The sequence below is a fragment of the Stomoxys calcitrans genome, chromosome 5, assembly GCF_963082655.1.
Source record: "Stomoxys calcitrans chromosome 5, idStoCalc2.1, whole genome shotgun sequence".
Taxonomy (NCBI): Eukaryota; Metazoa; Arthropoda; class Insecta; order Diptera; family Muscidae; genus Stomoxys; species Stomoxys calcitrans.
The window spans coordinates 28,542,840-28,614,928 of NC_081556.1; the positions used below are offsets into that span (position 1 = coordinate 28,542,840).

Here is a 72,089-nt window from a genome sequence, read left to right on the forward strand (position 1 = left end):
AACACACACCGAAAGATGTTTACAGAAAAACCATTTTATGCATTCAGCTTTTAAGGAAACGTTTCTGTTTTTTTTTCTCCTGTTACGACTTTGCTGCAGTACTTCGATGGTGTTGTTTGATATTCCTTGGTTTTTGTGTGCCCTGCTTTACTCACTTCAATTGCAGTGCACACTTGGCGTTACTTCACTTTGTTACCGTATGCGAGAGTAACATAATTTGTACTTGGTCCACGTTTAAAGTTTGTTCTGTTTGTGTGTAAGTGTGTGCTCTTTTTGTTTTTCTCTTTTTGCTAGTGAGTAGTGGAATGGGGGTTGGGGGGGCAGTTGGTGTTTTCTTGCATTCTTCATCCTCATCCTTATATTACACACACACACACATGTGCACATGGAGATTTAACTTCTCATCGTTGGTAGTCTTTTAGTATCAATGTATGGACATTGGCGGCATAACAGCATGCATATGCATGCTTGTTTAGCTTGTGTGTGATCTTCTTACTTATGCTTTCATTCGCCAAAGAGCAAGTGCATGTTAATGGGTAACAGAGTTGCCGTGGTTCTCATTTACCATACAAAATGGGGTTAGGCAAGTAAAAGCTTGCAAAGTTTGGCCGAGCCGAATCTTGGGAATATGACACCATGGATTCTGCTAAAATATGGGAGCTATATCTGGTTATAGACCGATTCGGACCGAGCTTAGCATAGTTGTTGCAAGTCATAACAGAACACCATGTTCAAACTTTCAGCCAAATCGGACAAAAAATGATGCTTCCAGGGGCTCAAGGGTTTCGGTTTATATCTTCTCTTAATTCGTTCCACTTTTCTTTCTTGCTCCTGTCCATTAAGGCAGCGCGTTTCCACTGTTTACAACGGTTCAGAACTCGTCTTCCTCTTGAGTTGGTCGTTAATATAACAGGATCAAGGCGATTGTTTTTTCATCTGGGTGGCTCCAGAGAGTACGTTAAAAGACGGTTTGCTTTGTGAAGTGAATTCATCGGAAGGAGAAGAGGGAAGATGAGGAATCATAATAGGCCCCTTATCTAACACGAGGAGAATAGCACCCGTTTTTGTCTTTTGGACGGGGCGGATGGCGACTTCGGCTTTGTCCAGATTTGCGTTTCGCCTAAGGTCCCTAAGCATGTCTGCGTAGCTGTGCAATTCTTTCGGATTTATTTTGACGGCCTCTGTCGCTGCCATGGAAGGGGGAGGACACGCCCAAACAACGTGATCTCGAATTTGTACTCATGCTAGATTCGGCTATGTATGGGGGCGTTGGTAGACGCATCGTTTTCACCCGGGGTTAAGAGCACCGCAGGATTAAGCCATCGTGGCAGGTGCCGGCATGAAACACCACTGGGACTAGTTGTGCCTAGGTTTCCGTGATTTCCGAGCTCGCGGTTTTCCCCCGGTATCCTTCTGTTCCTCTATCTCCGACACACCATTTTGGACATGCCCTGCTGATATTCTTCTGCCTTGCTATGGCCATTCGCATCTGGCGGAGGACATTCTTGCAATTTCCAAGCCCATCTTCTCCTGAGAGTTGCATTTTCAAGATGAACTCCTATTTAGGCGAACTGGTACAGTTTAACGTCATACTTCTTGCTTCCTTTTCCTTCTCGATACTGGGTCCGAATGCTCGTGGAAAATTTACGGGTCATCATTGAACTTTAGAATTCTTTCCAAAGATCGTTTCTATCTCCTCTGTTTCTGTGTTGTTTGGTTTTCACAGTTTGATCGGGTCCCAACTTATCTGTGTCCCAAAATGTAGTCGCCCTTTATGTTGACCCTGAGGGTGTCTTTGCAAGAAGGGAGGTCCTCTCGGGGGTTGACGCAAGGCCTTATGGAGTATTTGCATTCAGAGCCAGATCGGACATTAATTTGGATATCGTATCAATAGAATCTTAGCGCAGAGATTAGCATGTCCGCTTACGACACTGAACGCCTGGGTCCGAATCCTGGCGAGAACATCATAAAAAATTTTTCAGCGGTGGTTATGCCCACCTAATGCTAGCGACATTTGTGGGGTACTATGCCATGTAAAAACTTCTCCCAAAAGAGGTGTCGTACTGCGGCACGCCGTTCGGACTTTCGGCTATAAAAATGAGGGTCCTTATCATTGAGCTTAAACTTGAATCGGACGGCACTTATTGATATGTGAGAAGTTTGCCCCTGTTCCCTAATGGAATGTTCATGGGCAAATTTGCATTTGCATCAACGGAACCTACATTGCCAACTAAAGGGTTATAAAGCACAGAGCGTTCTCTAAATCCTGTTTCGTGAAGGATGTCACTCATTCCTACTCAGGTAACAGAAGACCAGAGCAGTCAGCCCGTAGCATCAATCTAAATCCGATATCAAAATCCTATGTACATCACTGTATGCGCTAGGGTCATACATCAGTGTACACGCTAGAGTCAATGTACGTGCTAGGGTCAATGTCGCCCTTATTGGGGAATCCAGGGGGGTATCAAGCCCCAAACTGCATCTGTCTGTAGAGCACCCCTGTAGGCGATATCTTAGGCATTTGGAGGCATCCATTCGCCATGTCGCAAAGACGTCGTCGAGTATAAATTCCTTTTTGTAGCATGCTCTCAGCCTTCGCCGCCCGAGGTCGAGAGCTGTTTATTTTTCACAGCTGACCAGCACCTGCTCACCCCGGTTGTAGCCTGAGCTCAGCCTTACATATTGAAACTAATTTACAATCTATAAAATTTAAGATATTGAACTGAAACCTTGACCAGATCATTTTCCTTTTACCATACGCAAGTTAAGTTTTTACATGGGCTATATCGGACTATATCTTGAAACGGACAACACTCATTGATATGTGAGAAGTTTGTAAGAAGCTGCTTAATGGGGGCAAATTTGTAGTTTGCCATTTATGTTGGACAGCCTTGTCAAATATGTTCCAAATCCAAACATTTTTGCATATAGCTGCCATATGAACAGATTTCCTGATTTAGGATCTTGGGCCCATAAAAGGTGTTATTGAACAATTTAGTTGAAAATTGGAACTGTGAGTTGGAATGTGAGTAGCGTTGTACTGCTCTATCTTTAATTTCATGGCGCGTGTTCAATGGACATCTGTCTTCTCAATACTAATGTTAGGATGTTCAACAGAAATACAAAACTTGCCAGGATATCACACACGTTTGATTGGCCAGTTGACCACACCATAAATTCCCGGGAAATTTCATTTTTCGCCCGAACCATTCGTATGTGGAATCGGCTTCGGGCTAATGTCTTTTCCATCTGCATTGAGGCGAATATCAATAAACACTACTCCCCCTCTCCCTCTTCAATTCTTAACTTTCCCTAGCGCCAATGCAATGCATATCCCCTGCGTGTTGGTTACATAGAAAAAATTATTTCCTCGACATCGAAAAGATGTTGGCACTTCGGACAAAATTTGTATAAAGGCAACACTGTTGACTAAGCACGTGAATGCGCATTAAAGGAAGACAGAGAGAAGGAGAAGAAAACGTTGCTGGTTTGGTATGCTAGTCAATGTTTGCTTTATCCTTTTTGCAACTTGATGAGTGTTATTGCTGTTGAACTGTTATATGAGCATATATACACTTACGCATAGCTACACCGATGCAGGTATAGCACATAACATCCCAGCCTTCCTCTTTCCATGGGTCTAGATGGAGGCATGGAAGCTGTTTTAGCTTTAGCATGCCATATGAATCACACGTGAATGCACACACGTAAGCACTCACAAACAGACACACACTCACACACACACACACATACACTCATATACTAATGCAATCCATACAAAGGCACTATACCAAAAGCCACTTTGTTCTTAACCACATTTGTATGGTTAACATGTAGATAGGGACGCAAGGGAGCTCACTTCACAAGCAACTTAAGGCAGCCGCATCGTTGGCATTGCATTTGCCGTAGATGGCTTGTGTTTTTTTTTTTGCCATTTTTTGCTCCTTTTCCTGTGCAGGCTGAACGGTAAGTTTTTTTTAAAAAAAAACATTAAGTGTATGCGCGAGGATAATGCTCATATTTCTCATAAATTCAAATAAACGAAACTGTAAACGTTATTGGAGTTAAGCAGCCAAATAGTGAAGTTTCCCATGGCAATACTTATCTGAATAATTTACAAAAGGTAGAGTATTGGAGGGAGATAAGAGCTCATTTAAAACAGAAAATTTGCCTCAGAGAGAGATATCAGTTTATCATTCTTTAACCAGCAGAACAAAGTATTCGATCGTTGGGGCCCAAAATTGAACACTCCCTATAACCCATCTTTGATACCATCGCCATAAAATTGTCTTATAACATGAGATTTTTCAATGAGAACGCTGAGAAGGTAGCTAACTAGACTCACCAGTGCAAGGGTGGTGGAGCTCTGGTCCCTTGTTCTTAGGGTATTAAAATGGACTACAAAATTTTTTAATGGCTCTACCTTCTTTGTGGCTACCTTCTTATTTAACCTAGATCAAATTATCATGAACGACTATAACGTTGAACGATGTGTTTGAGTGATGAATCCTATTCCAAGATGAGTCACATATTGATGTGAGTTTCGAATGTTTTAAATCCTTTCCCAGGATTTCATTTGTGAATATCGTGACGGCAAAGACCTCTGTCTGAATGACCATGTACACGTTCATTATTCTCAGCGATATACCCATATCAAGTGTTTCGAAGTAGACTCCACTTCTCAGCTCTGTAACCATCTTGGGTCTATCAGTGAAAATGGAGGTCTCATCTTCCACAGCAGTTGCACCTGTCGCCAGGTCCTCTCTTTCAGTCCTCTCTACCGGGAAAACGAGTCCTGAAGATCTTATCCCGAATAGGCTGTTGTTATTGCAGCCATATTTGCATGAAGGAAATAGGTTAGCACCGCAACGCAAAGGATAGCATGTCCGCCTATGACGCTGAACGCCTGGGTTCGAATCCCGGCGAGACCATCAGAAAAAACGATCTGGTTAACAGTACCATAGGCGGACATGCTAACCTCTGTGCTACGGTGGCCTCCAGACTAGGATAAACAAAGATTCTAATATTAAAGCATTAGGCCCAGGGGCAGGGGCGAGAATCTCGAAACATGATGGACGATGATGGAATCATTACCGACTTTATCTAGATTCGGAAGACTAGGATAGGCAAAGAGCCTAATACTGAAACATCAGGCAGTGCAGTGACAGAAAAGTTAATGCAACCTGAAGAAGTTGTTGCAAGTTGTGCACTTGAAGCATTACTCTCGATTACAGGTGCCAAGGCCACCGTAGCGCAGAGCTTAGCATATCCGACTATGACGCTGAACGCCTGGGTTCCAATCCTGGCGAGACCATCAGAAAAAATTTTCAGCGGTGGTTTCCCTTCCTAATGCTGGCGACATTTGTGAGGTACTATGCCATGTAAAACTTCTCTCCAAAGAGGTGTCGTACTGCGGCACGCCGTTTGGACTCGGTCCCTTATCATGATGAGGTCCCTTATCATTGAGCTTAAAACTTGAATCGGAACGCACTCACTGTTCCTTTGTGGAATGTTCATGGGCAAAATTTGCAATTTACAGGTACCAAGGCACCCACACCTATAGTTGAGGAGGACTACTCGCTTCGGTATGACGCCACCACCGCAGCTGTTGGGTCTTTGGAACCCATTTCTAGCCTACTCCAAAAGGGCTTTAAATTTTTTTCATCATAGGTAGTACCTATTCCGAGATATGGATATTTTTTTTCTTTGAGGAGCGAAATAAAGAACACTTCCGCTCCATTCAACGGCTACAATTCATTAGGATTTTGTAAGTAGCACAGAATTCCTAACTTAAAATTTTCTTTTTCGAGGTTACTTTTAAGTCTTTAGATCGCACAACAAGTCGATCACTGGCTAAGGAGTATGTCAACCTTGCCTAACCTAATCTAACTTCTTATAGAAAGTTATGTTCATTAAAACCAGTTTTGCTTTAGGCAAAACAAAATATTTCAAATATTTTACATTTAATTACTTTTCTTGATACTTTGATGCCACATAATTTCTAAATAAACGAGTGCTCCGAAATCTTCGAACTTTACTATGGGCAAAGAAATGCTGCTGCTTCATTTGTTCGTCTATGAAAATTCAATTATAAAACACATTATTGTGATCAAAGCAAATTGAACAACGAAACCAAATCTGTGGTAATTGCCGTAGAAAGTCAACTCCATGGAGAGCAGTTGGCAGTTAGACTTTAGCAAACGGTCAACTATGCTGCAAGGTAGTTTTTATTGGAAGCATAGTTTATTTTATTAATTTAAAACTACAACGAAAAATTGTTGACAAAAACTGTTTTACAACTTTATTACATGTGACCGAACGTGTGCATGCAGTTGTTGTATAGCTCTAGAAGGACCTGAAGTATGGGAGAGCGTATATTTATTGCCATGTTTGTGTGTATGTGCTCTCAGATGTTCACGAACATACCATAGACGATGTAGCTGTGCTCATACTGCATTGATAAACTTTACAAATTGTTAAATTGTCTTTGACAACAACACAAGCATGCAGAATAGTTTAGTTTCATACTTGGTCGAAATCGTTCGCACAAGGACTCAAGAACACTTCATGTTCATTTATCCATTTCCGTTGGTTCAATGTTCAATGCTCAATGGTTGCCATGGTAGTTGTCTTAGCCCTCCAGGGTGAAGCAGTGATCAAAGGCAAGACAAATCTATTTCAATTGAGTTTTCAAGTTTTGTAGGGAAATCCTGTGTTGTATTTATTCATTTGTACTTGTGCGACAAGAGAGAGATTTTGTTTGATTGTGTGTGTTGAGAGGATTCAATTGGAATGGTGCCGCACACTGTATGAAAATAAAATTTTGTATCTTCAGTTAAAACTATGAAAATATTTAGTCAAGCTAGTTGAAGAGTTTAGTGGTGTGGACAGTGGTATTAAGGGACAGGAATCAGGCTCTTAGAAGAAAATCCTCTTTTTGGAATACAAGGATAAGCTGAAGGTTTCATGGCGTACCTCTCTCATATCTATAGGAGAAACAAGAAAAAAAGGCACTTTGGATACCCACCACCTTGGGTAGATATGTAAACCATCTTTCGTCATTATCCGGTGGAAAATGCATTATTTATGCACCCATGGCAGCCATATCCAAATATGGATCGATTTGGACCAAATGCGGCAAGGACATAGAGAGGTCAAATAAATACAAGCCGCTGTTCAATGTTGGTCCAATAGTGGACTTTTTGGCACCTATATCCCAAAACAGACCGATTTGAACCATATAGGACACGCATGTCGACAAATAAGTCTTACATAAGTCGCAGTGTCAAATTTCAGCGAAATCGGATAATAAATGTGCCTTTTATGGGGCCTGGTCCATAAATCGAGAGATTGGTCCAAATGACAGCTAAATCCAAATCTGGAGCGATCTAAGCCAAACTGGAGAAGGATGTCCAGTGGCCTAACACAACTCACTGTCCCAAATTTCACCGAAATCGATTAATAAATGGGCCTTTTATGGGTCCAAGACCTTAAATCGAGAGATCGGTCTAAATGGCAGCTATATCCAAATCTGGAGCGATCTAAGCCAAACTGAAAAAGGATATCGAGTGGCCTAACACAACTCACTGTCCCAAATTTCAGCGAAATCGGACAATAAATGCGCCTTTTATGGACCCAAGACCTTAAATCGAGAGATCGGAATATATGGCAGCTATATCCAAATCTGGAGCAATCTAAGCCAAACTGAAGAAGGATGTCAAGCGGCCTTAAGCAACTCACTGTCTCAAATTTCAGCAAAATCGATTAATAAATGTGGTTTTTATGGGCCCAAGACCTTAAATCGAGAGATCGGCCTAAATGGCAGCTATACCCAAATCTGGACCGATCTGGGCCAAATTGGAAAAGGATGTCCAGTGGCCTAACACAACTCACTGTCCCAAATTTCAGCGAAATCGATTAATAAATGTGGCTTTTATGGGTCCAAGACCTTAAATCGAGAGATCGGTCTATATGACAGCTATATCCAAATTTGAAGCGTTCTAGGCCAAACTGAAGGAGGATATCTAGTGGCCTAACATAACTCACTGTCTCAAATTTCTGCAAAATTGGATAATAAATGTGACTTTTATGGGTCTAAGACCTTAAATCGAGAGATCGGTCTGTATGGCAGCTATATCCAAATCTGGACCGATCTGGACCAAACTGAAGAAGGATAACGAGTAGCCTACCACAACTCACTGTCTCGGATTTCAGTAAAATAGGATAATAAATGTGGCTTTTATGGGCCTAAAACCTTAAATTGCCAGATCGGTCTATATGGGGGCTATAACAAGACATAATCCGATATAGCCCATCTTCGAACTTAACCTGCAGCACTAAGACTTCTGTTACTACTTCAAAAAGGAAACGAGAAGAACTGATCCTGAGCAAAATCCTGTGGAAAATTGAACGGCGAGGTATTTAGGCTACTTCATGGCTCTTGTATGACTCCTCATTTAGCCATCCATTATTTATTTCTTAGTTGTACCTACATTCCAATTTTCGGACCTCTAGCTCCATCTACACAGAATGAACCAAACTGTACGAATTTTTAATATAACATTTAGTCACCTATCATATGTTTCCTAGTTGTACCTACATGCCAAATTTTGGATCTCAAGATGTATCTGAACGAAAAGTACAAAATAGTACCAATTTTGGTACCAAATTGTACGAATTTTGTATAGTTTAATTAGTTATCCATCATTTATTTCTTAGTTGTACCTACATGCCGGTTTTCAAACCTCTAGCTCCATCTGAACAGAAAGTGCAAAATGGTACCAATTATGGTACCAAAATTTTAGAATTGTGAAAAACCAATTAGTCGGACATCATATATTTCTAAGTTTTACCTACATTCCAATTTTCTGCTCAGAAAGTGTCAAATAGTACCGATATTGGTACCAAAATGTACGAATTGTAAAAATATCATAGTCACCCATTATAATTTTCCTAGTTAAACCTGCACGCCAAATTTCAGACCTCTAGCTCCATATGTAAAGAAAGTACTAAATGGTACCAATTTTGGTGCCAAAATTTACGAATTTTTAATATATCATCAATAAGGCACCCGTCATATATTTCCTAGTTGTACCTACATGCCAAATTTCAGACCTCAAGATGTATCTGAATGGAAAGTACAAAATAGTACCAATTTTGATACCAAATTGTAAAAATTTTGAATAGATCATTTAGTCATCCATCATTTATTTCTTAGTTGTACCTACATGCCAAATTTCAGACCTCCAGATCCAGCTGAACAGAAAGTACAAAAAAGTACCAATTTTGGTACCAAATTGTACAAATTTTGAATAGATCATTTAGTCATCCATCATTTATTTCTTAGTTGTGCCGACATTCCAAATTTCGAAGCTCTAGCTCAATCTACAAAGAATGTACCAAATAGTACCAATTTTGGTACCAAAATGTTCGAAATGTGAAAAAATAATGTAGTCGGGTATCTTATATATCTAAGTTTTACCTGCATACTTCATCTGTAAAGAAAGTACTTAATGGAATCAATTTTGGTACCAAAGTGTACGAATTTTGAATTAATCATTGAGTCACCCGTCATATATTACCTAGTTGTACCTACATGCCAAATTTCGGACCGCTAGGTCCATTCGTATTGAAAGTACTAAATGGTACTAATTGCGGTACTAAATGTACGTTTCCTCCCGTTAATAGTACTATTTTTACATTTTCTCTCTTTACCCTCACCCTTTTGCACCAGATGTCTTTCAAGTCAAATTTCAAAATTCTACCTCTATCCATCTACCCAGTACAAAGTTCACCTATTTCGATCCTTTTTGGCACTTTTTTAGTACCTTAATGTAAAAAATTCCAAAATGTCATCTAATTATGCTTGCCAAAAGGGTACCTAAATTCCAAAATTCAGAGCTCTAGCTCAATTTACAAAGAAAGTACCAAATAGTAATTGTGGTACTAAACGTACTATTTCTCCCACTTCCGGTACGATTTCCAAAATTTTTTTCACCATGCCAAATTTTTTCGAGACGCTCTTTAAGTTGAGCCCAATAACCAATAATTGTAGCCCTTTCCGTTCGCGCTGGGCAAATATGTACCATTTCGTACCTTTTAATACTTATATGTAAGAATATCACCAAATCCAGTCTTAACCCCTGCCTATGACCCAAGACCAACAGTCGTGCAAAATTTATGATGCTAGCTTTAGCCTTTAGAAAAAATCGGTTCAGATTTGGATATAGCTCCCATATATATGTTCGTCCGATTTGCAGTAATAATGGTCATTTGTTAACCGATACTCTCGAAATTTGGCACAAAGGATTTTCCCTCGACTCTCGACTTCACTGGTGAATTTCATGGAAATCGGTTCAGATTTAGATATAGCTCTCATATATATGTTCGTCCGATTTACAGCAATATTGCAATAAAATAGTCATTTGTTAACCGATACTCTCGAAATTTGGCACAAAGGATTTTCTCTTGACTCTCGACATCACTGGTGAATTTTCTGGAAATCGGTTCAGATTTAGATATAGCTCTCATATATATATATCGACTGATTTTCACTCTTAGAGCAACTGCAAGCGCATTTAATGACCAATCTTCCCAAAACTTTATACAACGCTTTCCTTGACTGCTTCCACAATGTCTGAGAAGTTTGCTCGAAATTGGTTCAGATTTTGATATAGCTCCCATGTATATGTTCGTCCGATTTTGAGAAATATTAGAATAAGGTGCTCATTTGTTAACCGATTCTCTCAAATTCTTGGCAGGAAAGATATTTGTATGACTCTCTACATTACTGGTGAATTTCATTGAAATCGTCCCAGATTTAGATATAGCTGTCATATATGTATCCACGGTGATGGGTACCTAGATTAGCACGTTTTTACTAGTTTATTATTTTGAGATACTTTACTAGATTTGTGGTTCGAAAACTCCAATTCTCCCTTAATGGTTGCTATTTAATATTAAATAATCACATAAATTCCCAAAGGAAAGCTTAAAAGTATCACTGTATTGCAGATATACCAAAAGCAAATCTTAAAATCGATGATTGCAGTTGTTTTGTAATGCTTGACTGCACTCGAATGGGAAGCACAAACCAGCACAGGTAAAATTGTGTTTCAATAAAATTCAACAGAATAATTTAAAATGTTTGTGTAAAATCTGAGGGCAATTCTTAGATAAAACGCAAAAGAGCCTAATCTAAATATTTGCAATAATTAGGTTTTGGTCATTTTCGTAATACTTAAGTACGGACTAAATCCAGTAAAACGCTACCTCATCATTCCCTATATCGGAGTTGAAGTTATGTGACGGCTATGAGTCAATTAAAGCCTTAATTTGTATGTTTATGTCTCTTTATATTCTACTAGCCGAACCGGGCCCTCTCCGGTGCTCCTTCTTTAACTCTCGGTGACTTTTTAGGGTGGGGACACTTCGCCTTGAATATGGATATCGAATTCGTACCACTGTAGCCCATGCCCGCAAATGACGCTAAACACCTGCATTCGAATTCTGGCGAGAAGATCGAAAGAAATTTAAAGTGGTGATTATCCGCTCTTAATGCTGGCGAAATTTGCGAGGTACCAAGCCATGCATGGTCATGTTAATTCTCCCCAAAGAGGCGTCGCACTGCGGCACGCCGTTCAGACTTGGCTATAAAAAAAGGTTCCTTATCATTGAGTTTAAACTTGAATCGGAAAGCACTCATTGATGAGTGAGAAGTTTGCCTCTGCTCGGTTCATGGGCAAATTTTGACCCTACTCCCAAATGCCTTTTTTTGAGTCCTATATTACCATTTTGGTAAATATTTCCTGATTACGGGTTATTTTGGGCCATCATGGGAAGGCTATCAAGACACTTGGCTCTCATCGTGTTCCGCTTTCAAATACATTTTGTTAGGGCTCCATATTGGCATGATCGGTAAATAAGTTCTGTATGAAGGTGGAGTGGACCCAAGGGTCTTTGTTCCAAAAATGAGTATCAATTTCGTACTCTACTCCAAAATAGCTTTTATATGTATGTCACATATTGCAATGGTCGTCAAATATGTCTGATTAGGAAGTGTTTTGGATTTTTTTTTCTCAAGCACCTTACCTTTAAGCCCTATATTGCCGTGATTGGTCTATATGTCCATTTGTCAGGTTTTGGGTGGGCCCCGAGGCACCCGACCCCAACAATAGAAACCATGTCCTCTTGTTTTAGGCGACTGTAAAGTGCAAAAAAAGTTCGAACAAAACACATTATCAATCTCCGACACTTAGGGTAACATGTTAATGCCAAGTTCGTACTCTACTCTCAAATTCCTTTCATTTGATATCCATATTGCCCAAAGCGGTGAAAGTATCCTCTTGGGGCTTTTTTGTGGGTAAGGGACCCCCCGAAAATTAAGAGAGAAATTTGTATACCAAATTCGTACTCTACTTTTAAATACCTTTATTTTGATACCCATATTGTCGAAATCGATGCACATGTCCGTTCGGGAGGGTTTTGGGATGGGGCGTCCCCCCAGATTATTTGACCCCAAAATTTTTGACCAATTTCGTGTTTTTGGGCTTAAATCGGTGCACCCATCACCGAGATCTGCCGTTTTTGAAAATTGGGTTAAGGGGTCTGTCGCATTTAAAAAATGATTTTTAACCTCTTTTGCATTTCAGCTTACCACATGTTTGAGCTTTACTTTACGAATCGTACATCCTTATATCACTATTAAAATCAAATTGTGTTGTTTCTGTTGTAATGGAACTTGCTGGTCTTATTGCAATTGTCAGTTTGATTTTCTTATCCTGCTGTCGTTGCTTTGTAGGTGCATTTTATCTATGCCCTTGTGGAAAAAAATAAATGCGGATTGTCCACACAATCCCTTCCAAAGGCCATTTAGTTTTGTTTTTTTTTTGTTCTGACATAGCTAATGTTATATGTTGTGGCTGTTGTTGTGTTACTCGTTCCATTTCTTTAATATCGAGAGTATGTGAAAGCTATCCTAAAATAATATAAATTCTTGTTCAATTGCATTGTCAAATAGTTTGGTGTGTGTTCGTTGTCAAATGCCATGAACACAAAATTCAATTTTGTGCACATATTTGAAATAGAAATGAACGAAAACATGACCATCTTTTCGATATGCATGGCACTGCAAAAGTTTTTGAAGAAGAATGCTAACTTTCAAAGGAGTAAAGCTAGGCGTTTGAGATTTTTCACAAATACTTCCTGTAAGTGTAGGTCACTTGGCATTGTAAGTGGGCCTGAGTCTGAAATGTTTGACAATGACTTTTACTATGGTTTTTTGAAGAATCAATCCAACTATGGTCCTAATCAGTCCCTAACCTGATATAGCTCTAATAGCATAGCAATTCTTATCCATTATTCTTTGTTTACCTTTAAAGAAATATTGTCCAAAGAACTGGACATCCTTACGATCCCTAGTTGTGGGCTTGCTAAAACTAGGCCAGGCCGAACTTAGCACTTTACTTGTTTACTTGTTTCTGACATTCTAGTCAGTATTCCTATGTTGGTGTCCTCTGTCAAAGCCGGACATGCTAACCTCTGCTCCTAGGTGCCCTCCACATATAATTATGGATAGAAAAGAAAACAAGTAAAAAGGCGTTAAGTTCGGCCGGGCCGAACTTTGGATACCCACCACCTCGGGAATATACGTAAACCATCTTTCATTAAAATCCGGTGAAAATTGTATACCTGAATTTCGGCGACATCGGATAATATATGCACCTTTTATGGGCCCAAAACCCTAAAAAGAGAGATCGGTCTATATGACAGCTATATCCAAATCTTAACCGATCTTTGCCATATTGCAGGATTATGTCGAGGGGCTTAACCTAACTCACTGTTCCAAATTTCGGCGACATCGGACAATAAATGAGCATTTTATGGGCCCAAAACCTGAAATCGAGAGATCGGTCTATATGGCAGCTATATCCAAACTTGGTCCGATCTGCACCAAATTGATGAGGAATATCAAAGGGCCTAACACAATTTACTGTCCCAAATTTCAGCAAAATCGGATAATAAACGTGGTTTTCATGGGCCTAAGACCCCAAATCTGAGGATCGGTCTATATGGCAGCTATATCCAAATCTGAACCGATCTGGGCCAAATTGACGAAGAATGTCGAAGGGTCTAACACAACTCCCTGTCCCAAATTTCAGAAAAATCGGATTATAAATGTGGCTTTTATGGGCCTAGGACCCTAAATCGGAGGATCGGTCTATATGGCAACTATATTCAAATCTGGACCGATCTGAACCAAATTGACAAAGGTGTCTAGGGGCCCAACACAACTCACTGTCCCGAATTTTATCAAAATCGGATAATAAATGTGGCTTTTATGGGCCTAAGACCCTAAATCGGAGGATCGGTCTATATGGCAGCTATATCCAAATCTGAACCGATCTCAACCAAATTGAGGAAGGATGTCGAGAGGCCTAACACAACTCACTGTCCCAATTTTCAGCAAAATCGGATAATAAATGTGGACTTTAAGGGCCCAAGACCCTGAATCGGCGGATCGGTCTATATGGGGGCTATATGAAGATATAGTCCGATATTGCCCATCTTCGAACTTAACCTGTTTATGGACGAAAAAAGAACCTGTGCAAAATTTCAGCTGAATATCTCTATTTTTAAAGACTGTAGCGTGATTTCAACAGACAGACGGACAGACGGACGGACATGTCTAGATCGTCTTAGATTTTTACGCTGATCAAGAATATATATACTTTATAGGGTCGGAAATGGATATTTCGATGTGCTGCAAACGGAATGACAAAATGAATATACCCCCATCCTTCGGTGGTGGGTATAAAAATATCACCAATTGTGTTTACCTTGCCCAAACTTTTGCAGCATTTCTTCTCTCTCATACAACTAAGTTGATCGTATGTTGTGTATTTTGGTAACGATGAAACTTTTCAATATTTTCGCCAACATGCAGGCAGCAGCTACATTGCTTTCAAATGCATTACAAAGGTTCATGCATTTTAAATTAAGCCATACAAACTGTTTTCAACAGCTGTTTAAATTCTTCAACTGTCAGCTTACAGTTGATATGGGAAGGGTAAAAGGACCTATGGCTTTGTTATATTTTACACAACTAAAGGGTATTATGGACCCATTTACGGATGGACCCATTGTTAAGCAAAACGATTGAGTAAGAAACACTTGCTGATTCTGAATAACCATGTCCATTAGTATGTCCGCCTGCTAATCAAATCTTCTATCCATCTGTCTGTCCGTTAATTTATCTGTTTATCTGTCTCCTTTTCTGACTACTTTTTCATATATGTCTGTAATCTGAATCTTAGTCTGTATATCTGTCCGTCTGCTGTTTTTATACCCACCACCGAAGGATGGGGGTATATTCATTTTGTCATTCCGTTTGCAACACATCGAAATATCCATTTCCGACCCTATAAAGTATATATATTCTTGATCAGCGTAAAAATCTAAGACGATCTAGACATGTCCGTCCGTCTGTCCGTCTGTCTGTTGAAATCACGCTACAGTCTTTAAAAATAGAGATATTGAGCTGAAATTTTGCACAGATTCTTTTTTTGTCCATAAGCAGGTTAAGTTCGAAGATGGGCTATATCGGACTATATCTTGATATAGCCCCCATATAGACCGATCCGCCGATTTAGGGTCTTAGGCCCATAAAAGCCACATTTATTATCCGATTTTACTGAAATTTGGGGCAGTGAGTTGTGTTAGGCCCTTTGCTATCCTTCGTCAATTTGGCTCAGATCGGTCCAGATTTGGATATAGCTGCCATATAGACCGATCCTCCGATTTAGGGTCTAAGGTCCATAAAAGCCACATTTTTTATCCGATTTCGCTGAAATTTGGGACAGTGAGTTGTGTAAGGCCCATCGACATTCATCGTTAATTTGGCTCAGATCCGTCCAGATTTGGATATAGCTGCCATATAGACCGATCCTCCCATTTATGGTGCTAGTCCCATAAAAGCCACATTTATTATTCGATTTTGCTGAAATTTGGGACAGTGAGTTGTGTTAGGCCCTTTGACATAGTTCTTCAATTTGGACCAGATCGGTTCAGATTTGGATATAGCTGTCATATAAAATGCTCATTTATTGTCCGATGACGCCGAAATTTGGGACAGTGAGTTAAGTTAAGCCCCTTGACATACTTCTGCAATATCGCACAGATCGGTCCAGATTTAGATATAGCTGCCATATAGACAGATATCTAGGTTTTAGGTTTTGGGGCCATAAAAGACGCATTTATAATCCGATTTCACTGAAATTTGGCACAGTGACTTATGTTAGGCTTTTCGACATCCGTGTCGTATATAGTTTAGATCGGTTTATTTTTAGATATAGCTAATGTACTTATTAGTATTTGGTCCAAATCGGAACGCATTTGGATATAACTGATATGGGACATAAGGTATAAAATTTTCACCGAATTTTGATGAAAGGTGGTTTACATATATACCCGAGGTGGTGGGTATCCAAAGTTCGGCACGGCCGAACTTAATGCCTTTTTACTTGTTCTGTCTGTCTTTCCGTCTGTCTGTCCATCTGCCTTTCCATCTGTCTGTCAGTCTGTCCGCCCGTCTGTCTGTTTATCTGCCAATTTTTCTAACCATCTGTCTCTCCACTAATCTGTTTGTTTGTCTGTGCGTGTGTCTATCTGTGTGTCTGTCTGTCCATTAATCTGACTCTTCTTCTGTATGTTTGCCAGTCTTTCAGTTTTTCTGACTGCGTATCCATTAATATGTCTGTCCGTCTGTCTAGCCATTTGTATGTCCGTACATATTTTTGTCCTTCTTTCTGCCTGTCTGTATGTTTGTATGAATATCTGGCAATTTGTCTATCCATCTGTCTTCGTCTGCCCGTTGGTTTTTCTATCTGTCTGTTAGCCTGTCTGTCCATCCGTCTGCCTATTTGTCTGCCAAATTAGTAGGCTGTCCATCTGTCGACCCATAAATCTGTCTGTCTGTCCGTATGTCTGTTTATGTGTATGGTCGGTCCATCTGTCAGTTTTTCTGTCCATTTGTCTGCCAATCTGTCTATCCATATGTCTGTCTCTTATCCCCTCTGTCCGCTCGTGTGTCCGTTTGGCTGTCCGTCTGTCTTTCAATCCATCTGTCTGTCCATTATTATATTTGTCGGACTGTCTGTCTGTCTATCTGCCTGTCTGTTCATCTGGTTATCCCCTATTGAAAAACATGTAGAATTTCTACGCCCGTAACCATACTCCCATCTCCTTTCCCCGATCCTGCGGAACTGCCAGATGGTATAAATTCTCGGGGGGCCGGCTTAAGTATAGCCTAGCTCCACTTTCTCAGACACTATCTGCACTTTGCTATCTCTGTGTTCCTTATAACGACTTTCGGAGGATCTTTTCCGCATTCAGTCTATTGTGAACTATCGTTATATACGCGTCTATTACGTTCCAATTTACTACGATGCTAGCACGACGGTTACTATTGGGTTGCCCAAAAAGTAATTGCGGATTTTTTAAAAGAAAGTAAATGCATTTTTAATAAAACTTATAATGAACTTTAATCAAATATACTTTTTTTACACTTTTCTTCTAAATCAAATTAAAAGTAACAGCTGATAACTGACAGAAGAAAGAATGCAATTACAGAGTCACAAGCTGTGAAAAAATTTTTCAACGCCGACTATATGAAAAATCCGCAATTACTTTTTGGGCAACCCAAAAATATACAAAAATTAACGACACTTGCGAGTAGCACTTTTCGAAATTGTTGCAGGTCGCCTTTGTTTGGAATCATCCTGAAAAATGCACTGTTCACATTTTATGCCTTTTTTACAGAGTATTCCACGTGCTGGTTGAATTTCATGAGGTCGTCTATCTGAATTCCAAGGTATTTCAAAGTTTCGATTGCCTTTTTTTTCTCCACTTTGCAGATTTTAATAGTGAGGTTCTCCTTTTTCTCATCCCCCTTGTTTGCCCACTTAATCTGTCTATCCGTCTGTTTGTCCCTCTAATTATCCGTCTGCTTGTCCTTCTGATGTTTTCTTTATTTGCCAATTTGTCTATCCCACTTTTTTCTTAATTCATTTGTCTATCTGTCCGTATGTCTCTCTGGGTGTCTGTCTGCCTGCTCATTGATCTGTTTGTCTGTCCGTCTGCCTGCTTTTCTGTCTGTCGATTCATTTGTCTGTACATTTATCTGTCTGTCTATTATTCTGTCTGTTAATTAATCTGTCTTTCCTTTAATCTGTCTGTCCATTAATCTGTCTTTCCATTAATCTGCTTGCCCATATGTCTGCAAACCTGTCTATCCATCAGTCTGTCCATTAATCTCTCTGTCCGTCTATCTGTTCATCTCTTTGCTCATCTGTCTGTTCCTCCATCTGTCCCTCTATCCTTCCGTCTGTTTGTCTGTCTATCTGCCAATTTGTCTGTCCATCTGTCTCTCCATTAATCTTTCTGTCTGTCCGTATATCGCACTGTGTTTGTTTGTTTATTAATTTGTTTGTCTGTCCGTCTGCCTGCTTTTCTGTCTGTCTATCCATCTGTCTGTCCATTAATCCGTCTGGTTTTCTGTCTGTCTGTCCGTATGTCTACCAATCTGTCCGTCCATTAATTTCTCTGTCCGCCACTCTGTCTGCCAATCTGTCAATCCATCTTTCTGTCTATGTGTCTGTCCATTAACACATCTGTCCGTCTATCTGTCTGGTACTTTTCGGTCTGTCCGTATGTGTGCCAATCGGCCTGTCAATTAATCCATCTGTGCGGCTATCCATCTGTCTAGTATTCTGTCTGTCTGACCGTTTGTCTTCCAATCTGTCTATCCATCTGTCTGTCCATTAATCTCTCTGTCCGTATCTATCTATGGACAACCATTAATATATTTGTCTGTCTGTCTGTCCATCTTGCTGTCTGACTTTCTCTCCATCTGTCTATCTGTCTGACCGACTCTTTGTTTGTCTTTCTGTTTGCCCGTCTGACTGTCTGGTTCTCGTTCTGTCTGTCTGTGCATAAATTCTTGCCAACAAGATACAGGTCCCATTTCTTATTCGATTGTCTTAAAATTTTGTACAAGACCACATCAATGATCTCCCTTGGTTCCTGCATAACAACAACGGCAAATGCCATTAGAAGGACCTTCGAAGTGAGCAAAGAGGATTTAAAACAGCCGATGGAGCTAGGATCACTACCTGATGCTAAAGTTCGTCCGCCCGTCCATATGCCTGATTTTTTAGATTTTTGTTAAAAAAAAATTTTCAAATTTTCATGCATTATTGTAACAGACTCAATGTCTGTGTCTGGCAGAAGTTCACCCTTGAAAACTCGTTTGATCTTTGATCATAATGAGTTCCCCTGGGCATCCTGGTGCGGTTAAGGAAGCTTGCAACAATTTGACCCCAAAACGCTGGCTTCTTCTGGTGTGGACAATTCCTGAAAAGATGCTACCCTTGAACTTGGAAGGAACTTCGACAGCAGCAGCTGGTTGAGCATCGTCCACATCGCAGGTGACTGGCGCCTTGAGAAGGAGTCGTGTCACTGCTTCCTCAATGAGGGTCCGGGAGCACAAGGAAGCTTATCACGATCAAAGATCAAACGAGTCTTGTGAGCATCAACTACTGTCTACAACAGACAATGAGGCTAATGTAACAGTGCAGCCCGGAAAATTTAAACCCTGACCATGATCCGGTTTCTTCAGACAAATATCCATCATAGTAAAGCTGCTGCTGCGGATGGGAAGGCCTTTTTGATAGAATTTGGCGGTTTTCTTATGCATGAATCGTGAGTAAATGAAGGCGTGGTTCTGGTATACCATCGTAGCGCAGAGGTTAGCATGTCCGCCTATGACGCTGAACGCCTGGGTTCGATTCCTGGCGAGAACATCAGAAACAATTTTTAGTGGTGAATTTTCCCTCCTAATGCTGCCGATTTTTGTGAGGTACTATTCCATTTGAAAACCAGTAAGGAAGGGCAAAAGTCGGGCGGTGCCGACTGTATAATACCCTACACCTACCCTATAAGTACAATGTGGAACCTATATCCAATCCTGAACCAATTTTGATGGACCTCGGCGAGCAAATATGTTCAAACTGTAAAAACTAGGGTTGACAAATGACAACATTATGGCAAATTACCCAAAATCTGCGAGCAAGAACCGATTCCGAGCTAACTTCACAGATATTGTTTTATAATAAATGCGCTTGCAGTGGCTCTTAAAGTGAAAAACGGGCTATATGCATATATGACAGCTATATATAAATCTCGGCCGATTTATATGAAATTCACCAGTAATATTGAGAGTCATAACAAAATCCTTCCTGCAAAATTTCGACAGAATCGGATAACAAATGATCACTTTTTTGCAATATTTCTCAAAATCAGACATCAAACATATATATGAGAGGCATATCTAAATCTGAACCGATTTCGAGCAAACTCCTCAGATACTGTGGCAGTCGTCGGGAAAAGCGTTTTGCGAAATTTTGGCAAGATGGATCAATAAATGCGCTTGCTGCGACTCTAGAGGTTGAAATCGGGCGATATATTGGGTTGCCCGAGAAGTAATTGCGGATTTTTCATATAGTCGGCGTTGACAAATTTGTTCACAGCTTGTGACTCTGTAATTGCATTCTTTCTTCTGTCAGTTATCAGCTGCTACTTTTAGCTTGCTTTAGAAAAAAAGTGTAAAAAAAGTATATTTGATTAAAGTTTATTCTAAGTTTTACCAAAAATGCATTTACTTTCTTTTAAAAAATCCGCAATTACTTTTTGGGCAACCCAATATATATACGACAGCTATATCTCAAACTGGACCAATTTCAATGAAATTCACCATTGAAATTGAGAGTCAAGAGAAAATCCCTCCTGCCGAATTTCGAGAAAATTGGTTAACAAAAAACAATTTTATTGCAATATTATCGGACGAACATATATATGGGGGCTATATCTAAATCTGAACCGATTTTGACCAAACTATATGTATATTGTGATAGTCATCGAGGAAAGCGTTGTGCAATATTTTGACAAGATTGGTCAATAAATGTGCTTGCAGTGGCTCTAGGAGTGAAAATCGGGCGATATATACATATGAGAGCTATATCTAAATCTGAACCGATTTCCATGAAATTCACCAGTAATGTCGACAGTCGTAAAAAAATCCTTCCTGCCAAATTTCGAGAGCATCGGTTAACAAATGACCATTTTATTGCATTATTACTGAAAATCGGACGAACATATATATGGGAGCTATATCCAGATCAGAACCGATTTTTTCCAATTTCAATAGGCTTCGTCTCTTAGCCGAAAAATATTCATGTACCAAATTTGAAGACGATCGGATGAAAACAGCGACCTGTACTTTGTACACAAATTAACATGGACAGACGGACAGACAGACGGATGGACAGACAGACAGACGGACATAGCTAAATCAAGTCAGAAAGTGATTCTGAGTCGATCGGTATACTTATCAATGTGTCTATCTTTCTTCTTTTTGGGTGTTACAAACAAAGTTTTAATACCCAGTACCACAGTAGTGGTGTAGGGTATAAAAATGATATGGCAGCCATGTAATGGTTACCGGTATGCCGTTCGGACCCGGCTATATAAAGCAGGCCTCTTATCATTGAGCTTCCACTTGAATCGGATAGCACTCATTGATATCTGAGAAGATATCCCCCAGATTCTTAATGGAATGGTCATGGTCACATTTGCGTTTGCATTCTGAGGAAATCATTTTTTTTCAGATTTTGTTAATGTGGGGACGCTCTGAAAATAAAAACACCCTGCGAACCTTCATTATTACCCAAATAAATTTCTCTTCATTATTTCACTTTGATAATTTCGATTTCATATTTCGTTCTGAATATGTTTCCCTTGGCTTAATTTCCCCCAAAACTAAAACTAACTGATAGTGGCATATTCGTTTTTTCCATTACTTGCCACATTGGTATCCTTTTAGTTAGCGGAAGGTCGGTTTGCTTGGTGGTCTTTGGGCGGTAAGCAATACATAATTGATATAACTTTTTGCCAATTTTTATGGTAGTATTGAAAGGAAATTGCCAAAAGGTAACACAATTAAAACGCAAAAGATAAACCAAATTGAAAAGAAGGACATGGAGAAGGACAAGCCATTAAACTGTGCAATGCTGCACTCGAGAAAGGAAGTAAAAGAAAAATATCCTCCCTTTTATTTTTTTTGTTCAGTTGGTGAATGCATGTGGGTGAAGTCTAGTTGTGGAGTGGTTTCAGTTATTGCACTTTGAGACGACTAAAAAATTGTGGTCCTTTGCAAGGGACCAAGACGAATTGCCAGATGGTTGTAGCAAAAAGAAATTACCTGAAATTGTTCGTTCTTTGATGCCATGGCACACATTGCTCAAGGACATAGTGAATGGGTTTTTTTTTGCCGTAGTTTTACTTTAGAGCCATGACCAACTTTTCTGTTAGCTGGGGTGGGGGAGAAAAGTGGGGGTGGGAGAGGGAATTTAACAGCAATATCTCTTCACCCATTTTCACTATGTCTCATGTACTTTTAATAAAATTGCTTCCCCCTTTGATTGGGCAATAAGTCCTTGATTGGTGTTCATGTAAATTGACTGACTTTGTGTTAATGTGTGATTTTCACTATCTTTTTTTTTTTGTTGTGAAAAGTTTACTCCCCATTTCATGTTTTTCACCAAACTGACAGAAATTCATGTAATCAACACTTTAGTTCATAGTTGATTGAGGCCAAAAAGACCAAAGGGGGAAATTATGTTGCTAAAAGCAGTTTCAAAACCATTGAAATGAGAGAAAAGCTAGAGAGAGAGAGAGTAAAAATATGTGAATATCTACTAACCATTCAAGAACAGCGTATTTGCATACGTTCTTGCAACGAAAGATGAATCTGCAAAATTTCTCTTGTTTCAATAACTGTATTTATGAAGACAAACGGTATAACAGACCGTATATTCCCTCCAAACTATGGTGGTGTGTAAAATAATATGCGTCAGCTATATTCCTATTCCAAGTTTTCTACGAGGTCGGAGAAATCCTGGGAAAATTGCTGGGAAACATTAAATATGGCCTTCAAGGTGCTGTAGAAGTGGAATTGGGGAATATTAACCGGACGACATTTGGCGTGGATACGAGAGGGCACAAGTATAAAGCTTTTCTGGTGGGGTTCTTATTCCACCCAGAAGCCTTTCTACGCGTATGGGCCTAGTCCTGCTCTCTTTTCAACATTTTTGAGAAATCGAGTGATAAATGCGTTTTTTATACCCACCACCGAAGGATGGGGGTATATTCATTTTGTCATTCCGTTTGCAATACATCGAAATATCCATTTCCGACCCTATTCTTGATCAGCATAAAAATCTAAGACGATCTAGACATGACCGCCCGTCTGTCCGTCTGGCTGTTGAAGTCACGATACAGTCTTTAAAAAAAGAGATATTGAGTTGAAATTTTGCACAGATTCTTTTTTTGTCCATAAGCAGGATAAGTTCGGAGATGGCCTATATCGGACTATATCTTGACATGGCCCCAATATAGACCGATCCGCCGATTTAGGGTCATAGGTCCATAAAACCACATTTATTATCCGATGTTGCTGAAATTTGGGACAGTGAGTTGTGTTAGGCCCTTCGACATCCTTTGTTAATTTGGCCCAGATCGGTCCAGATTTGGTTATAGCTGTCATACAGACGGATCCTCCGATTAAGGTCTTAGGCCTATAAAAGCCACATTTATTATTCGATTTTGTTGAAATTTGGGACAGTGAGTTGTGTTAGGACCTTCGACATCCTTCGGTAATTTGGCCCAGATCGGTCCAGATTTGGATATAGCTGCCATATAGACCGATTTCTCGATTTAGATTTTGGGCCCATAAGAAGGGTATTTGTTGTCGATGCCGCCGAAATTTGGGACAGTGAGTTTTGTTAGGCCCTTCGACTTCCTTCGTCAATTCGGTCCAGATCGGTCCAGATTTGGATATAGCTGCCATATAGACCGATTTCTCGATTTAGATTTTGGGCCCATAAGAAGCGTATTTGTTGTCCGATGCCGCCGAAATTTGGGACAGTAAGTTAGGTTAAGTCTCTCGACATATTTTTGCAATATGGCACAGATCGGTCCAGATTTGGTTATAGCTGCCATATAGACCGATCCTCCGATTTAGGGTATTAAGCCCATAAAAGCCACATTTATTATCCGATTTTGTTGAAATTTGGGACAGTGAGTTAAGTTAAGCCCCTTGACATACTTCTGCAATATGGCACAGATCGGTCCAGATTTGGATATAGCTGCCATACAGACCGATCCCCCGATTTAGGGCCTTAGGCCCATAAAACCACATTTATTATCCGATTTTGCTGAAATTTGGGACAGTGAGTTGTCTTAGGCCCTTCGACATCCTTCTTCAATTTGGCTCAGATCGGTTTAGATTTGGATATAGCTGCCATATAGACAGATTCTCGATTTAAGGTTTTGGGGTCATAAAAAGCGCATTTATTGTCCGATGTCGGTGAAATTTGAGACAGTGAGTTTAGTTAGGCTCTTCGACGTCCTTCTTCAATTTGGGCCAGATCGGTCCAGATTTGAATATAGCTGCCATATAGACCGATCTCTTGATTTAAGGTTTTGGGCCCATAAAAGATGCATTTATAATCCGATTTCACCGAAATTAAGGACAGTGCTTTGTGTTGAGCTCTTCCACATTTTTATGCAACTTGGACCAAATCGGTGTAGATTTGGATATAACTGCCATGTAGATCGATATCTCGATTTAAAGTCTTGGCCCCATAAAAGGCGCATTTATAATCCGATTTCACTGAAATTTGATACAGTGACTTATGTTAGGCTTTTCGACATTCGTGTCGTATATGGTTCAGATCGGTTTATTTTTAGATATAGCTACTGGTCTTAATATTATTTGGCCCAAATCGGAACATATTTCGATATAATTGCTATGGGACATAAGGTAAGCAAATTTTACCGGATTTTAATGAAAGGTGGTTTACATATATACCCGAGGTCCGATCTCGACCACACTCCGTTCGGATATCGGTTGCCCTATTGCAACTCACTAGTTCGAATTTCAGTCAAATCGGGTAATAAAAGCGCTTTTTATGTGCTTAAGACCCTAATACGGCAGATCGATCTATATGGCAGCTTTATCTAAGGACCCATAAGGACCGGTCCTAAGAGACTGCGTAAAGCATGTGCTAAGGTACAAGCTGATAAACTATGGGTCCAATGACATACACATAAGGGAGAAATTGCCGCAAGGCATACCACAAGGGGCATTTTATAGCCACTCCTAACGGGGGGTCTCAATGTTAACCCAAGGAAGACTGTAATCCGCCTGTTCTTTTAGATGGCATACAGCAAGGCTAAACTAGGGATCTCAATATTAACCCAAAGAAGACTGTAATCAGCCTGTTTACGAGGAAGACGAAGGTGGGCCAATTTAAAGCACCACATTTTCTCACTTGAATGATTTCGATAACTGACAAGGTCAAATACTTAGGAGTGATCTAGGAGAGGAAACTTAATTGAAAGTGTCACATTCAGGAGCGTACTGAGCAGGCTCACAGATGTTGGGAACTATGAAGGTGGGCCGTACGCTCGAAATGGGGCCTGAATCCGAGGATAGCTTACTGGCATTACAAGAGCGTGAGAAGACCAATGCTGAGGTCATAAAGTGTAGCATACGTTAAGTTAGGTTTACCTGGTTGTCTGCCATCATACTCACTTAGACGTTTTCGTCCCTTGTGATACCACTGGAACAGTGGGTCTTCTGTTCCAGTGGTATCACTGCCAACAAAGATGCCTTCTAGTTCCTACCCTCCAACCATCCAGATCGCTTTGAAAAGCCCAATAACTTGCGAATGTTCACATCCACTAAATCAGATAGGATCTCAAAGAAATGAAAACGTATAGTGGAACTCCTTCTGACTGCTAGCGCGAGACACACACACACAAAAGGTGTTCTATAGTCTCTTCTTCTTCAATGTCCTTACAGCTTCTGCAAAAGTCGTTGCTGGCAACTTTCAGTCTGTCAGCATGTTTACCGATTACACAGTGCCCTCTCATGACGGACACAATGAATGAGACGTCTGTTCTAGGCAAGGACAGCAAAGCAGTAGACCTCTTCAAGTCTGGATTAGGCCACATAGTTTTGGAATGCTCGCAGCCCCCTCTTTGTGACCATCTATCATTCGTTGCCCATCGGGCCTGGTCCTGAAAACTTAGCTTACATGTCGCTAGAGGTATATCCACTGATTCCAGTATACCTGGAATGTGTGGAGTAGTTCCTAGTCTCGCAAGCTCATCCGCTTTTCAATTCCTTGGGATATCTCTGTGGCCCGGCACCCAGAACAGGTGAATATTGAACTGTTCAGCCATTTCCTTGAGAGATCTGCGACAGTCGAGTGCGGTTTTTGTGTTCAGAAATACGTTCTCCAGGGATTTAATGGCTGCCTGGCTGACTGAGAAGATTTTTCTGCCAATCGTCGTAGTGACATTATATCTTAGCCATTCCATCACTTCCTTAATTGCAAGGATCTCCGCTTGATACACCCTGCAGTGGTCGGGTAACCTTTTCGATATGACCAGTTCTAGATCTTTAGAGTACACCCCAAAGCCCACCTGGTCGTTTAGTTTGGAACCATCCGTATAAGTCTTTGTAACTTCTTTTACCAGGGATATCGTAGTTCCAATCGGTTGTTTCAGGAATAGTGGTACAGTACTTTAATCAAAAAATGGCTTAGCTAGAGTGTAATCCACACTGCCTGCAACATCGGATATTGTATCAAGGATAACACAGTGTCCGTAGCCGCCACATAACCAATGAGATAGCTACCTTAACCTCACGGCAGTGGTGGCTGCAATTTGGGTAGCCACAAAGTCCAGAGGCTTAAGGTGTAGCATTAAATTCAGTGCATCAGATGGTGTCGTCCTCAGTGCGGCTGTGATGCACAAACAAACCATCCTTTGGATCCGGTTGAGTATTGAGCAGTAGGTGGACTTTTGAAGCGCCGTCCACCAGACCACCACACCATATAGCATTATACGTGTCATGCATTGGGTTATACACCCACGAGTTCTAAAACCCCAAATTTTTGCCAATGGCTCTCTTGCAGTTGTATAGGGCAATAGTTGCCTTTCTTACCAATACCAAAATGTTGGATTTGAAGTTCAATTTTCTGTCCAGCAAAATGCCCAGATATTTTGGGTTTTCTGTAAATGGAACATTCTCTCTACCCAAGGGGACAGGTTCCACTGTAGGCAACTTGTATCTACTGCTGAAAAGAACTACTTCTGTCTTTCACGGATTTATACCTAGACCACTTTTGGTTGCCAACTTTGCTGTTGCACGTAGAGCCCCGTAAAGTATATCTCTTAGAGTGCTGAGAAACTTTCCCCTAACCGCAATTGCCACGTTATCAGCATACGCGAACACTTTTACGCCTTTTTCTTCCAAAGACAATAATATATTGTTAATAAAGGGGACAGTACACCTCCTTGAGGAGTTCCTCTGCTGATTCATCTTTTTAGATCCATAGATACCAAGCCTGCCATAATGCATCTTATAGTAAGTAAATTAATAAACTTTCTTACGGTAGAGTTGATGGCTAGAAACTCCAACTCCTTCATGATTTGGTAGCGTAACTTTATACGCATTTCTCTATCCACCACTTCCTTTCCTATCGGGAAGTACGTCTGAGAGACCGCCAAGGTCTATCCAATATATGTTTATGACTCGCAGGTGACCCACGAATCCCGAGTCCTCTCCGCGGTTTTCCTTATAAACAAGTCCATAAACTGAGTTCCCAAAACAACCTCTAATGACCCAGTCGCAGTGATTGCCATAGCCCCAGACACATATCACAAATCTTAGCGCGACCCTATTTACCCTGTTAAGGTTACAGACTTGTGACATAAAATCCGTCACCGCCTACTAGAGGTGGCAGACATATGTCAGTACTGGCTGCACCACCGCCGAGAACAACTCAAACCCCACTTTCTCCATATGAGGAGCAAGGACGTAAAGGCCTTTCCACTCCCTGACCCCATTTTCAGCTTTCAAGTCAAATTGCAGCCTAGAATCACCTCCGACTGCGATACCTGTAAAGTCATTCCCTGCAGAGTGAATCGATAGTAAATGCAAATTTTGCCAAGGATTCGATTAAATGTTTGAAGATTTTTTCATGCAAATGCTGACCGTGACAGTGCCTCAAATGGTCCATCTGCTTAGTCCTATTAGTGCATACTCTTTCCAACATTTCTCTCAAGAATAAATGCTTCAATGTTGTCTTCCCATGCCTCGATTGAAGTGGGCTTGTCTATATAGACATGAGCTTTAACATAGGCCCATAAAAAATAGTCAAAAGACATTAAATCGCACGTTCCAGGGGGCCAATTGACTGATCCTGAACGAGAAATAAAATGTTCACCGAGCTCGCCTCTTATAAGTCCATTGTTACGCGTGCTGTGTGGCATGTGGCACCTTCTTGTTGCTACCACATGTCATGCAAGTCAAGCTCTTGCATTATGGGCAAAAAAAGTTGAATATCATCTTACGATAGCGCTCACCATTCACAGCTACGTTGCGATTCGCATTATCTTTGAAGAAGTACGGTCCAATGATGCCACCAGCCCATGAACCTTATCAATCTGTGACTTTTTCTGGATGCATCGGCTTCTTGTTACTACTACATGTCATGCAAGTCAAGCTCTTGCATTATGGGCAAAAAAAGTTGAATATCATCTTACGATAGCGCTCACCATTCACAGCTACGTTGCGATTCGCATTATCTTTGAAGAAGTACGGTCCAATGATGCCACCAGCCCATGAACCTTATCAATCTGTGACTTTGCATCGGTGGCTCTTGCAATTCTTCTGGCTGATCTTCACTCTAAAATCGACAATTCTGCTTATTTACGTACCCATTGAGCCAAAAATGAGCTTAGTCACTAAATGGAAGAAGCACGCGATGAACTTTCTTAACAGAGCACGCATTTTGATAAAAAAATTCAATAATTTGCAAGTGTTGTCCGTTTGTAAGACGATTCCTGGTTAAATTGTAGATCAAACTGAAGATGTTTCACAGTTAAACACGAAACGTGCGTGAGCTGCTTAAACCAGTGTTGCCAAAAGTATAATAGCTAAAAATCACCCTATACTTATTTTTCGAACTTTCAAAATGCCTGTAGCTTCTTCATGTTTTGATATGTCATTATTCTCAAGTATTCCATTATTTTTTTTTTCTGTTTTTTCTCCAAAAAATTTTAAGTTATACAAAATCCAGCCAAAATCATTGTTGATCAACAAATAATGGGCGATCGCGATTACAGTTTATGTCCCAGACCTCAAAGGAAGCAAAGAAAAAACAGATCTCTTGCTGTATTGAAACCGCCTGTTAGTGCCGTGGAGAGGAATCGAAATTTTCTACAAAACTATGTAAGTTCTTTGCAACTGCCTCCATGGTATCGTGGAATTTCAACATATCAGATGAGGGCTGCAGAAAACTTGGCATATGCCATACTAAATGACCTCGATCAAAAGTGCGAGCGTCACACACTTCATTGTCTAACTGCAATGGGCTTAGAACCTTTGCCCACCAAAAGTCAATTACTGACTTTGTTGGCTTTGTGTGGGGGAAGTGACATTGCCTTTTTGTGGTTTCTGAAGGAGTGGTTATACGAAAGCCCTAAAGAGGACAACGCTTCGAAGGAGTATTCGTTAAATGAGCAGTTAATAATGTCTTGCATTGCACATTTAGATATGGGCGTCACTATAAGGGAATTGGATAAGATATTGCCTTTAAGAAAGGAGAAGCTAACGAAAAGTACTACGAAATTGTCAAAGAAAAAACCAACAAAATCGAATGAAATTGGTTTGAAGCAAAAGCAGGCAATTGCAGCGGCCCGGAGCGGAGCATGGCTGGAACGTGATGGAAGGCGGAGTTGCCGGAGCGAGATTGAGATTGCAAGTCATTCCACTCAGTATAGAAAACATTTCACTCCCTCTACGGCAAAAACTGGGCCGCCTTGCTTTAGCTCCGATCCCTCTTCGGACGCGCTCGGAATCCCTGAGCAAAAGTGTAGTAAACGTTTTGCGCCCTACTTTGAGAAAGTTAAACCTATGGTGCAAACTAGATCTTGGTATACGGTCCCAGAGCCTGGTCGTACAGCTAATTTGGGACAATACCAATACAAGGCTACAGAAGATAATTTTGAAGGGCAACGCTGGTTCAAAGATTATCATATAAAATCGTCAAAAGAAAAGAGCGATGTTTCTCAAATTTTGAATAATTTCAAAGCTGCTATGATCAACGAAACCATGGTTCAAAAATTAATTGAACAGCACAAAGATGTTGAAAATTTAAACAAATCCTTTGAAAGGGAATTGGAAAGAAGTTTTCATAAAATTTCCGAAAAGCTGGGAAATCAAACGGAGATGGTAAGATGAATTCGTTATTTTTTGAGAAATTTTAGAAGCAACGCAAATCAGGCAGTGGTGGCTATCGATATAGCCTCAATTCGTAACTTAATTGTTCTCTTCGAATCCTTTTTATACCCACCATCGAAGGATGGTCATTCCGTTTGCAACATATCGAAACCGACTCTATAAAGTATTTATATTTTTGATCGTCATAAAAATCTAAGACGATCTAGCCATGTCCGTCAGTCCGTTTGTCCGTCCGTCTGTCCGTCCGTCTGTCTGTCCATCCGTCTGTCCGTCCGTCTCTCCGTCCGTCTTTCCGTCCATTTGTTCGTCCGTCTGTCCCTCCATCCGTTTGTCCGTCCGTTCGTCTGTCCCTCCGTCCGTCTGTTCGTCCGTATGTCCGTCCGTTTGTCCGTCCGTATGTCCGTCCCTCCGTCTGTCCGTCCGTCTGTCTCTCCGTCTGTCAGTCCGTTTGTCCGTCCGTCTGTTCTTCCGTCTGTCCTTCCGTTTGTCCCTCCGTCTGTCCCTCCGTCTTTCAGTCCGTTTGTCCGTCCGTTTGTCCCTCTGTCTGTCCCTCCGTCTGTCCCTCCGTCTGTCCCTCCGTCTGTCCCTCCGTCTGTCCCTCCGTCTGTCCCTCCGTCTGTCCCTCCGTCTGTCCCTCCGTCTGTCCCTCCGTCTGTCCCTCCGTCTGTCCCTCCGTCTGTCCCTCCGTCTGTCCCTCCGTCTGTCCCTCCGTCTGTCCCTCCGTCTGTCCCTCCGTCTGTCCCTCCGTCTGTCCCTCCGTCTGTCTCTCCGTCTGTCCCTCCGTCTGTCCCTCCGCTTGTCCGTCCGTTTGTCCGTCCGTCTGTCCCTCCATCCGTTTGTCCGTCCGTTTGTCCGTCTGTATGTCCGTCCGTTTGTCCGTCCGTCTGTCCCTCCATCCGTTTGTCCGTTCATCTGTAAAAACTTGAGGTATTGAGATGAAATTTTGCACAGATTATTTTTTGTCCATAGGTAGATTATGTTCGAAGATGGGCTATATCGGACTATATATTGTTATAGCCCCCGATCAGCTGATTTAAGGTTTTAGGCCCATAGAAGCCATATTTATTATACAATTTAGCTGAAATTTGGGTCAGTATGTTGTTTTCCAACTCGAAATTATCCTTCGAATCGGTACCGATCGGTCCAGATTTGGGTATATCTATCATATAGACCGATCTCTCGATTTAAGGTCTGGGACCCATAAAAGGCGCATTTACTGTCTTCGACAATATGGCCCAGATAGGTCCAGATTTGGATATAGCTGTCGTACAGACCGATATCTCGATTTAAGGTCTTCGGCCCATTAAAGGCACCTTTAGTGTCCGATTTCGCCAAAATTTGGGACAGTGAGTTGTGTTAGGCTTTTCAACATTCTTCATCAATTGGGCTTAGATCGGTTCAGATTTGAATATAGCTGCCATATAGACCGATCTCTCGATTTAAGATTTTGGACCCATAAATAGGCGATTTTATTGTCCGATTTCGCCAAAATTTGGGACAGTGAGTTTTGTTAAGGCCCTTAGACATCCTATTCCAATTCGGCCCAGATCGGTTGTGATTTGGATATAGCTGCCTTATAGACCGATCTCTCGATTTAAAGTCCTGGCCCCATTAAAGGCACATTCATAATCCGATTTCGCTGAAATTGGATGCAGTGACTTATGTTAGGCTTTTCATTATCCGTGTCGTATATGGTTCAGATCGGTCTATATTTTTTTTCTACACGATTGAACAATGACTTATACTTATTAGACCACTCAATGTCCGTGTCGAATTTGGTCCAAATCGGACCATATTTCGATATAGCTGCTATGGGGTCATAAATTATGCATTTTTCACCGGATTATGTCGGAAGGTGCTTTACATATTTACCCAAGGTGGTGGATATCTAAAGTTCGGCCCGGCCGAACTTAACGCCTTTTTACTTATTTCTCTCCAATCTAGACAACTTGCCAAGTTCTTGTGCAACGTCTCCAATACGACATAGACAAGTATCAAAGAGAGTTTCGTAAGATGGCTGAGAATCATCGCAAACATTGCACTTTGGATATTCTCTCCTGTGGTTTAGATCGAGAGAAAAGTCTTGAGGGGAACTTAAAACCAATTTGCAGCGAAACCCATACTCCAAAGACATCTCTTATCAGTTGTGGAAAAATCTCAGATGAAAGCAAGCAACTTCACAGGGCTACATTATCAAGTGGCTGTGTGTTGGGGAAACTAGTGGGGCATGGCAAGAATGTAAAGCCTGAAATGGAAACCCTTTGGCAGTGTGAAGAAACTGAAGATACTGGCTATAATACCAATGAAAATCATCCGCATACAGAAGATTGTGGTTGCCTCTTAGGTCAAGGTAATAGCTGTAGCCGGCATTGTATATGCTGTAAGGGTCGCGCGGAATCCAGCTCCAGTTTACTTAAGTTCAGAGAAAAATATTCCTCCCAAAGTTTCTTTGACAACAACCCTTCAAGTTGTTCATTATCCCAGGAAAAATATTTTGAGGCCACCACTGCAGATCATTGTCATCGATTTGATTATAGCAAAATTTTCCAACACAAAGAAAATAATTCGCAAATTATGGAACTTAAAATGGCATTGATAGAAGCTGTGGACAGTGACATAGCCCTACTAAGTGAAATGCAAAGACAAGAGTATGCAAATGAAAATTCTCAGGAAAAGTTAAATAAAGCCATAAATCAGTGTTACCAAAAGCTAGTAAACCATGAATTAAACAAATCTGAAAATCATAATCTTCCCCATTCTGATGGCAGACTTAATTACAACATGGATTATTATGATCCCAATGATGATGAGTTAATGGATCGCATGCTGAAAGATGCCTTGGGTATCATGTCAGAGGATACCCAATTTGTTTTGCCTTCAATGCCGGAAGCCCATTGTTTGCCATTATTGAGGGAATGGATACGTTTGCGATATGGCAAAGTGTACAGGCAAGCTGAACTGAATAAACTCTGTGATACTGATCAGATGATATTCAAAACTTTGACCAATGTCGGCTTATCGGTGCAAATGCCTCGCAATAGAGATATCGGCTTGAATTTAGATGTTGATTATTCTTGTCGGGATTATTTGCTGAAGAAGGTAAGTATGGTGAATTGCTTAAGTTGTAGAAATTTGATAAGTACATGATTGAAGAAAGTAATCATGCTTGCAAATTCCAAATTTTGCCCATGAACATTCCACTAAGGAATAGGAGCAAACTTCTCACCTATCAATGAGTGCAGTCCATGTCATGCAAGTCAGGCTCTTGCATTTTGGGTAAAAAAAAATTGGATATGATCTCACGGAGGCACTCACCATTCACAGTTACCTTACGATTCGCATCATCTTTGAAGAAGTACGGTCCAATGATGCCACCAGCCTATAAACCGCACCAAACTGTGACTTTTTCTGGATGCACTGGTAGCTCTAGCAATGCTTCTGGTTGATCTTCAATCCAAAATCGACAATACTGCTTATTTACATACCCACTGAGCCAAAAATGAGATTCGTCGCTCAATGAAAGAAGATCGCGATGAACTTCCTTAATAGAGCACTCATTTTGTTAAAAAAAATCAATAATTAGCAAGCGTTGTTCGTTTGTAAGACGATTCGTGGTTGAAACATACACAAAACTGAAGATGTTTGACAGTGAAACAAACTACGAAACGTGCGCGAGCTGTTTAAATCAGTGTTGCCAAAAAGATAAAAGCTAAAAATTCACCCTTTATATTCATGTTCGTATGGAAATTTGGAGTCGATCTAGCTATGTTCGTCCATCCATCTGTCGAAATCACGATAGCGGTCGAACGCATAAAGCTAGCCGCCACCACCGAAGGATGGGGATACAATCATTTTGTCATTCCGTTTGCAACACATCAATATATCCATTTCCGACCCTAAAAAGTGTACATATTTACCTTGATCGTGGTAAAAGTCCAAGACGATCTAGCCATGTCCGTCCGTCTGTCCACCTGTCCCTTAAAATCATGCTGCAGTCTTTAAAAATAGAGATATTGAGTTGAAGCTTTACAAAGACTCTTTTTTTTACCATAAGCAGCTTAAGTTTGAAGATGGGCTATATCGGACTATATCTTGATATAGCCCTCAAATGGACCGATCCGCCGATTTAGGGTCTTAGGTCCATAAAAGCCACATTTATCATCCGATTTTGCTGAAATTTGGTACAGTGAGTTGTGTTAGGACCTTCGATATGCTTTTTCCATTTGGCCTAGATTGGTCCAGATTTGGATATAGCTATCATATAGACCGATCTCTCGATTTAAGGTCTTGGGCCCATAAAAGGCGCATTTATAATCTGATGTCGCCGAAATTTGGGACAGTGAGTTGTATTAGGTTGTTCAATATCTTTCTGCAATTTGGTCTAGATCGGTCTAGATTTGCCATATAGACCGATCTCTTGATTTAAGATTTTGGGCCCATAAAAGACGCATTTATCGTTCGATATCGCAGAAATTTGGGACAGTGAGTTGCGTTACGCCCCTGGACATCTTTTTGCAATTTGGTCCAGATCGGTCCAGATTTGGATATAGATGCCATATCTCTCGATTAAAGGTCTTGGGCCCATAAAAGGCGTATTTATTGTCCGATGTCATCGAAAATCGGGACAGTGGGTTGTGTTAAGCCCCTCGACATCTTTCTGCAATTTGGCCTAGATAGGTCGGAATTTGGATTTTGCTGCCATATAGACCGATCTCTCGATTTAAGGTTATGGGCCTATAAGAGGCGCCTTTATAATCCGATTTCGCTGAAATTTGACACATGTTAGACTTTTCGACAGCCTTATCGTATATGTTTCAGATTGATCTATATTTGGATATAGCTACCAAAAAACCAATATTTGATTTTTCAAAATTATACCACTCTATATCCGTACCAAATTTGGTCCAAATCGGACCATAATTTCACCGAATTATGTCGAAAGGTAGTTTACATACCCAAGGTTATGGGTATCCAAAGTTTGGCCTGGCTGAACTTAACGCGTCTTTAACTTGTTTTTAATTAGCGTAGGTCGGTTGGGATTGTAAATGGGCCATATCGGTCCATGTTTTGATATAGCTGTCATATAAACCGGTCTGGGATCTAAGCTTCTTGGGCCACTAGAGGGCGCAATTTTTGACCGATTTGGCTGAAATTTTGCATGAGGTGTTTTTGTTTGACTTCCGACGACTGTGCAAGTGTGGTCCAAATCGATAACCTGAAATAGCTCCCGTATAAACCGATCTCTTATCTCTACTTCTTGAGCCGCTAGAGGGAGCAATTATTATCCGATTTGGCTGAAATTTTGCATGAAGTGTTTTGTATTAACCATCCAAATTGGTTCAGAATTAGACATTGCTCCTACTTTGTACCTATAGGGTAGGTGCAGGGTATTATAAAGTTGGCATCGTCCGACTTTTGCTTTTCCTTACTGGTTTTTCATGATTTTTAATGAATTCTCCTTTTTCTCCAGTCTCAATCAATACGCAAAAAATTCTATAAGAATATCAACAAGGCATTGATGGCTCAAGCTCGTGTGCTTTATTTTGCTATGCGTCCCTTCCTATGTGCCAATGGACCACCTACAAATACAATATTTGCCTATGTGCCAGCTCGTAATAAAGATATTTGCAACTTTAGACCATGGAAATCTACAGAATTCAATGAAGATAATCGCTTAATGGCTGTGGAACGTTTGCGTGAGATTCAAGCCAAAAGACAGAGTTTATATTTATAAGGTAAGAAGGCAATAACCAATTACATGATGACTCCCATAGAAGCTAACTAACGATATCATCAATTTGCCTTAGGTTGTTAACATTCAGTAGTTCAGTTTCAATGTAAAAATGTGGTTCAAATGGGCCCTATAACAGCTTAGAATAATTTTCTGATTCGATTTAGCTATGTCCGTCTGTCCGTCTGTCCGCCTGTCTGCCTGTCCATGTATTCTTGTAATCAAGGTATAGGTCGCATTTGTGGTCCGATTTTCACAAAATTTTGCACAAGTCTCTTTTAGGATCCAAGGTCAAACGCTATTGATTTCGAAAAAAAATCGGTCCAGATTTAGATATAGCTCACATATATAACTTTCATCCGATGTGCCCTTTTAGAGCAGTAGAAGCCATCATTTTGGTGCGATCCTTACAAAATTTGGCACGAATGGGGATGTCCCAATATGTGTGCTGTGTTTGGGATGTCCCAATATGTGTGCCAAATTTCATTGAAATCGGTTCAGATTTAGGTATAGCTCCCATATATAACTTTCATCCGATTTCACCCATTAAGGCTGTAGAAGGCACAATTTTGGTGCGATCCTTACAAAATTTGGCACAAAGTGTTTTTTTTTGACGTCCCAATATGTGTGCAAAATTTCATCTGAATCGGTTCAGATTTAGATATAGCTCCCATATATATTTTTCAGCCAATATGCCCTTTTAAAGCTGTAAGAGCCACAATTTTGGTCCGAGCTTTACCATATATTGCATGAGATGTTTCGTGTGACGTTTTAATACGTGTGCAAAATTTCGTCTGAATTGGTTCAGATTTAGATATATCTCCCATATATAACTTTCATCCGATTTGACCTATTAAGGCTGTAGAAGACACAATTTTGGTCCGATCTTCACCAAATTTGGCACGAAGTGCTTTTTGTGACGTTCCAATATGTGTGCAAAATTTCATCAGAATCGGATAAGATTTATATATAGCTCCCATGTATATCTTTTATCCGATATGGTCTTTAAAGGCTGTAGAAGGCACAATTTTGGTCCGATTTTTACCAAATTTTGCACGAATTGCTTTTTGGGATGTTTTAATATGTGTGAAAAATTTCATCAGAATCGGATCAAATTTACATATAGCTCCATATATATCTTTCAGCCGATATGCCCTTTTAAAGCTGTCGGAGCCACAATTTTGGTCCGATCTTTACCAAATTTAGTACGAGATGTTTCATGTGACGTTTTAATACGTGTGCAAAATTTCATCTGTATCGGTTCAGATTTAGATATATCTCCCATATATAACTTTCATCCGATTTGACCTATTAAGGCTGTAGAAGACACAATTTTGGTCTGATCCTTACCAAATTTGGCACGAAGTACTTTTTGTGACGTCCCAATATGTGTGCAAAATTTCATCAGAATCGGATTTTATTTATATATAGCTCCCATATATATCTTTCATCCGATATGGTCTTTTAAGGCTGTAGAAGGCACAATTTTGGTCCGATCTTCACAAAATTTGGCACGGATTCTATTTTTGTCCATAAGCTGGTTAAATTCGAAGATGGGCTATATCGGACTATATCTTGATGTAGCCCCCATATAGACCGATCCGCCGATTTAGGGTCTAAGGCCCATAAAAGCCACATTTATTATCCGATTTGGATGAAATTTGTGACAGTGGGTTGTGTTAGGATCTTCGACATTCTTATTCAGTTTGGCCTAGATCGGCCCAGATTTGAATATAGCTGTCATATAGACCGATCCGCCGATTTTGGGTGTTAGGCCCATAAAAGCCACATTTATTATCCGATTTTGCTGAAATTTGGAACACTGTGTTGTGTTAAGCCAGTCAACATCGATCTTCAATTTGGCCCACATTAGTCCAGATTTCAATACAGCTGCCATATAGACCGATCCGCCGATGTAGGGTCTTAGGCCCATAAAAGCCAGATTTATTATCCGATGTTGCTGAAATTTGGGACAGTGAGTTACGTTAGGCCCTTCAACATCCTTCGTCAATTTGGCCTTGATCGGATCAGATTTGGATATAGCTGCCATATAGACCGATGCCTCGATTTAAGGTTTTGAGCCCATAAAAGCCACATTTATTATCCGGTTTCGCTGAAATTTGAGACAGTGAATTGTGTTAGGCCCTTCAACATCCTTCGTTAATTTGGCCTGGATCGGTTCATATTTGGTTACAGCAGCCATATAGACCGATCCTCCGATTTAGGGTCTAGCGCCTATAAAAACCACATTTATTTCGCTGAAATTTGGGACAGTGAGTTGTATTAGGCCCTTCAACACCCTTCGTCAATTTGGATCTAATCGGATCAGATTTGGATATAGCTGCCATATAGACCGATCCCTCGATTTAAGGTTTTGAGCCCATAAAAGGCGCATTTATTGTCCGATATCGCCGAAATTTGGGACAGAGAGTTGCGTTAGGCCTTTCAACATCCCTCGTCAATTTGGCGCTGATCGGATCGGATTTGGATATAGCTGCCATATAGACCGATGCTCCGATATAAGGTTTAGAGCCCATAAAAGGCACATTTATTGTCCGATGTCACCGAAATTTGGGACAGTGAGTTTTGTTAAGCCCCTTGACATATTTCTGCAATATGGCACAGATCAGTCCAGATTTGGGTATAGCTGCCATATAGATCGATCTCTCGATTTTATGTTTTGGGCCCATAAAAGGCGCATTTATTGTCCGATGTTGTCGAAATTTGGGACAGAGAGTTAAGTTAAGCCCCTCCACATATTTCTGCAATTTGGTCTAGATCGATGACGATTTTCATACAGCTGCCGTATAGACCGAAATCTCGATTTATACCCGAGGTGATGGGTATCCAAAGTTCGGCCCGGCCGAACTTAACGCCTTTTTACTTGTTTCTGCTTTCAATTAGAAAACGTTCAAGGATTTTGGTAAATGCGTTCCTTGCTGGAGGGTATATAAATTCGTCCCGTTCAAACTGTACGATCTTCGTGTTGTTGATTCTTAGTAACCGTGGCAACTACATGCTGCAATTTAGTCAAACTATTAAATGAAATGTAAATTTAATTAAAACTTGTTGATTTAAATTGTTTGTTGATTGTTATCGCATCAATCAGAGTTTTACAGAAAGTTAACCCATAATAGTTGTACAACTGCATCCGGCATGTGTGTTATGGTTCACAATAGGTTACCACCCTTTTTGTGTTAAAGCTTTTCTTTTTTTTTTAACTTTACAATCAGTTTGCTTTTTTAATAGATATTATCGATTTAATACTTTTTTATGTACAGATGGTAAAAAAATATTTTAATTATTGTTGTTCATCCGCCGCTGGGTATTTCCTCCCCATTTTAATTACCCTTTGAATAGTCCATAAGCGAAAGCTTGAAGTGTTAATTGTTTTGACACATGCAACAAATGGCAAAAAAAAACGACATGAATTCCTGTAAAACGGCTAACAAAACTTTTCTGCGATGAATGGCGTATAAATAAAACTGAAGTGTGAAATCTAGTAACAGTAAACCTAAAAACTTTATTCTAATTAAGTTTAGGATTTTTTGCAAAAAAGAGCCAGAAGAAAAACATTTTAAAAGGATTTCTCATTATATTATCTAGAAATAATAAAATGCGTTTATTTTTTGCGTGGACAGTTTTGGCCTTTATGTCCTTTTTGTCGGCTATTGAAGTTAAAGCCACATCAGAGTCTGGTGTATTTGTAAGTTGAAATTGTGTTTGTTAGTAATTATCTATTTCTGATAGTTCCCTTTTAAATTATGTATCGAAAAACAAAAAACCGATTATATTTTAAAACTATGAATGGTTTTTTTCATATTTTCAGAAGTCAAGTATGCTGAGCAACCTGAAAATGAAGCCTAATATGGCTGACCATGGACGAGTAAGTTTATAGAAAAACCTCAATTGCGAATTTTTAAATATTCAAACAGAATTAAGTATCAACAGCTTAACAACAGTGGTTAAGTTCGGTCAGTCCTTATCGTTTTTGCACCCACTATTTTGAATTCTTTACCAATCTCAGTTGTAAATTTTGCCCATGAAGATTCTACTAAGAAACAGGGCAAACTTCTCACATATCAATGAGTGTAGTCCGATTCAAGTTTAAGTTCAATGATAGGGGGCCTCCTTTTTATAGCCGAGTCCGAACGGCGTGTCTTAGTAAGACACCTCTTTGGAGAGAAGTTTTATATGGCATAGTACATCACCAGCATTAGGAGGAGAAACCACTGCTGAACATTTTTCTGATAGTCTAGCCAGGATTCGAACCCAAAGACATATTTTCAATAAAATAATCTCTCAAGAGAAATTTTCAATAAAATATTTTCTAGAGACGAAATTAGGCTGTGACCCGGAAACCTCGAATTTATTTTTCCTAAGACAAAATTTCAAACAAATTTTTGTAGAAATTTTTGGCATTTTTATACCCTTCACCATAGGATGGGGATATATTCATTTAATCATTCCGTGTGCAACACATCGAAAAATCAATTTTCGACCCTACAAAGTATATGTGTTTCGGATCGTCGTAAAATTCTAAGACGATTTAACCATGTCCGTGTGTATGTCCGTCCGTCTGTTGTATAGCCTTTAAAAATTGAGATATTGTGCTGAAATTTGGCACAGATACGACTTTTTGCCGCACGCAGGTTAAGTTCTTCAACGGGCCAAATCGGATTATATTTGGATATAGCTGTTATATAGACCGATCTGCCGATAAAGGGTCTGAAGCCCATAAAAGCGTTATTATTCCCACCACCGAAGGATGGGGTATATCCATTCTTTTTGCTGCACGCAGGTTAAGTTCTTGAACGGGCCAAATCGGACCATATTTAGACATAGATGCCATATAGACCGATATGCCGAGAAAGGGTCTGAAGCCCATAAAAGATTTATTATACCTACCACCGAAGGATGAGGTATATCCATTTTGTCATTCCGTTTGCAACACATCGAAATATCCATTTCCGACTTTTATATATATATTCTGGATCAGCGTAAAAATCTAAGACGATCTAGCCATGTCCGTCCGTCTATCCGTCTGTCTGTTGAAAATACGCTACAGTCTTTAAAAATACAGATATTGAGCTGAAATTTTGCACAGATTCTTTTTTTGTCCATAAGCAGGTTAAGTTCGAAGATGGTCTAAATAGGACTATATCTTTATATAGCTCCCATATAGACCGATCCGCCGATTTAGGGCCTTAGGCCTATTACGCCCGATTTTGCTGAAATTTGGGGCTGTGAGTTGTGTTAGGCCCTTCGATATCCTTCTTTAATTTGGCCTATATCGGTCAAGATTTGGATATAGCTGCCATATAGACCAATCTCTCGATTTAAGGCCTTGCGCCCATAAAGGGCGCATTTATTGTCCAATTTTGCGAAAATTTTGGACAGTGAGTTGTGTTAGGCCCTTCGACATCCTTCTTCAATTTGGCCCAGATCGTTCTAGATTTGGATATAGCTGCCATATAAACCGATCTCTCGATTTGAGGTCTTGGGCCCATCAAAGACGCATTCGACGTTCGATTTCGCCGAAATTTTGTAAAATGATTGGGTTAGGACCTTCGACATTCTTCATCAATTTGGCTCAAATCAGGATAAAGCTGTCATATAGCCTTATCTCTCGATTTAAGGTCTTGGGCCCATAAAAGGCGCATTTATTGTCCGATGGCGCCGAAATTTGGTACAGTGAGTTGTGCTAAGCTCTTCAACAACTTTCTGCAATTTGGCCCAGATCGGTCCAGATTTGGATAAAGCTGCCATATAGACCGATCTCTCGATGGAAGATTTTGGCCCCATAAAAGGCATCCGATTTCGGTGAAATGTGACATATCCGTGCCGCATATGGTTTGGATCGGTGTATATTTGGATATGGCTATCAAAAAGACCAATATTTTGTTCTACAAAATTGAACAACGACTTGTACTTATTAGACCACTCAATGTGACTGTCGAATTTGGTCCAAATCGAACCATTTTTCGGTTTTGTTGCTATGGGTACATAATTAAAGTTTTTCGCCGGATTATGACCCGGATTATGACGAAAGATGGTTTACATATATACCTGAGGTTGTGGGGGGCGAACTTAATGGCTTATTACTTGTGGATAAAAAGTACTGTACCACTATTTCTGATAGAAAAGATTGCAAACTACGATATCCCTGGTAACAGAAGTTACCTAGACTCTTATACAGATGGTTCCAAACTCAGCAATCAGGTGGGCTTTGGAGTTTACTCTAAAGATCTAGAACTGGTCATATCGAAGAGATTACCCGACCACTGCAGTGTATATCAAGCGGAGTTCCTTGCAATTAAGGAAGTGGTGGACATTATATCTTAGCCATTATAATGTCATAACGACGATTGGCATAAATATCTTTTCAGACAGCCATTAAATCCCTGAAGAACGTATTTTTGAACACAAAAACTGCCCTCGATTATCGCAGATCTCTTAACGAGATGGCTGAACAGTTCAAAATTCACTTGTACTGGGTGCCGGGCCACAGAGATATCCCAGGGAATTGTAAAGCGGACGAGCTTGCGAGAATAGGAACTACCCCACACATTCCAGGGACACTGGAATCTGTGGGTATGCCTCTAGCGACATGTTAGCTAAGTTTTTAGGACCAGGCCCGAAGGACAACGAATGATAGATGGTCACAAAGAGTGGGCTGTGAGCATTTTAAAACTCTGTGGCCTATTATACATTGAAGAGGCCTACTGTTTTGCTGTCATTGGCTAGAACAGACATCTCAGTCGTTATGTCCCTCATGACAGGTCACTGTCTAATGGGGACAGGTCACTGTCTAATAAGTTCTTGACCGGGCCAAATCGGATCAAATTTATGTATAGCTGCTATATAGACCAATCTGACGATTTGCTCTCTAGGTGCTCGTAGAAAATATTCTTGGTCTGCTCGTCCTTGTCTTTCGTCGGGGTATGGGCACAAATAAGCCTGATGTTTGTCGTTTATGCAGATTGTGGCTAGCCTCTCATCCACTGGAGTAAAACTTTAGACAAGGTTTTTCAGTCACCGACTTACCACAAATTCACAGCCAAAATCATGCCTCGTCACCGTTTGGTGTTGTTGTGATGCCATTCCCGGTCCATCGCATTTCCTGTAAGGCGGTAATATCGGCCTTGCATTTCTCCAATATGGCAGCGCGTACGCAGCACCTTCTCTATACAGAGTGCGGACATTCCAGGTGCAGATTCGCAAATCATGGTCCTGTGATAACGATGGACACCACACAAGTCGGAGCTCAAAGTTCCAGGAAGTTATTCTAAGCCGATCGATATGCTTAACAATGGGTCTACCTCGTCTCCTTCTTAGCATTGCAAAATTTTACTTGTTTCTTGTCGAATTGCTGTTGTGTTTAACAAAAATCTTTATTATTCTTTAGATGCGCCGCCAATTGCCACCCGGAGTACCAGTTCCGGATATTCCAGTGCCTGGAATTTAATTGAATAACAATGTAAAATAAAAGCTATGTTTAGATTTTATTAAATTTATTTAGTGTAAATTGAATAAATTGCAACCGTGTGATAAAAACCAAAATGTTTTTTTTTTTTCTAAATTATTGGGTTGCCCAAAAAGTAATTGCGGATTTTTTAAAAGAAAGTAAATGCATTTTTAATAAAACTTAGAATGAACTTTAATCAAATATACTTTTTTTACACTTCTTTTCTAAAGCAAGCTAAAAGTAACAGCTGACAGAAGAAAGAATGCAATTACAGAGTCACAAGCTGTGAAAAAATTTGTCAACGCCGACTATATGAAAAATCCGCAATTACTTTTTGGGCAACTTAGTATATGAAAGTTTTTCAAACCACATATAAAGGGTCAAGATAATACGTGTGGTCAAGATAATATGTACCCATCAGCAGGGATCCTTTACGGATGTTGAAGAAAAACTTCAAATTGGACTCAAAGTGAAGCCATTGGACTAAAATGGGTATAACATTTTGCTTTGGGAAAATATCTAGGGAAAACTTTGTAAAACACATTCGGATTGTGCAGTGATTCTTAATGTTCTGGCTGGATAGACAGGGAAACTACATTTTCTCATCATAATAGGAAATGAACCCGGCCGCAGGGGATAACTAAGAGCACAATACAGGCTGGAACTTTGTGCTCCGACTTGTGAGGTGTTCATCGTTACTACCGGGCGCGTCCACAGGTTGCGGATGGTGGAAAGCTCCGTTTTTATGCAGAGTAGCAAATGCGGCCGCGGGCAGTCAGTTATTTTCGAGAGAGATAGAGAGAGAGTCTCAGTGAGAAGTCAGGTGGCACTGGCTCTTAATTAAATACTGAGTGCCAACGATACTCGAGATGACAAGGCGAGTTATTAGCTCCCTCAAATATCCAATGACCAACATCAGCGTCTGTTGCCAGGTTAGGGGCGAGCGTCGGATCTTGGAGTAAGCTGCTCGCGACAACGAGGGATACATGTGCAATCCCACAAAACCCATGCGGTTAGGGCACTGGGCCAGCAACCCGACCCTGGAAAACTAAGAAAAAAGGACCATGATTTGCGGATCTGCAACTGAAATGTCCGCACTCTTTATAGAGAAGGTGCATTATACGCGCTGGCGGATGTATTAGAGAAGTACAAGGCAGATATTACCGCCTTACCAAATTGATTACGTTGTGATAGATGGAAGGCATTCATCCAGCGTGTTAGATGTACGATCGATCCGTGGAGATAATATATTGGGTTGCCCAAAAAGTAATTGCGGATTTTTCATATAGGAGGCATTGACAAAGTTTTTCACAGCTAGTGACTCTGCAATTGCATTCTTTCTTCTGTCAGTTATTAGCTGTTACTTTTAAAAATGCATTTACTTTCTTTTAAAAAATCCGCAATTACTTTTTGGGCAACCCAGTAGATTCGGATCATTACCATTTGAACATGGCGAGGAAAGTACGATCGGACACTGCACGGAAGCTTGACATTGAAAAGCTGCAAACACCACAGATGGCAACGGCATACTCCACTCGACTGACTCAAATGCTTGATGAAATCACTCTTTGTTCCGATGAAAAAATGGCGCCGTGGCAAACTATTGCCCACTCCATGGAAAAAGCCGCGAAATCCGTACTTGGGAACCGGAAGCCTCCCCCAAGAAAGCCATGGTACGACCAAGAGTGTCGAAATACTACTGAAGCCAAGAATGCGGCATACAGAGCAATCCTGCAACCAATAGCAACGCGCCAGATAAAAGAGAGGTATTGGGAGAACAGGAGAGAGGCGAAACGTCTATTCCGCAGAAAGAAAAAGGAAATGGAAAGATGTGGGTGTGAGCGAATTGAGATGTGCCGGAGTCAGAATGAAGTCCAAAAGTTCTACCAAAGAATTAAACATCAAACAGATGGCTTGGTGCAGGCACATCCTCCTGCAGAGACAAAGTAGGAAATCTGGTACCTGACACAGATAGTATGTTGAGGATATGAAAAGAACATTTTGCCAAACTGCTAGTGTCCGACGTTGGCGGCAAAGAGGGTACCGCAGAACCAATCAATGATTATGGTATAGAATTTTTGCCTCCTAGTCAGAATGAAGTCCAAGTAACAGTGACCCTACTAAAGAACAGCAAGGCAGCAGGAGCCGACGGGTTACCCGCTGAACTATTTAAGACCGCAAGCGACACGCCGGTAAGGTGTATGCATCAGCTTGTCTACGCAATCTGGCTAGAAGAACCCATACCCTATGATTGGAATCTCAGCATACTATGTCCCGTACACAAGAAGGGAGAAAAAACGGAATGTGCCAACTACTGAGAAATATGACATTGCATACAAGATATTCTCGAGCGTACTGTGTGAAAGAGTAAAACCTAAAGTCAATGAGATAATTGGACGCTATCAATGCGGCTTTAGACCTGGTAATTCACACTGCGTCCAATTCTGGAAAAGACCCGAGAAGGACAAATCAACTCTTACCAAATCTTTGTTCACTACAAAGCCGCTTTCGATACCCCTTTTCAAAGGTATTTCAAGCCATGCCTGAGTTTGGTATCCCTGCAAAATTAATAAGACTCTGCAGGAGGATATATGCGGATACGCGATTCTCAGTAAGAATAGGAAATAATCTTTTCGAACCATTCAATACCAAACGAGGTTTCAGACAAGGAGACTGCCTTTCGTGTGATCTCTTTAATATCCTGCTAAAGAAGAATATACGAGATGCAGATGTGAATAGATATGGCACACGAATCACAAGAGCACACATGCTACTTGCCTATACCGATGACATCGACATCATAGATCGATCACCGGAAGTAGTAACTGCAGCCTTTGAAAGAATCAAAAGAGAGTCAGTGAAAGTGGGTCTGGCAGTAAATGGAGATAAGACGAAATGGATGGCTACAACTCCCAAAAGGTCTCGTACAACCGAGCAGATAAAGAAAATGGAGAAAGTTGGGAACCACAACTTTGACATAGTCAGCATCTTTATCTACCTCGGCACCGTCGTAACCGAAACGAATGACATCAGTTTTGGGATAAAGCACAACAGATGCTACTTTGGACTAAGTAAGCAGTTGAAAAACAAGGCCACCTCTCAACAGACGGAGATTACACTATACAAGACATTGATACTATCCGTGTTATTATATGGTTCTAAGGCATGGGTACTCGTGAAAGCAGATGAGGTAGTGCTTCGAGTATTTAAGAGAAAGATTCTTCGTAAAATATATAGACCAGTTTGCGTTAAAAGAGAATATAGGCGATGTATCAACCACTAGCTGTATGAGCTGTATGAAGACGATGCCATAGTTACATGTATCAATATACAATGGCTGCGTTGGCTAGGTCATGTTGTCAAAATGGATGATGAAGCTCCAGCAAAGAGGTCTTTTGAAGGCAAACACGGTGGTACATGCAAACCGGGAGGACCAAAAGCCCGATGAAAAGATCAAGTGGTGGGAGATACCTTGAAACTTTTAGAGATTTTAGAATTAGCGCTGAAGATCGAGGCGCTTGGAACGCTATTCTACGTTCGGCTAGTGGAATAAATGATCTGTCATAGCCAATAAACCACAAAGGTTTAGGTAGATGATAAGGAGTGTACATTACATACGATGGAAGTCCATCGCCTAACATTTCTTAACTTCTATTGCAGTAGAAAACTTTGTTCTGAGAGTATGTTTTTAACCAACATTTTTATACCCTACACCACTACTGTGGTACAGGGTATTATAACTTGGTGAATTAGTTTATAACACCTAAAAGGAAGAGAGATAGACCCACCGATCGACTCGGAATCACTTTCTGATTCGATTTAGCTATGTCCGTTTGTCTGTCCGTCCGCCGTCTGTCTGTCCGTCTGTCCATGTTAATTTGTGTACAAACTACAGATCGCTATTTTCATCCGATCGTGTTCAAATTTCGTATGGGCATGTTTTTCGGCCTAGAGACGAAGCCTATCAAAATTGGAAAAAATCGGTTCAGATTTGGATATAGCTTCCATATATATGTTCGTCCGATTTGCAGTAATAATGCAATAAAATGGACATATGTTAACCGATTCTCTCGAAATTTGACAAGAAGGGTTTTCCTCTGACTCTCAATATTGCTGGGGAATTTTATAGAAATCGGTTCAGATTTAAATATAGCTCCCATATATATGTTCGCCCGATTTGCAGTAATACAGCAATAAAATGGTTATTTGTCAACCGATTCTCTCAAAATTTGGCAGGAAGGATTTTCTTATGATTCCCAATAAAAGTGGTGAAATTTGTAGAAATCGGTTCAGATTTGGATATAGCTCCCATATATATGTTCGTCCGATTTGCAGTAATACTGCAATAAAATTGTCATTTGTTAACCGATTCTCTCGAAATTTCGTAGGAAGGATTTTCTTATCACTCTCAATATCTCTGGCGAATTTTATAGAAATCGGTTCAGATTTGGATATAGCTCCCATGTATATGTTCGTCCGATTTGCAGTAATAATGCAAAAAAATGGTCATTTGTTGACCAATTCTCTTGAAATTGGGTAGGAAGGATTTTCTTATCACCCTAGATTTTACTGGTGAATTTTATAGAAATTTGTTCAGATTTGGATATAGCTCCCATCTATATGTTCGTCCGATTTACAGTAATATAGCAATAATATGGTTATCACTGCTAGACCCACTGCAAGCGCATTTGACCAATCTTCGCAAAATTGTGTACAACGCTTTCCTCGACGAATTCCACAATATTCAAAAAGTTTGATCGAAATCAGTTTAGATATAGCTCCCATCTCCCGTCATTTGTCAACCGTAGTTATTACATTTGGAACATATTTGCTTTGCTCGAAATTTGATACAGTAATTTTAATAACCTATCTGAATACATCCGCCGAGGTCCATCAAAATTGGTTCAGAATTAGATAGAATCCCACTTTTGTATCTATAGGGTAGGTGTAGGGTATTATAAAGTCGGCTCCGCCCGAATTTTGCCTTTCCTTACAGATTCTTAGATATTATCGAAAATGACAATTATATTTCGCTTTACTTCACGCATAAAGAACTTATGGTAGAAACTGTCTTTATGGACACGAATTTTAAAATTTAAAAAACATAATTATTTATTTACAGCTTTATTAAATATTATCTTGGCCTATAGCTTCCCTATCGTAGCATTAAGAGGATTTGCATTACATCATATGGTAATAGTGATAATTGTTTAAAGTTCCCTTTACCACTTATTACTATTGAAACTATTACCACGTGTGCTGAATATAAACCATTACATAAAATAATTTTCTTTCCTCTTCTCTCATTCTCCACTTAAACGATTTGTTTCATTTTCTATAATAATAACTTTAGCACAATTCTCCCTTTATGGCTAAGAGTAGCATACATACGAGTACATATGATATTAATTGTCCATTTAAATTGTTTTTAAATTGTTTTTAAATTGCTGGAAAATTGTTTTTAACCACAATCAAAAGCATAAAACACATCAAATACAACATATACATAGTGATAACTACAGCTCTTGCATAGGTTTGTGTACATTTTTAAGAGTTTGCTGTGCTGGAAAGAATTTTCTACAATGTCCAGGTTGAAACTGTTTTGGAGTTATAGTTTGGACAAATAGAACTATGAAAGAAAAAACAAAATTTCAAAAAACTAGAAAACTTAGGAGGCGTATCTAAATTGGATCTGATTTCTTCAAATTTGAATTGTCTTCGTCTCTAGGCCCTTAAAGTCATATATGCCAAGAAAATCCTTTAAAAACTACGATCTTTAATTTGTACACACAAGATAACATGAACGAAAAGTCGGGCATATATTATGACGGACTGAGAAGTGGACATAGCCAAATCGAATAGTGAATTGCTTTGAAGTTGATCGGTTGTAACGAGGAAAGATGCGTAGGCTTGCTTTCCTGCCCACAACTTTATTGCCATGTAAATTTAAGTCTTTTCAGCATGTATTTTAGAAGTATTTAAGTATTATTGAATTACAATTGAAATACCGCACTTAGTTTAATGCCGCCGATGCACTGAATTTAATGCTACATCTTATGCCTCTGGATATTGTGGCTAGGCAAATTGCAGCGACGACTGCCGTGAGGTGAAGGTAGCTTGTTATCCTTGTTACAATATCCGATGTTCCAGGCAGTGTGGATTACACTCTACCTGAGCCGCTTTTTTGATAAAAAAAAGTACTGTACCACTATTCCTGATAGAACCGATTGGAACTATGATATCCCTGGTAACAGAAGTTACATAGACTTCTATACAGATGGTTTCAAAGTAAAAGACCAGGTGGGCTTTGGGGTGTACTCTTAAGATCAGAAACTGGTCATTTTGAAAAGATTACCCGACCACTGTAGTTATTCTTGCAATTGAGGAAGTGGTGCAATGGCTAAGATATAATGTCGATACGACAATTGGCATAAATATCTTCCCAGACAGCCAGGCAGTCATTAAATGCCTGGATAAGGTATTTCTGAATACAAAAACCTTCCCTCGACTGTCGCAGATCTCTCAACGAGATGGCTGTTTAAACAGTTTAAAATTCACCTGTTCTGTGTGCCGGCCAGAGAGATATCCCAGGGAATTGTAAAGCGGACGAGTTTGCGAGACTAGGAACTACCCTACACATTCCAGGGATACAGGAATCTGTGTGTATTCCTCTAGCGACATGTAAGCTAAATTTTCAGAACCAGGCCCGAAGGATAACGAATGATAGATGCTCACAAAGAGGGGGCTGTGAATGTAGACTTGAAGAGGTCTACCGCTTTGCTGTCATTGGCTAGAACAGACGTCTCAGTCATTGTGTCCGTCATGACGGGTCACTGCCTAATCGGAGAACTTGCTGACACTCTAAAAGTTGCCAGCAACGACTTTTGCAGAAACTGTGAGGACATTGAAGAAGAAAAACACCTTCTGCGTGTGTGTCCCGCACTAGCAGTCAGTAGGAGTTCCACTTTAGGTTTTCATTGTTTTGAGAACCTGTCTGATTTAATGTATTTGAACATTCGCAAGTTATTGGGCTTTTTAAAGCGATCTGGATGGTTCAACGATAGGAATTGGGAGGTATTTTCCTTTTTCTGTTCCTATGGTATCAAAATGGACGAAAACGTGAGTCTGATGGCAGACTGCCAACTAAACCTAACCTAACCTACCGCAATTAGTTCGTTTTGCCGCGAAGCGTGTCCTAGCGATGTTAAATTATTTTGTCCAAGCATGGACTTTTTGTATGGCAACAACAAAACACCCGTGGTAATTGTCCGAGTAATTTTCTGCATTGAGCAACGCAGGCAACAGATAAACACTAACCTTAGGATCAGAGGGAATTTGTATAAACATGTTACCGTGATCCTGAAGATTATTAAAGGGGCTGGGACAGCTTGAAAAAGAACAGTCAAGTGTGAAGTGCAACAGTGGCAGTATCCAGGTAAATGGAGTGGAAAACTTTAGAGTGCTGAGCCTGAATGGCAGAGCCTTAAAGTAACATAGTCACAAGCGTTTTACCCGTAGTCCAGTAGACAAAGGAGTCGCTAAGCCATGCGATTCAGCCACCACGACCATCACAAATTGAGTAAACCACGTCTCCCAGACCAACACAGCCAGCACCTCGCCTTTGTCTTTTAGACATAAGAGCCGCTGGGTCCGCCAATACACCCATGCGCCATCTGTCCACGACCATCACCTCGTGATGTAGCACCGTATCCACTCCGTGAGAGAACCATGTCTCCGTAACCAACATGGTCAGCATATAAGAGCCGCGAGCACGGCGAATACATCCACATGTCATCTGTCCACTACCATCATCACGTGGATGAACCACGTCTACGAGACCAACGTAGTCAGCACCTCGCCTTTGTTCTTCAGACATTAAAGCCGCTGGCCCCGCGAATACGACCACGTGTCATCTGTTCACGACCATCACCTCTTGGGTGAACCACGTCTCCAAGACCAACGTAGCCAGCACCTCGCCTTAGTCGTTCAGACATAAGAGCCCTGGGTCCGCCAATACGCCATCTGTCCACGACCATTACCTCGTGATGTAGGACCGTATCCACTCCGTGAGTGAACCATGTCTCCGTAACCAACACAGTCAGCATATAAGAGCCGCGGGCCCCGCGAATACATCCACATGTCATCTGTCCACTACCATGATCACGTGAATGAACCACGTCTACGAGACCAACGTAGTCAGCACCTCGCCTTTGTTCTTCAGACATAAAAGCCACTGGCCCCGCGAATACACCCACGTGTCATCTGTTCACGACCATCACCCCTTGAGTGAACCACATCTCCAAGACCAACGTAGACATAAGAGCCGCTGGGCCCGCTAATATGCGCCATCTGTCCACGACCATCACCTCGTGATGAAGCACCGTATCCACTCCGTGAGTGAACCATGTCTCGGTAACCAACATAGTCAGCATATAAGAGCCGCGGGCCCCGCGAATACACCCACATGTCATCTGTCCACTACCATCACCACGTGAATGAACCACGTCTACGAGACCAACGGTGCCAGCACCTCGCCGTTGTCCTTCAGACATAAGAGCAGTTGGGCCCGCGAATACACCCACGTGTCATCTGTTCACGACCATCACCTCTTAAGTGAACCACGTCTCCAAGACCAACATAGTCAGCACCTCGCCTTTGTTCTTCAGACATAAGAGCCGCTGGGCCCGCTAATATGCGCCAACTGTCCACGACCATCACCCCGTGATGTAACACCGTATTCACGTCGTGAGTGAACCACGTATCCGAAACCAACAAAGTCAGCACCTCGCCTTTGCCCTTCAGACATAAGCGCTGCGGAATCCACAAATACCTTCGATCATCACCCCTTGAGTGGTCCATATCTCCGAGACCAACGGTGCCAGCACCTCGCCGTTGTTCTTCCTCACACATAAGAGCCGCAGGTCCCGCCAATACACTCACGCGCTATCTTTCCACGGCTAGCACCCCGTAATTTAAAGTCGTATCCACGCCGTGAGTAATCCACGCCTCCGAGACAGTACCTCACCTTTGTCCTCCCGATATAAGAACCTCTGAGCCCGCAACCACCCTTTTGAGGCAAAAGTCTACGACCACCGTAGCGCAGAGGTTAGCATGTCCGCCTATGACGCTCAACGTCTGGGTTCGAATCCTGGCGAGACCATCAGAAAAAAATTTCAGCGGTGATTTTCCCCTCCTAATGCTGGCAACATTTGTGAACTATGCCATGTAAAACTTCTCTCCAAAGAGGTGTCGCACTGCGGCACGCCGTTCGGACTCGGCTATAAAAAAGGAGGCCCCTTATCTTTGAGCTTAAAAACTTGAATCGGACTGCACTCATTGATATGTGCTATGCTAACCTCTGCGGTACGGTGGCCTTAAATAAACCTTAAACCTATTACAACAAATATAAATCGCCTTTTTCTTTCTATCACTGATACAAATAAATTTATGTTACTGACCCTGGTGGGCTGTATCCCAGCAACCATAGATAAACTCGTCATTACACCGCAAAATTATCTTTCTCTTTTCTCTTTGGGTCTATCTTCTCTCTTTGGGTGTTACAAACAAATTCACGATAGTATAATACTGTGTTCCAAATTTGGGGTGTATTGTATAAAAACGAATATAAGTTCAAAATTTGTGGTCGCTGCCAAGACTCTCCGTTCATACATACAAATTTTATAGGATATTATAAAATCCAAGTAAAAGGTATTTTTAACCTTATTACCAATTTTCGTAGCCTAAAGGCCGATAAAAGCTTGTTTAAAAACCCCTTTGGACAGTTGAGATGAAATAGAACGATTCTGCACAAGTTTAAACATCAATCTGTGATGGTGATGCCACAAACAAGAATGCAACGTTTCTATTATTGTGCAGGCATGCGTGCATCTTATTTATTTGCTTTTGCACCCTCAACTTGTAAATGGGGCAAAAATAGTAGTAGAAAGAGTTATTTCATCAGCAACATACAAATTCGAATAATATGGAAAGGAAAATTTCTGATTCTGAATTAAAATAAGTAAAAAGCGCGTTAAGTTCGGCCGGGACGAACTTTGGATTCCCACCATCTCGGGTATATATGTGAACCAACTTTTGTCATTATCCGGTGAAAAGTGCATAATTTATGCCCCCATGGCAGCTTAATCGAAATGTGGTCCGATTTGGACCAAATTCGACACGGATATTGAGAGGTCTAATAAGTACAAGTCATTGTTCAATTTTATAGAACAAAATATTGGTAGCCATATCCAAATACCGATATAATAAATATATCTGAACCATAAACGACACGGATGTCGAAAAGTCTAACATAAGTCACTGTTTCAAATTTCAGGCAAATCGGATTATAAATGAGCCTTTTTGGGTCTTAAACCTTATATCGAGAGACCGGTCTATATGGCAGCTATATCCAAATATGAACCGATCTGGGCCAAATTGAAGAAAGTTGTTGAAGAACCAAACACAACTCCCTGTCCCAAATTTCGGCGAAATCGGACAATAAATTCGCATTTTTTGGGTCTATAACCTTATATCGAGAGACCGGTCTATATGGCAGCTATATCCAAATCTGAACCGATCTGGACCAAATCGAAGAGGGCTGTCAAGGGGCCTAACACAACTCACTGTTCCAAATTTCGGCGAAATCGGACAAAAAATGCGCCTTTTATGGGTCTAAAACCTTAAGTCGAGAGATCGGTCTATATGGCAGCTATATCCAAATCTGGACCGATGTCTAAATCGGACAATAAATGCGCCTTTTATGAACCCAAAACCTTATATCGAGGGATCGGTCTATATGGCAGCTGTCCCAAATTTTGGCAAAATCGGGCAATAAATGCGTCTTTTATGGGCCCAAGACCTTATATCGACAGATCGGTCTATATGGCAGCTATATCTAAACCTGAACCAAGTGGGATATCGAAAGGCCTAACACAATTCACTGTCCGCATTTGCAATTCTATAAAACATTTGGGCAAGAAATAAAGAAAATGTTACCACATACGATGGCCATGGTCATCAACGCTAAATATGAACATCCACACATACCAATATGAGGGGCATACAAACAGATGTGAGAATGGAGATTTTATGTACTTGGCGTTATTTTAGCAGCGAAAGTTGAAAAGAAATCGCTCTTGGACCATTTAGCAATTGTTACTGAATATCACCCCTTTCTGGGGTAAGTCTAAAGACGATTGAGTAGACAAACTCATTAAACGCGACTCGTTCGCTTTCTTCCTAAATCTGCTCTTATGTTTGTGGTCCTTCGTCATAGTAGTAGTGGGGATGTGCCGGTTGGAGTTTTCTTCGAAGGCAACCTAGAGGTTATCTTCCCTGTGAGGGAGCCTTGGGCTGAAGGCGTCCTGCCCAGGTTTTAATCGTGGATGGATTCTGCAAGTGTTACAGCGATGCTCAAACAACCTTCGTGCTGGCTGTTTGGCATAGTGGATGCCTTTTACGGCGAATGTGCAGACTTGGCGAGAGCTGGCGCTGCGGATAAAAGTGTCTAAAAATAAATTCTGCCCGATTTTTTTTACAAAAATCCTCAAAATACCTATTTTGGGCAAAGTTTCAAAAATAAAAAAATGAAATGTTGAATATTCCCGAAAAAGACAAAATATTGTAGAGCTCAGGCGCACTTTATTGTACGGATTTTTGTGGACTATCAAGTAAAAAGTTTTTGAAATCGGACCACAGTGAAGATTAAGCAGCCTCAAAAAATTTTCGAAATACCGAGGCCTGCAACAAGGCGCCCCAACTTTCAGTGTTACCAATCACCAATGCAAATGCAAATTTGCCCATGAACATTCCACTGCGGAACTGGGGCAAAATTCTCACATATCTCTGAGTGCAGTCCGATTTAAGTTTTAAGCTCAATAGCATGGGACCTCCATTTTATAGACGAGTCCTAATGGTGTGCCGCAGTGCGACGCCTCTTTGGGGAGAAGTTTTAACATGGCATAGTATCTCACCAATGTCGCCAGCGGATAACCACCACTGACGTTTTTTTCTGATGTTCCCGCCAGGATTCGAACCCAGACGTTCAGCGTCATAGGCGTAAATGCTAACCACTGCGCTTCCCCGCATGCCCTACACATGCTATCACTTGCCGCACCGATTTTATATAAGTGAGCTCGTAGTCCTATGTGCCCCTAATGATACCAATAGCTACAAGGACCTCCTTCTTGATTTCTTTCAGTAATAGCCTCGTCTTCTCACGATCTGGATCCCCCCATAGAATTTTCGCCGTCCTACCGACCGTTTCGCTGTTCCACATTGTTGCATGTGCATTCGTCGCCCACTCCCTAAACTCGGACTGCGTCGACCCGAAAGGCTTCGGGTTAACCAAGTTTATTGACGCCAGTCCTCTGGCCTCCACCGCCAAATCGTCTGCCCTTTCAACCAAACGATGCGGATTTTGCCAACCTCAGAAAAGGCGTTAATCTCCTTCTTACACTGCAAGACTGTGCGTGAGCTTACCGTCCTAGTTGTTATTTCACTTATGGCAATTTTACTGTCGGTAAAGATGTTCACACTGGACGCCCTCGAGATAGCATCACACCACTTCACGCATTCCGTGATCGCCCGGATCTCCGCCTGCAGGACCGTTATGGGCAGGCAGTCTAAAACAGATCTCAGTCCCTGGGTTTTCAATGTAGACCCCCAGGCCCACTCTGTGCTCTAGTTTTAATCCATCCGTGCAACATGCTCTTCCACATGGCAATGTTAGGTTTCCATTAATCCAAGTCTGTGCCGCTGGCAGCAGTGCCCCGCACTCGACTTCAAGGTTCATCTCCTTGCTCCCATCCGCAATCCATTCTCCCTTAAGTCTCATAGCCGCAGTGGCTGCCTCATCCTTAATCGGTATATCAATGGGTCGGATATCTAGAATAGTTTACAGTGCCCTAGTGGGCGTGGTCCTCATCGCTCCGCCTATGCCAAGAAGACAGTTCTCTGAACCTGTTATAAAGTTATTAGGTTGCACTTTTTTCCATAGCAGTCCACCAAGCTACTGGGGCGTAGGTAAGTATTGGTCTAATCACGCTCCTGTAGAGCCAGTGGACTATCCTAGGATTCAGGCCCCATTTCGAGCCTACGGCCCATCTACATAGTGCCCAACAACTGTAAGCTTTCTCAGTACGCTCCTGAATGTGACACTTCCAATTCAGTTTCCTGTCCAAGATCATACCTAAGTATTTGACATTGTCAGATATCGAAATCGTCTTATTGAGGAAACGTGAAGCGTTAAATTGGTCCACCTTCTTCTTCCTCGTGAACAGGAATATTTCAGTCTTCTCTGGGTTAACATTGAGACCTCTGGTCATATGCCATATGCAAGACCCTTTCGGGCCTTCTTCATAGCTCGTTCGGATCCTTACCCCTTAGAAGTATTATCCCTCCTCAGTCGGCATCCGTAATAGGTCGTTTATTTTGGTCACCCATAGGAATGGCGATAAAATGCCTCTGTGGCGTGCCTTGTGCCACTTCCTCCCTTATATTTATGCCATGGTACACACAATTTATCCACCGTAGCGCATGTCCGCCTATGACGCTGAACGCCTGGGTTCAAATCCTGGCGAGACCTTCAGAAAAAATTTTCAACGCTGGTTTTCCCCTCCTAATGCTGGCAACATTTGTGAGGTACTATGCCATGTAAAACTTCTCTCGAAAGAGTTGTCGCACTGCGGCACGCCGTTCGGACTCGGCTATAAAAAGGAGGCCCCTTATCATTGAGCTTAAAACTTGAATCGGACTGCACTCATTGATATGTGAGAAGTTTGCCCCCGTTCCTTTGTGGAATGTTCATGGTAAAATTTGCATTTTACACACAATTTATCCACCTGTTCCTTAGCATATGGTTTATCGAGTCTTTAAGGAACGGGTCCACACGGTACTGATCCAAGGATTGGATCAGTGTGTCGCTCCGCACAATGTTAAAAGCCCCCTCGATGTCAATGTATACAGCCAGGTTGGACGTTTTGGCATCGAAGGATTCTTCTAGTTTTTGCACATCCTCGTGCTGGGCAGTCTCCACCGTCCTTCCCTTGACATAGGCATGCTGTTTGTATTTGAGCAATTAGCTGGATGTCCTACTCTTTATCATAGTGGGCCAACTTATAATCTTTTCTGTGGTGATGGGTACCCAAGGTGTGGCTCAACACATTTTAAACTGACAACTATGGACGAAATAAATGCATATTGGTGATTATATTGAAATATTTTTTACTTATCATTTTCCACCGCAAAACATTTTCATGATTTAGCCCTTAGACGTATAAACTTTCCGCAATAAACATATTTTACCCAAGGCCACCCATGTATGCATTTCTTCCATTTGGTATGGATTGCTAGTGTTGTAATTGCACTGCAAGTTTTAGTGGAATTTATTTGAACGCCTTTGCAAGTGAATGATCAAAGGCGCTTTTCACCATAAGTCGGTTTCTTTGGCTTGATATACTCGGGTGGTTATTTGGTGTTGTTGGCTTCTTGGTTGGTTGTCTAAATAAATCCTTTACTCTTTGTAGCGAATGGTTTGGTAGGAATTTCGCTATAAATTCTTATTTGACTCACCATTTAGTAGTATATGTGAGCATGCATGGTTCCCAACAAATGTGTGGAACTACCACGTATGTATGTGTGAGTGTGCGTGTGTGCGACTACGACTTCAAATGAAATTTACCCAAAGTATTAGCTACTGCAGCAATAGCAACAACAGTAGAACCAACAGCAACGACCATATTAAACGGTTGTAAAACCACCGTAGGCCAAGAACATTGTAAAGAACCAGATGGAGCAGAAACACAGAGAATAAGACGAAGTTTGTAAATTCAATTCTGCAACTATTTATCGTTTGGCATGTACCATAAATAAAGACCAAGAGTATGCATAGACCTCAAGTAGACTTCAAATAGCAAAGTGAAACATATGTAAGACAGGGTTGGATAGCGGTAGATGAAACGCCCAGTGAAATTGCTTTTAGGGGAAACAAATTATTGGAGGTCATAACAAAATGACTAAAAAGAAAATCATTTTATGCTGCAATAAGAATCGACTAGCAGACCGACAGATATGTGGAAGGACAGACGGACAACGCTTGATTGATAATTGGGATACTTTTTAAATGAAAATTAAGCATTGTCATTAGGGCGGGCTGATTTGTATGGATGGAAAAAAGGTTTGAAAATCGTTAGGAAAAACGTTATCTACATAGGTTGAATGGGTTGCCCACCAAAGGTGAGTTCACTCGGAGGCCAGTTTGGCCCACACATTGCTAACGATTTCAACCCTTTTTTCCATCCATACAAATCAGCCCGCCCTAATGACAATGCTTAATTTTCGTTTAAAAAGTATCCCAATTATCAATCAAGTGTTGTCCGTCTGTCCTTCCACATATCTGTCCGTCTGCTAGTCGATTCTTATTGCAGCATAAAACGATTTTCGTTTTAGTCATTTTGTTATACCCTAGAGAGAAGAAAGGGAAGAAAAAAATGTGAGACCTAGTACTAGAGGTTATACACGAGTGGAGAAACCCGAGCGGGAGTTAAAGAACCGCTCGTCCCTACGCAAACACGGATCTGCCCCCGCCTGAGCTTGTGGTACCCCCCTGTCGGAACCATCCTGTTCCCTCAACAAACCTCAGGAGAGATATCAGAGGTACGTTTGCAAGTTCACACAAATCACAGAAGAAACGGCTCCCCAGAAAGGAGAGACTTCTTCTCAGTAGACCCGGACAGGAACACAGCAAATGCTCAATAGTCTCATCCTCATCGAGGCAACTCCTACAGAAGTCATTGTGCGGTATCTCCATGCGCGCCGCCATGCGGCCTATGGTACAGTGTCCGGTTATGATCTCTGTCAAAGTACTTATCGAACTCTTATCGAACGCCAGAAACTACCTCGTTCTCCTCCGGTCGATGACCTGCCTTTGCAGTCCGGCAACCATCTACCGAGTCCCACCTCGCCACCGACGCCTGCCTGGCCACCCCATCTACTGTGTTCAGTAGCTCGACAAATGACACGTAGGCAAGACCGATCACTGGTCCGCTCGGCTCAGACGAATCCATCCTGGTGTACTCGTCCGGCCTCTCATTTCCTGGAATCCCCTAATGCCCAGGAATCCATGTCATGGTCACATCGTGGGCCCGGGGCCTATCCAGGGTTTATAAACAGTCCGCCACGCATCTTGACCACTCTATCATGCACCGCAAGGCCTTGAGCGCCGCCATACTGTCCACATAAATTCTGAGTTTCGAGGGCGGTAAGCCCCTTAATTTCTGAATATCTCTTGGGGCCACTTCAAGACCTCTGCCTGAAAGACCGTACACTTGTCCGGCAGTCTCAGAGACATACTGATGTTGAGTGGATCAGAGTAGACCCCTAATCCAGTTCCTGACACCATCTTGGAGCCATTTGTGTAGATCGAGGTCCCATCTTCCGCAAGTACACCACCGCTTTCCTTTCGTCCCTCTCAGGAAAACGAATCGCGAAAGCCCTCACTCGAGTCAGCACTGGTGCCAGGTAGTCGGAAACCCTCCTCAGTCTACCCTCCGTATTCATAACACCCAGAATTGTGTTCGCAACCATCCATCTTCAGCATGCCGAGCTCTCCCAGTATAAGCGCGACCCTGGCGGCGCAGTTCCAAATATAAGCCCCAATGGGCTGTATAACCAGCATAGCCTGCAGGCATGCCTGCGGTGAGGATCTCAGTGCCCCTGTGACCCGACGCAGGGCAGTCTCTGGACCTTTTCGAACTCCCTCGCGCGCGTCTTCTTCCCTACGACATTCCGCCATACCAGTGCTTTATGGGCCAGTTCTGGTCTCACGATGGCCGTATACATCCAATAAATCATCCTGGAAGTCACCCCTCACTTCCTACCGAACATCTTTCTTCAGGAGTAAAAGGCGCATAAAGCCTTACGGCTTCTTTTCTCGGTGTTCCTTTTCCAGGACAGTTTCGAATCGAGGACTATGCCTAGGTACTTCGCCTCCTTCGACGGCCGCAGGGTGACCCAGTCCAAGGATGGGAGTCTGAACTACGGTATCTTATATCTACGCGAAAAGAACATCAGCTCTGTCTTCCCTGGGTTGGTTCTCAACTCATTTCTACCCATTGCGACAACCTCCTCAGTGACCCTTCAATGATCTCGCTGATAGTCGACAGAAACTTGTCTCGGACCAGCAGCATCCCTACGTTATCCCACCATACCAGTGCTTTAAGGGCCAGTTTTGGTCTCACGATGGCCGTATTCATCCAATAAATCATATTAGCAGTCACCCCCCACTTCCTACCGAACATCCTTCTGCAGGAGTAAAAAGCGCACAGTACCTTACGGGGGGTTCTTTCCTCGGTGTTCCTTTTCCAAGACAGTTTCGAATCGAGGACTATGCCTAGGTACTTCGTCTCCTTTGACGGCCACAGGGTGACCCCGTCCAAGGATGTGAGTCCGAACTCCGGTATCTTATATCTACGCGAAAAGAGCACCAGTTCTGTCTTCCCTGGGTTGGTTCTCAACTCATTTCTGCTAGCCCATCGCGACAACCTCCTCAGTGATCCTTTCATGATCTCGCTGATAGTCGACAGAAATTTGTCACGGACCAGCAGCATCCCTACGGTATCCTACGATACCATTGCTTTATAGGCCAGTACTGGTCTCACGATGGCCGTATACATCCAATAAATCATCCTGGAAAGCCATCCCCCCAATTCCTACCGAACATCGTACTGCAGGAGTAAAAAGCGCACAGTACCTTACGGGGGGTTCTTTCCTCTGGTTCCTTTTCTAGGACAGTTTCGAATCGAGGACTATGTCTAGGTACTTCGCCTCTTTCGACAGCCGCAGGGTGACCCAGTTCAAGGACGGGAGTCTGAACTCCGGTATCTTACCAGTTTCGTCTTCCCTCCTTCTCAGTAACCTTTCCATGATCTCGCTGATCGTCGACAGAAACTTGTCTCGGACCAGCAGCACGACGTCGTCCGCATAAGCGATAATCCTCGTGCTCACGAGGTTCCACAGTATCGGTGAGAACATCCCTCCTTGGGGCGATCCTCTGGTCACCCGCCTTCAGACCACACAATCTCATAGGTTTGCATTAATAATCCTGCCATAAAGCATATTATTTGTCTATTGGGAAATAAAGGGGTGAATCCCCTTGCGGTGCAGTGCAGCGACTATCGCCCCAATCCATACATTATTGACAGCCCATTCAATATCCAAGAAGGCCATCAAAGTGTAATTCTTCTGTAGGAGCGACGTCTCGACTTCCTGTACCACCTCGTAAAGGGCCGTCTCCACCGACCTGCCTTTGAGGTATGCGTGTTGTGCCCCACTGAAGTTCTCCGGTGTCAGTCCCCCTCGCACATTCAGGTCAATTAGTCTTTCCAGTGTTTTCAGCAAAAACGGTGACAGATTAATAGGCCTATAATCCATCGTTGTACTGTGGTTTATTATTCCCGCCTTGGGGATAAAGACCACCTTGACTTCCCTCCATGCCCTCGGTATGTAGGACCATGTCAGGCTCGCCCTGAAAATCTGCTCAAGCCTTGGCAGGGTGACTCCAAGCGACTTCTGCAGCAGTGCCGGGATAATTCCTTCAGGTCCGTACGACTTAAATGGCGGGAAAGTGCGGACCACCCAAGCTATCTTCTCCTCGTCCACGATGTCCCTAATGAGGTCATCCGTTAAGGGCACAAGTGTAGGTATTGCAATGTCTTCATCGCCGACCTCTTCCTCGCCACCTGGGAAATGAGTTCAACCGTCTTCTGACCACTCTCAGTGTTAGTCCCGTCCTGGCTTCTCAGGGAGCTTGCCAAGGTCGTCACGATACTTGTCCCAGTCCTCTGCAGTGTTCTCTCTCTTGGCCTTGTTAAAAAGTCTTCTGCTCTCCCTTCTGAGGACCTTCAGTTCCGGCGACCACCATGACTGGCTGGTTTTGCGTGGCGGTACTCTTTCGGGACAAGCCTTCAATCTGTGCATCTCCTATAGTTGCCGAAGTTCGTACCGATCTCCCTTTGAATCTACCTCAGTACTCGCTTCGTATTGTCTTGGTTTTGATATACCCATGGAAACTTTGTCAAGGCAAACAAGAATAAATAGACTTTTTAAACGGAATGACTAGCGCATAAAAAGGCCCTTAGCTGTATTTCTTAGTATTCTCCATACACACCCTGTTGATGACCAAAGTGTAGTAACATCTCAAATTATTCCGCATATTTGCATCGTAAATATGTGCCTTTTGCTGAAAAAGACTTTTATAAGAAAGCCATTAAGGAATAAACTTTATTTCCAGCAACATCATCATGAGAAATAGTTGCTCTGGCTTCGACTGTTGTCCAAAGTAGTTGTTAGGGCTGTAAGGCATATAAGTTTTTCTAACGTTGATGACTATTTAAAAACATTTTTATGGGTGTGTGTGTGTGGGAAATTGTAGTTAATATTGCACATATTTACCATAAATTGCATATTAGTTAAGAGCCACTTCAAATCATGGGAAGGGAAAAACGATAATAAGATTTTTATCACCTCCATCATATTAACCCATTAACGGCGAATGGGTAGAAAAATACCCAAGAAAAGAAATGTCTGACGAAAAATTCTACCTCGAGTTAGGAAAGAGGTCCACAAGAGCACCACACCATTGGGACATCTATAAGGTTGAGCTAAGAAGATATAAGAGGGAGCTCAGAACAAATACTGGATGATACATCTGAGGCCTCTAGGCTAAGGAAGTTTCTGTCCTCGAGACCTATTACGGTGGGGTATATTCAGAAGTCAGAGAATGTATGGACAATGTCTAGTGAGGAAATACTAGAACTTCTCGTTGATACACATTTCCCTGGAAATTCTCCAACGGATAAGGTGGCGCCAAAAGAGGTTGTCACTGGTATGCATTCGTCGAAGGTTGTTGGGGAAATTGTGTCTGAGACGAAAATCTGAGCGGATAAGAGGTTTCGACTCCTTTAAGTCGCCAGGTCCTGTTCAAGTCGCCATACCCAAGAATAGTGCTGTCTGACGAAAAATTCTAGCTCGACTTAGGAAAGAGGTCCACAAGAGCAGCAAAAGGGTAGAATTCTGCAGCTCCGTGGAGGATACATCTGAGGCCTCTAGGCTAAGGAAGATTCGTTCCCCCGAGACCTATTACGGTAGGGTATATTCAGAAGTCAGAGAAGGTATGAACAATGTCTAGTGAGGAAACACTAGAACTATTCGTTGATACACATTTTCCCGAGAAATTGTCCAACGGACAACGTGGCGCTAGATACAATGGAACTAGAAGAGGTTGTTACTGGCAAGCATTCGTCGGAGGTTGTTGGGGAAATTGTGTATGAGCCTAAAATATTTTGGGCAATAAGAAGTTTCGACTATTTTAAGTGGCCAGGCCCTGATGATGTATCACCGGTTGAATTACAAGCTATGTCTGTTAGACTCGTTTCTTGGCTCAGGGAGATATATTCTGCTTGTATCAGCATGTCATATATATCTATGATATGAAGGGACACAAAGGTCGTTTTCATTCCAAAAGCAGCAAACGATTTTCGTCCTATTAGTCTGTTTTCCTTTTTTCTGAAGATCTTTGCTGGATAGAAACATATCTTAGGGCAAAGATCCCTGGAGATCTTCTGTCTCGGCAGCAGCATGCAAATAGTAAGGGCAAGTCCACTGAAACAGCCCTTCACGACTCAGTCGGCTATATAGAGGGTTCCCTCGCTGTCGAGGAATATACAATGGTAGCATTTTTTGACATTGATGATGCTTTCGATAATGTAAAACCAACGTCAATCATGAAGGAGTTGGAGTTTCGGGGCATTAACTCTACCGTAAGAAATGTTATTAATAACTTCCCTACTAAAAGATGCATTACGGCAGGCTTGGGATCTAAAAAGATGGGTCAGCAGAGGAACACCTCAAAGAGGTGTACTGCTTCCTCTTCTTTGGAATATAGCCATTTACAATATATTATGATCTCTGGGAGAAAAAGGTGTCAAAGTGGTCGCGTATGCTGATGACGATTAGGGGAAAGTTTCCCAACACTCTTAGAGATTTACTTCAGAAAGCTCTACGACGGTGAAGTGGGCCACCGAAAGTGGTCCTATAATAAATCCATCTAAAACGGAAGTTGTTCTTTTCAGTAGTATATACAAGTTACCCACAGTGGAACCTGTCTCCTTGGCAGTAGAGAATGTTCCATTTACAGAAAGCGCAAAACACCTGGCTGTTTTGGTGGACAGGAAGTTGAACTGCAAATCCACCATTTTTGAAAGGGCAAGAAAGGCAGCTCTTGTCCCATTCACCTGCAAGAGAGCCATTGGCAAAAGTTGGGGGGTTTAAACCGCGTGTCATGTACTGGGTATATACTGCAGTTGTCAGACCAACATGCTACATGGTGTTTTGGTCTGGTGGACGGCGCTTCAATAGTCCACCTATTGTTCAATACTCAGCCGGATTCAAAGAATGGCTTGTTTGTGGTTTACAACCATACTGAGAACGACACCATCTGATGCCCTGAATTTAATGCTACATCTAATGTCTCTGTACATGGTGGCTAGACAAATTGCTGCGACCACTGCCGTGAGGCTAAGGGAGCTTTGTCTTTGGTCATGTGGCGGCTACAGACACTGTGTTTTCCTTGATACAGTGTCCTATGTTTAAGTCAGTGTGGACTATATACTGCCTGAGCCGCTTTTTTACAGCCATACTGAAGACGAAGCCATCTGATGTAGTGAATTTAATGCTACATTTAATGCCTTTGGGCATTTTGGCTAGAAAATTGTTGCGATCACTGCCGTAAGGATAAGGGAGCTTTCTATTTTATCGTGTCGGCGGCTACGGACACTGTGTTATCCTTGATACAATATCCGATGTTCCAGGCAGTGTGGATTACATCCTACCTGAGCCTTTATTACTATTCCTTACAGAACCGATTGGAACTGGTAATAGAAATTACATAGACTTCATGACACATGGTTGCAAACTTGACGACCAGTTGGCCATTGGGGTGTACTCTAAAAATCGAGAACCGTCCACATCGAATAGGTTACCCGACCACTGCAGTGTGTATCAAGTGGAGATTTTTGCAATTGTGGAAGTGGTGCATAGGCTAAGATATAATGTTATGTAAATCCCTCGAGAACGTATTTCTGAATACAAAAACCGCCCTCGACCGTTGCAGATTTCTCAACGAGATGGCTGAATAGTTCACCTGTTCTGGGTACCGGGCCACATATATCCCCGGGACTTATTGTTGTAAACACATTTTTATGTGTAGATGGCGATCTCCGTCAAGCTCCTGTAGGTGAGCAAGCTCGTTGCGGTCCAAAGGGTGGCCATTGGTTTAAAGGCGTCAATAACTTGCACCTTGTCATATCGAGCATCATAGGCACTCGGTATTTGTGCAAGAGCCGGTGCCACCTGACCTCTCACTGAGACTCTCCACTCGATACCGCTAATTGTTCGCGACTGCAAATACAGTTACTCCGTATGGAGCATTCCGCTATCCGCAACTTGAAGACGTAGATAAACTTCTCGTGACAGCAATGAACACCACTCAACTCGAACTCAATGTTCCAGCTGGTGCTCACAGCTATCCCGTGCCGGGCCAAGGAATTGAAAAGCGGACGAGCCTGCGAGACTAGGAACTACCCTACATACTCCAGGGATACTGGAATCTGTGGGTATGCCTCTGGCGACATGTTAGCTAAGTTTTCAGGACCAGGAACGAAGGAAATCGAATGATAGATGGTCACAAAGAGGGGTCTGAGAGCACTCTAAAACTATGTGGCCTTATCTAGACTCTAAGAGATCTACCGCTTTGCTGTTATTGGCTAGAACAGATGTCTCAGTCATTGTCTCCATCATGACAGGTCACTGTCTAATCGGAAAACACACTGACAGACTGAAGGTTGCCAGTAATGACTTTTGCAGAAGCTGTGAGGACATCGAAGAGAAAGAGAGATTATAAAACACCTTCTGTGTGTGTGTCCCGCACTAGCAGTCAGATGGAGTTCCACTTTAGGTTCTCATTTCTTTGTGGACTCGTCTAATTTAGCGGATGTGAACATTCGCAAGTTATTGGGCTTTTTAAAGCTATCTGGATGGTTTAAGGGTAGGAACTAGAAGGCATCTTCCTTCTTGCGTTCCTGTGGTATCACAATGGACGAAAACGTCTAAGTGAGTCAGTAACCTAGTAACACGGCGAAATATTGATCTGAGAGCCAACAAAGTATATATATTTTTGATCGCCTTGACATTATTAGACGATGTCCGTCCGTCTGTCAAAAGCACGCTAACTTTTGAAAGTGTAAATCTAGGTGCTTGAAATTTTGCATAAATACTTCTTATGCCCGCAGGTCGGTACGGATTGTCAATGGGCCAAATCGGTCTAGGGTTTGGGATAACTGCCATATAAACAGATATCGGATCTGCTTCCAGTCCTGGCTGGAGGGACATACAGGGTGGCTGATGAAAGCCGCTACCAAAAAAAAATGTAATAACTTTTTTTCTATTTAATAATAATAATTTAATAATTAATTTAATTAATTAATTAATTAATTTAATTAATAATAATTTAATAATTAATTTAATAATTTAATTTAACATGAATAAAAGAAAAATGTATTCCATACACCGAAAAAAAAATGTAGCAATATTCATCATTGTAGCAATATTCATCAGCCACCCTGTATTGGTGATGTCCTCAAAGAGTTTGGCATGGCTGACCGTGTCTAATGCATTCGATAGGTGGATTGCCAAGAGGACCGTCCTATCGCATGACCTGGGCTGATTAAAGCCACTGCAAATGAGTGCGGTGATAGCATGCAGAGTCGTTGTTGTACTATGCATTAAAACCATATAAACCGATTTCTCGTCTTGACATCTTGAACCCCTATAGGGCGCAATAATTATCCGATTTGCCTGAAATTTGAACAAAAAGTGTTTGGTTTTAACTTCTAACAACCGCGCCAAGTATGGTTTAAACTGGTGTATAACCTGACTTAGCTCCCATACAATCCGATTTCGGATCTTGACTTCGTGATACTCTAGAGGGCGTAATTCGTATGAAATTTGGCAGAATTTTTGCATGAAGTGTTTTAGTTGGCCCATCAACAACTGTGCCAAGCATAGCTTAAATCGGATCATAACCTGATTAGCTCCCATCTAAACCAATTTCAGATCTTGATTTCTTGAACCGCTAGAGGGCGCAATAATTAACCGATCTTGAATCTTGACTTAGTTAACCTCTAGAGGCCAAATGTTTAATTTTGACTTCTAACAACTCTGCCAAGTGTGGTCTAAAACGGTTCATAACCTGATATAGCTGCCATATAAACCGATCTCGGATATTGATTTTTTGAGCCGGTAGAGGGCGCAAATAGGATCCGATTTCGCTGAAATTTTAAATGAAGTTTTTGACTATCAACTACTGATTTAAGCCAAGTATGGCTTAAATCGATTCATAGCCTGATATAGCTCCCGTATTAACCGATTTCGGATCTTGACTTTTTGAGCCGATAGAGGGCGCAATTATTACACGATTTGGCTGAAATTTTCTCTGAAGTGTTTTGGTTTGACCATCAAAAACTGTGCCAAGTATGCCTCAAATCGAATCATAATCTAGTATAGCTCCCATTTAAACCGATTTCGGATCTTGACTTCTTGGGGCTATAGAGGGCGCAATAATTAACTGATTTGCTTGAAAATTTGCATGAAGTGTTTTGTTTTAACTTCTAACAACTGCGCCAATTATGGTTCAAAACGGGGTATAACCTGATTTAGCTCCCATATAAACCGATCTCGAATCTTGCCTTAGTAAGCCACTAGAGGGCGCAATTCATATCCGATTGGGCTAAAATTTTGCTCCCATATAAACAGATCTCCTAATTTTATTTTTTGAACCACCATAGGGCACAATTCTTATTCGATTTTATTTGCACAACGAATTTCACTTTGGTCTCTAACAGCCAAATCAAGTATGACCCCAATCGGTTCGTAACTTGGGATAGCTGAAATTGCATAGCAATTCTTATCCATTATCCTTTGTTTGTCTATAAAGAGAAGAACTTGACAAATGCGATCCATGGTGGAGGGTATCTAAGTTACTCAATGTGGTGTAGGGTAACAAAAAATCGGATTCACCCGATTAAATGCAAAATTAAATTTTTTTCGATTCCCTAGAATACTAAAATTTCACTACTATTAAGACGGTAAACTTTAGGTAAAGTCGCATAACCATACTGAAAAATTAAATTTGGCACCAGTCTCATAGATCTTAGTCGTTCAAGCCCTAAAATATATGTTGCAATATTATCTAAGCTCAACATTGCCTTGTCCCTTTTTAACATTAATTTCGTGGTGTTCATGATTTCATAAACAAATAACAGCTAAAGGATATCCTGACTAAAATGAATTTCGTTGTTGTGACCTTCACAAATGATAAAAATGCTCATGTTCCCCCCCGCTTTTGCGAAGATAACTCATTCACCTACACAACTTGGCATGCAATAGACATTCATGATGATATTAAAAGTGTCTATGCCTTCTTTATGATGTTGGTCCTTGGTAATGCTTATCCTTTTTGCTGTTGGTTGCAAACATTTTGTTTGTCAATGTCACCGTACTTTTGTTTTATATTTCTTTGATAGAAATTAAAAAAGTTTGTGCCTTGCTCAAGTTACGTTTTTAATCACAAGATTTATTTGAAGGCCAAGTACAAACGCGATTTGCTTAGTTTCAGTTTATGAACAATTCTAGCCTGTGCCCAATTGCGCTATAATTAAAAACAGGACACGCATGAGGGACCTTAAAGGATAGAATCCAAAGCGAAACTAATTAAAATTTCGTGTAGTGTTGGCAACAAGAAACAAGAAAATTTCCAAAGGGTATGGGAGATTTTGTAAAAATTTTAAACTTACTTATTACAATTATACTTTTAATCTCTCGGATAATAAGCTTAGGATTTTGTTTTGATTTAAATGCACCAAGAAATATGGAAGTTTTAAGCGATTAATGGATTAAAGTTATTGGATTATGTTGAAAGAGGCATATTTTTCTATTTTTCTATTTGTTGTTGTTCTAAATGGCATCCATTGCATTTATGGCTTATGCGATTAGATATGGCAAGGATTAAGACGGTTTATAGTTTATTTGATTAGTTTCTTTGGTACACCCTGGCGTATACGCATTATTTTGTCTACATTTCTTGGTTAATAATAATCATACGCAACGGTGGACCATGGGATGGTGGCATTAACATGTATTGAACTGTAGCGAGTATTTTTTAGAAACTCCACCGTGGCATTGTGGGCTAATTCACATTACCATACTGTTACAGGACATAACTACTGAGAACCATTTTATTAGCTCATCTAATTGATGGCTTTTATACCCACCACCATACAATGGAAGTATTCTAATCTCGTTTTTTTGTTTGCTACACCTCGAAACAACGATCTGTATCCTAAAAATTTAATGGTATCTTGATAGACTTAAAATTAAATTGACTTGTGCACTCCGTTCTTTCGTGTGGTTTACTATTTACCCGTATATTTTGATCACACTATGGTTTTCCGAACCCAAAAATTCACACCTATCAACATTTTACTTTGCTCGTGAGCATTTTAACTTTATCAATGTAATTTTTATACCCACCACCATTGGATGGGTGTATACTAATCTAGTCATACCATTTGTTAGACCTCGAAATATTGATCTAGGACCCCATAAAGTGTATATTTTCTTGATAGCCTCGAAATTCTGATTCGAACTAGCCATGTCCGTCCGTCTGTCTGTCGAAATCACAACAGCGGTCGAACGTGTAGAGCTAACTGCTTGAAATTTTGGACAGATACTAACTATTAACGTAGGTCATTGCGCATTGCAAATGGGCCATATCGGTTCAAATTTGGATATAGCTCCCATATAAACCAATCTCCAAATTGGACTTCTTGAGCTAATGGAAGCCACAATTTTCGTCCGATTTAGCTGAAATTTCTCGCATAGTGTTCTATTATGACTTTTAACAACGGTGTCAAATATGGTCCAAATCGGCCAAGAACCTGATATAGCTCCCTTATATATCGAACTCCCGTTTTGAGTTCTTAAGTCCCTGGAAGCCTCAATTTTTATCCGATTTGGCTGAAATTTTGCACATGGTATTCTGTTATGACTCTCAACAATGGAACCAAGTGCGGTCGGAATCGGTCAAGAACATGATATAGCTCCCATATAAACCGATCTCCAGATTTGAATTCTTGAGCCCTTACAAGCCGCACTTTTTGTTCGATTTGGCAGAAATTTTGCATGCGATGTTCTGTTATGACTTTCAACAACTGTGCCTGGTACGGTCCGAATATGTCAAGAACCTGATATAGCTCCCATATAAACCGATCTCCCGATTTGACTTCTTGAGCCCCTGGAAGCCTCAATTTCCATCCGATTTGGCTGAAATTTCGCAAATAGTTTTCTGTTATGACTTCCAACAATGGAGCAATCTACGGTCCAAATCGGTCAAGAACCTGATATAGCTCCCATATAAACCGATGTCCCGATTTGACTTCTTGAGCCCCTGGAAACCGCAATTTTTTGTCCGATTTGGCTGAAATTTTGCAAATAGTGTTCTGTTACGACTGCCAGCAACTGTGCGAAGTACGGTTCAAATCGGTCTATAACCTGATATAGCTCCCATACAAACCGATCTCCCGATTTGACTTCTTGAGCCTCTGGAAGCCTCAATTTCCATCCGATTTGACTGAAATTTTGCACATGGCATTCTGTTATAACTCTCAATAACGGAACCAAGTGCAGTCCAAATCGGTCAAGAACATGATATAGCTCCCATATAAACCGATCTTCCGAGTTGACTTTTTGAGCCCTTGGAAGCCTCAATTTTTGTCCGATTTAGTTGAAATTTCGCACATGGTATTCTGTTATGACTCTCAACAACGGAACGAAGTGCTGTCCAAATCGGTCTATAACTTGATATAACTCCCATATAAACAGATCTCCCTATTTGACTTCTTGAGCCCCTGTAAGCTTAAATTTTCATCCGATTTGGCTAAAATTTTAAACATAGTGTTCTGTTATGACTTCCAACAACTGTGCCAAGTACGGTTCAGATTGGTCCATAACCTGATATAGCTCCCATATAAACCGATCTCCAAATTTGGCTTCTTAAGCCCCTTAAAGACATAGTTGTTTTCCGATTTGGCTGAAATTTTGCGTGTAGTGTTTAATTATAGCATCAAACAACTCTGCCAAGTACGGTTCGAATCGGTCGAGAACCTGATATAACTCCCATATAAACCGTTATCCTTCTTCAGCCCCTGGAAGCCCCAATTTTCATCCGATTTGGCACATAGTATTCTGTTACGAATTCCAACAAAGGGGCTAAGTTCGATCGGTCAAGAACCTGATATAGCTCCCATATAAACCGATCTCCCGATTTGACTTCTTGAGCCCTTACA

The 72,089-nt window shown here is 41.2% G+C and overlaps 1 protein-coding gene across 1 annotated transcript; it reads left to right on the forward strand.

The window, feature by feature from the left end:
- Positions 1–29,209: 29,209 nt before the first annotated feature.
- Positions 29,210–43,727, forward strand: LOC106081500 (uncharacterized). Its single transcript, XM_059369705.1, has 5 exons — positions 29,210–30,424; positions 32,378–33,532; positions 35,904–36,168; positions 39,994–40,050; positions 43,573–43,727. The coding sequence occupies exons 1-3, from the start codon at positions 29,297–29,299 to the stop codon at positions 36,165–36,167; spliced, it is 2,547 nt and encodes an 848-aa protein (XP_059225688.1). The 5' UTR covers positions 29,210–29,296; the 3' UTR covers position 36,168; positions 39,994–40,050; positions 43,573–43,727.
- The last annotated feature ends 28,362 nt before the right edge of the window (positions 43,728–72,089 follow it).

Excerpts from the sequence above, each read along its gene's own strand:
- LOC106081500 (XM_059369705.1), top strand. The coding sequence starts at position 29,297 with ATGGGCGATCGCGATTACAGTTTATGTCCCAGACCTCAAAGGAAGCAA. Across the intron at positions 30,425-32,377 it reads TGGGAAATCAAACGGAGATG|ACAACTTGCCAAGTTCTTGT; the intron begins GTAAGATGAATT and ends TCTCCAATCTAG. Across the intron at positions 33,533-35,903 it reads GGGATTATTTGCTGAAGAAG|TCTCAATCAATACGCAAAAA; the intron begins GTAAGTATGGTG and ends CTTTTTCTCCAG.